The 72,089-nt window shown below is 43.6% G+C and overlaps 1 protein-coding gene across 1 annotated transcript; it reads right to left on the reverse strand.

Moving 5' to 3' along the window:
- Positions 1–245: 245 nt before the first annotated feature.
- Positions 246–30,096, reverse strand: LOC136099659 (TOG array regulator of axonemal microtubules protein 2-like). The gene is made up of 20 exons (XM_071805925.1): positions 29,968–30,096; positions 27,637–27,771; positions 26,476–26,711; positions 24,793–24,953; positions 23,481–23,527; positions 21,445–21,635; positions 20,357–20,495; positions 19,262–19,417; positions 17,020–17,161; positions 15,298–15,403; positions 13,287–13,522; positions 11,955–12,113; positions 10,779–10,896; positions 9,807–9,849; positions 9,566–9,626; positions 8,175–8,211; positions 7,890–8,081; positions 6,482–6,698; positions 2,909–2,995; positions 246–658 (listed from the first exon to the last, which is right to left on the reverse strand). The coding sequence occupies exons 1-20, from the start codon at positions 30,092–30,094 to the stop codon at positions 411–413; spliced, it is 2,838 nt and encodes a 945-aa protein (XP_071662026.1). The 5' UTR covers positions 30,095–30,096; the 3' UTR covers positions 246–410.
- Between the last annotated feature and the right edge of the window lie 41,993 nt (positions 30,097–72,089).

Here is a 72,089-nt window from a genome sequence, read left to right on the forward strand (position 1 = left end):
TCTATGTATATAAATATAGTATTTTCCTTTTTACAGTTACAAATTGCATTTACACACAGGTTTTATTTTTTTGGTATCTGTGCAAACTTCTTAGGGAACATGAGGTCAAGACATAAAACTTTAGAAAAATTCTTTTTTAAAATATTTTTTATTTTTAAAGAATTCTTAAATTTTTTTTATTAAGTTTTTTAAGATTTTTAAGTTTTTTTTAAAGTTTTTTTAAGGTTTTTTTTTTTTTTTTTTTTTTTTTTAAACCAACATCAAAATATATTAAGTAAATGTGTAACTATAAACTCTATCAGGTAAATCCTCTTCTTCAAACACACGGAATAAAACGAATGCCACCACCACATCCACCTTTGCCTCCAGCTGTCCCACTCCACACCCCTCCTTCTGTTTCCTGGAGCACATCAAGCCTTCACATTCAGGTTCAAAAGATCCCAGAGGTTTCTTGTCACATACTGAGGCTGGTTGGTGGCATACTTCTTCAGGCTGGGGCCCATCACTTCGTCAAGGCTCTTTGCAAGCTTGGTGAGCACAGCCCTGACACTGCCGCTTCGGACAGGCAGGGCCTTGTTTCCCAAAAGGAACCAGAGCGCAGGCAGGACATAGCGGTGGACGAATTGAGGTTTCCGGGGATAAACAGTGGCCACAAGCACTGCCAGGTGAGAGAGACAAACAGATTAACAGCCGTAATGTAAACAAGTACGTTCCTTGTACCTACAAGTACCTACAAGTTTTGGTTCTTGGAAGGCTTTTCTGGCTAATATCAACAAGCACAAAGGGCCCAATGGTCCAGAAACAGGCAACAGTGGCTGATCATCCACTGAACAGCATAACCAACCTCTGAGGACCTTAATTTCTCCAAATCAGAGGCTTTGTATCCATGATAGACTTATCAAAGTGAATAATACACATTTTGTAAATAATTTCACTATCTGCTTCTGCATTACAAATGCCAAAAATGGCAAATCGCTGTTTATTTCCGTTAAGAAGTTGTCTAAACCAGCTGCTGAAGATTTTGAAATGCAGCTCAGAGAGGTAATTGAAAGATTTCTAACAAAAGGATGATTACTTTTTTTGTGACCTTTGACAAAGAATGACAGAAGTCCCGTGTGGCTGTTCCTTTTGCTTAGTGGCACACAGCAAACAGCAGTATGACACCACACTTCAAAACTTCAGCCCAGAAAAGATGTGTGTTGCTTGACAGTTTTCTTACAAACATCAGTGACTAACTGAGGTCTGTGACAGAAGGGTCCAAACTGAGGTTTTTTCCCCTCATACTTAGTGGCTTCTAATGAACAGCTGTTTCAAACTTCAGAATGTCTTAGATAATTACCCAAACCCCATTGCCATGGCATTTGAGCATCTCACGAGTTTAATGGCAATTGCCCTCACAACATTCCCTAAAATAGGGGAACAGAGAAAAATCTTACACAGGCGCCTGATATTTAACGCATTCTGCACATTCTCTCTGACGTCTGTTCTCAGCTCATTTTCTGAACTGAGCTCTATTAAATACAAACAAAAATTTACTATCAATAAGCTCCTTGCATGGCAGATTTTGCTGAGAGATCAAAATCTGAAATGGTCTGAAGAGAGCTTTGTTATCTTCTGTTCAGTAGAAACGTTATGCAGTAACTATTTATTATTTTGTAGTGGAAGGACCTTCATTTCCTCTATGCTGTTAATCTAGCATCAGTCATCAACATTTAAACGGCTCCTGACAGTACCTAAAACCAACTCTAGTAAGCAGGAAAAGGGTACCTATTTTAAAATAGGAGTTAATTTATGTTTAAATGCTATTAAACACAGTGGTCACTATGGAGCTTCAGAACAAAAAGAGCTGTCTGTTCCCACTGAATCCCAGAGAGAACATCTGCGCTTTCTAAAGTAGTTCCAATTTATGTTCAAATGCTGTATTTGAAAAAGAGATTAAAATAACTGTAAAAGTAAATTTTATGTTTACAGAGATTTACTTTATCCAAATTATCTTTAAAGGCCCTTTTATATTTGTTATGGCTAAACATGCCCTTTTGAGATTCATAATGAAGAAGCAAAGTGTATTAAACCTTGGATTAAAAGATGCTGGCATAACTAGAAGTGGATTTAGTCCTAATTAAAGCAAGGCTATAAATACTCTTCTCTAGTATATATTGAGATTATAATTTTTTCCATTCATTGGCTATTGCTGGACAGAGCAAGCTACTATTATAAATCAATTATCAGCTGTACTTCCAGTGTGTTGCACACTGCTGATACAGTAGACTGTTTGTACATCCTGAAATGAGTCCATATGATATCTGCAATACAGGCAGGGAGCCTCAGTGGGTTGGGCTGAACTGCCTCCTTCTGCCCCTAAATCCTGCCTTGCACAAAGTCCTTGCCTGTAATATGTGTGTTGAGTTTTCACCTACACTGTGACCCCCCAGGCTCTGCAGGACTCCGCCTCAAAAGTTTCCAACAGGACAACAAGAATCCTATGATGACAAAACAAACCGATCCTCAGAAATACCAGTTGCCACAATTTTTTTTCTAAAGGATGTTGGTTCGCTGTAGAACAGGGACCTCTTAGAGACCTCCATGACCTTTACTGTACTGTACTTCAAAGAGAGAAGTCAGCCAGGGTATTTTTAGGCCTTCTCTTTCCTGGAGGCGGGTCCTGAGATGCCTCAGTGAGAGCTCAGCGCTGGAGCCCAAGCGCTGTTCTTCTCTCACACACTGCAAGCCTCTGCAGAGGCCAGGCAAACCCCTGCCAAATACACCAAGTACAAGTATTTTGCAGGAGGAACAAGCTCAGGACCTTCTGGTGTTTGATAAGCGACTGCACTGTCTATTCTGAGGTATTCCCTCTAAATATTCCCTCTGAAGACTTCAAGAAGTGGAGATTAGTTGAAGAAGGCAATACCTGTGAGATGTTCAATGACATCCAGCAGAGCTTTGCCGCTGAGGTAACGCGCTCGGTGGGCAAAGATTTGCAGCAGCAATGTGTTATCTGAAAGAGAAACATGTATTTCTGCTCACTCTTCCGAGGTTATAAGAAAAAAAAAATAGTTAAAAAGGGAAGGAGGGGAAAAGGCAGAGGTAACTGCATTTTGTAAAATGAAGGAAATTTATGCCAGTTTCTGAGTCCTTTACTTCTTTCCTTCAGCTTACTTGGGAGGATTTTAAATTCAAAAAGAAAAGTTCTCATTTCACATTTGTAAATCCAGAGTTAACTGCTGTACAATGAGCTGTGTTAAAGCTTCCACATCAGGGCCCTCAAAATTTAAATCACCTGTAAGCAATGAAAATGTTTTGCATCCTGGAGCTTTGCAGAAGTGACCTCCTCCCTTGTCTAAGGAAAAGGATGAGAAGGCTCAAGAGTCCACGCATCCATTCACACTTTAAGGATAAGCTGGTGTTAAATCTTTAAACTACCTGTTGGGATCTATGGACAACACTCCAAGTTACTCTTACAAGAGATAATTGCTGCTCATTGCCAACACCATCCACTCTCAGGTGCTCTTATACTATCTCTGAAATCAGATCTCGGTAGAGAGACTGAAAAACAACCTGATTTCCCAATACTTGACTGCCATATATATTTTAACGTCTCCTGTGCTGCCTGTTTTGGATTTGAGGTCTTGTTTTAATTAATAAACTGCTGCCTGAATTGGTCTGCAAGCCTCCAGTCTCACTGCTTTGATAAGCCAAGCAAAGCTTTTCTTGGAGGTAGAATGTTTGTGGGATGCACTACGATACCTCGCAGTGTCACCGGGAGTGGCACCAATAGGTAGAGTAAGCAACCTGCTTCTTTGTGAACCACTACAGAGTCAAATCCCAAAGGGGTTTTAAGTAGTACTGTGCTATTAAGTGCTCCGTTTTGCCTGAGATATAAAAAAGGTAGTCCCTAACAATCTCCTTGTGAGTGTGCAGTAATGAATCCGTTCTGCTACGCTAATTAAGCTTCTGCTTTGGTAATTACACTCTTCTCATTCATCTTTTCAAACAGACACTTCACTTTTTGTCCCACCCTCTTGCAGTATTGTCAGATGCTGTTTCACATTTGCTCTTCCTCCCCAGGGAGTTACCTTACAGCTGCTGCTTTGAAAAAAGATCTGGAGGTCTTGTGGAAGCACAAAATGTTAATTTGTCATTAATATTGGTATCTACATAGATTTTCAGGGGAACACTTGGGTTTGGGATGGGTGAGGGGGAGCTGCTTGTTTTCTTGTTTTTGTAGGAAGATAAGTATGTTAGCAGTATTCAACTTTCACTTTGAGAGTTTCAAATGCTCGGTACATTTTGAAACATTAAAGCTCAAGTAAATAACAAATTCACCCAGCAGTTACTTTTGCTGCCTTGAGAGACCTAAAGACAGAGGAGCTTTTAATAGCTACTAGAGAAAACAAGGCAACAGGCAGTCTGGTTCTTACTAACCCAGCTTTAATTCCCTGTACTACGTATCAGCTAAACCTGCTGGCCACAGGACAGGCAGCCCCGCAGTTGCTGTATTGAGCAGAGGAATCTGCTTCTCCGCACTCTCATTTTCACTGCGTTCCCCTCTTTGCTATGTTGACAACTACAGGGAAATTCCCCCTCCCCTCTCTCAGAGTGATGGTTCCTCTGGGAACCATCTGGGGCTGCTGGTCTGACTCCATGCCCTGGTGTCAGGCAGTGGCCATCTGAAGGGCATTTCTTTCATGACAGAGAACAGGGCAGGACAGATGTCAGAGGAGACAGCAAGATGTCTTGGTCCCATTGCAGTTGAGCTTGATTTGCTGATTCACCTCCACCTACAAGGTGGCTCCCTTGAGTGGGATTATGGTCCCAGGTCACAGCTAATGAATGTGTGTGGTCTTCAGCTGGGGACATCCAAACCAATGCCAGGGTTAAGGTAAACAAACTATTCAGGCACTATTGGGAAGCAAATTAGTTTGGTTTTAGGTAGAATTTTGGTCTAACAGATGGGGGGGGGTGTTTTATGTTCTTTATTTGTTTGTATGTCATTTGGGGTTTTTTTGTTTCACATCAAGTGATCAAACAATTTTCTAACCAGCTTGCATTTTTGCATGGATCATTAAAGGTGGCAGATGAGGAAGTCTCACCTAAAGCTCAGAATATGAGGCATGTCAACACAGAGCCTCGGTGCAATAGCTGGGCTCTTAGCTATTAAACTCATAGGAGCAATGGGGCAAGAGGTTGTGCTCTCTTACTCTTTGCTAGGAGCATTGAACAATCCTTTAGCGTTCTGGGGTGGTTTTGTCACTTTATAGCATATGGTATGGTTTTGCTCATGCATTTTTCCAGTAGAGCCTTCCTTCCCCCAGTAAAGCCCTAGGGTCTTGAATTTTGAAATATCTGTGATTCAGTTACCTGTTTGAACTTTTACAAATGTCCACAAAAATGAGCAGAACAAAAAATATATATCCCACCTTGTTTGCTTGAGAACCTGTCTCTGAGTAAAGCCACTGTGATAAGAGACAGATGCACCTTGCTCCTGTTCTAGCATCTGCCAGCATGGAAAATTTACAGTGACCTCTCAGAATTGGTGAGAGGGGAATGACGGAAAGCTTCATACAAAACCCTGAAGGGATCTATTTGCCACATCCTCTCTTAGCAGGATTCTGCAACTTTTCCCACACCTTCTCCCACGCACCACAAAAAAATCAGTAAGGGCCAAGAGCAGTAAAGGTCTCACCCTCCTCTCCTGCTTCATGATTAGGAACAACCCAATACTTGGAATACAGAAAGGCAGCAGGTCAGCAGATTCACTGAGTTTGCAAAGCAGCTGATGTGGAGAACTTGTTAATTTCACTTTAACACCTGCCTCTTCAACACTGAATTTTTCAGGCATATTCACCCAGTGCTGCATTTTCACAGCTGACATAAGTCTGTGTGGCAAGAGAATTTACAGCAGACCTTGGCTATAGCAATCTTGCCCCATGCAGAACAACGTTTGGAATAAGCCATCATTTACAGCTTGATTTATCTTGATTTATACTTGTTTATTCTAAAGAAGTGGGAAAGAAGCCCAGCAAGAGCAAAGAGCCTCCACCACACTTCCCCCTATGTGTTTCAAGGAAAAAGCACATTCCTTTCATCTTGTTTTAGTGGTTGTAAACTTAACAGAGTGCACATATTAGAAATCCAATTCAATAAAAACAAAATGCATGCAGTTTCCCAGGAAAAACAGTCATGACAGATGCTAGTCACTTCCCTCATGCTCTTATAGTGGAAACTTAAAATAATCCCTAGAATGTCATCTCTGTAATAATCAGATCTATGACCCAGGTGATAAGCAGTGTCCATTCAGCTACACATCCCAACATGATACAACCGATTGGAATAAAAAGAATGCAGGCAGGACTTCATACACATCTTGCAGCAGCTGGATGTTCCCACAGACAACAACAGCCATCCACAGACTTAGCACTCACTTGGCTCTGAGATGGAGGAGCCGCAGCTGGGGAGAGTCAGTGTCAGAGGTCAGCCTTACCTAGGTGATCAATGCATGCTTCCAGCACCTTCACAGCTGCAGCATAAATCCCCAAGTGCTTTGAGTTCAGCTTCTCAGTGACTGCTGCTATCAGAGAGGTCAGGACTGGGTATAAGGCATCTCCAAGTATGGGTGTCATCAAAGCCAGTGCCTCCAGCGCCTGCTGGTTCACTTTCTTGTTGCAATCCTGAAGTCTCAGGACAAAAGCGTCAAAAATCTGTTAAGAAAACAAAGGACAGGAAATCTGGATTAAAATGTTCTTGTTTCAAGGAGAGATGTAGAAACAAGCACCCAGAAATGTAAAATATAATGTTTTCTGTTAGGTCAGCACTTACTAGCACAATTTCACTGTTTTCTTATGGGCTACTCACTGTAGTGGTTGCACCTAATGGTGGTTGGAAAGATCTTCATATTTTATTAAGAGGTTTGAGTGCAGACAGGATAGTTCATATGGTGTTTCTCTCTATATTATTTACATTATTATTTACATAAATCATCGCTACAAATCATTAAATTAATCCCATTTTAATAATGCAATATCTTTGGTGCAGAGGTATGAAAACAGGTATTTATGATACCCATTTTTCCATAAAGTTGCCTCAAGTACTGAGGGCAGTATTGATTTTGCCAAAACTGTGGCTGGATGTGATCCAAGTTTTGTTTTTATCTGTCTCAGAACCTGCATCTGGAGGAGTGCAGGGCTCTGATGAACTCTTCAGTACCCAGACCATTTGTCTAGCTAACAGGTAGACTTCTGAAGTTTAATGTGTTGTGTAGTTCTCATTAGAGCAGGTTCAGTCCCTAGACAGCCACATTATCAGGCACCATTTGCTGGAAAAGGGGAAAAAAAACAGCTGCTGGGAGGAAAAGGAAGAGATCTGTCTCTAGCCATTGTCTTCCTCTTTCCAAAGGGAAAAAAGGGCCCACAGGAAGGGTGAGAATGGTCCCAATCAGGAAAGGGATGAGGATAGAAGTAAATAGGCAGAGTTGTGTCTGCAATAGAAGAGAAAGTTTACAGGAGTATCCTTTAATTTTTGGTTTTTTTAATCAATGCATCCTGATACTTCTCCTCCACCCCAACTGATTTCTCTTCTAGGGAATAATTTCCAGCCTTTCAGTGGCTGTATTTCCTTTGTTTTAACCTAACTGGTAGTAAGATACAGCAAAAGCTACAGCAACAGGAAATTCTGTCTCATGAACAGCACCAAGAGACACCTACCAGAGAAATACAGTTGGACTGAAATTGCTTGCCCTGATGCCTGGAGTTGAATGAAATTATTTGGGGTGAGAAGAGACCAGCCTGTCCCAGACAGCTAGTAGGTAACATAAGACGCACTGTTTTAACTTTACTGGTACAGGCTTGGGAAGGGACCTAACAGGAAAGGAGCGATGGAGATGCCCTACCTACCTGGGAAATGTTAGTGGAGATGAGCTGGGGGTTGTTTTTGCAGTGGTCAAGGAGGAGCAGCACTCCCTCCATTCTTGTCTGAAAGTCCTTAGCTGTCAGGAGCTTGCAAAGCTCCTGGCGGTGTTCAGTCTCTTCCTGTGATGGGCGACGGGCTGTCTGACGGGCTGTCTGACGGACTGTCTGACGGACTGTCTGACGGACTGTCTGACGGGCTGTCTGGCAGGCTGTCTGGCGGGTTGTCTGGCGGGCTGTCTGGCAGGCTGTCTGACGGACTGTCTGACGGACTGTCTGAGAGGGTGGCATGGGTACATAAGAGACAGACCTTAAAATGGAAAATAAAAACAAAGTTAGACCTTTTGGTGATAATATCTCCCTTTGGTTAATTGTGAGGAATGCAACTTGAGAAGACTTCCTAATGATGTGATTTCAGCTAGATCTTTATCTGAAAAGCAGCTTTGATCTCATGACAATCATTACAGGAGACAATCTGGACTTAACATTATCACTAGTGCTTACTGAGGAAAACCAAGGCACCAAGGATGGGATGCATCTCATTTATCTTCAGGTGTCTTCCCAGGTACTCATCCAGCTTCCCTATGTGTGGAAAAGTAGGCACTACAAAGTCTAAATGCCTCATCTTATGGCAGGTGTCTGTATTATAAGGAAATTAATTGTCCTGGAGAAGTGCCTCTACAACAGGTATGGGAATCTGGATAAATAGCTCAGATGCATCTGAGCAGATGAATCCTACCCAGACAGATCAAGGGGCATAACTGAAGGGATCCAGAGGATCAGTAACAGAGGCAAAAACTGAAGCCAGCCATCCCGCTACTGCGCTCACATTATTGCTTCCTTAGCAGCTGGATCCACAGCTTGACAAACCCAATGGGAACAATTCTCTTGGATCAGCCTCTCTCTGCCATGAGCACGAGAAGCTCCTAACCCCACTACTGAGGTGTGCGGTGATCTTCCTGCCACTGCTGAGCACAACAGAGCTAAATAAATCCACTCTGTTATCAGAGAAGGGCAGGTACAGGTAGCTCTCTCACCAGCATGGGGAGACAGCAAGGACCAAACTCCTATCTTGAATGCTGACTGAGGCACAAGGGAAAAAAATATGCTGTCCATCAACCAACCAATAATGGGTCTCAATGACATGAATAGCTACAGAGTCCACATTGATATGTCTCTTGACCAGAACTACCAGTACTGTTTTTGAGTCAGAAAGCAATGACTCAGACAGGCCAAACAAAATGCATAGGAAGTGCTATTTTTGGGAATGGCATCTTGGTTCTAGAATGGGACTTCTCATCAAATCACCCATCTCAAAAAGACTCCACTGAGATAATAATACCCTGATTGAAATTACTTGTCCCAAACCAAACAGCAGAGAAATGGCCCTCTCGCAGCCTCCACAACACTGTCCTCGCCACCGCACTGGATTTTCTGAACTAAAACTGGTGGGTGTCTCTTCCTCTCTCTCAATTTTTGTGGAAAACCCTCCAGAGAACTTGTGTTCAGCCTAATGTAGAAGTAGACATTTTTGATCACGAAATATTTGTGGGGCAAGGAAACAATCTCTGGTACCCCTTGTCTCCACCAGAAAGATTTTTTTGAGGAAGAGACATGCAAAGCTTGTCATGTGCTTTGTCAGATATAACAGAAGTGCTCAGTACCCTTCATTAGAAGGCAAGTTGTCCTGGGGCATCATCAAGCCATTTTTCTTAGACTCCTTGGCAGAAGGAGGCTTCTTAGACTCCTTGGCAGAAGGAGGTTCCTTAGACTCCTTGGCAGAAGGAGATTCCTTAGATTCCTTGGCAGAAGGAGATTCCTTAGATTCCTTGGCAGAAGGAGGTTCCTTAGACTCCTTGGCAGAAGGAGGTTCCTTAGACTCCTTGTCAGAAGGAGATTCCTCAGACTCCTTGGCAGAAGGAGGTTCACATTCATGGTCTTCTGTCCCCTACACAAATATATAAAAAAACATGAATCTATAGAAGATAAAAGAGGAAATTATTTGTTTAAAACACAAATTATAACCAGGAAGGATCACTGCTACCAAGAAAGGCTTAGGAAAACATTTCCTAACTTAGAGAGGGAGATGGGCCAGAGATCCAGTGATGTCTACTATTTGTTTTCAATAACATAAGGTAGGTTATAGGTGCTACCATAATGGGCAGCAATACAAAATCCAGAATTCATTAGTCTTGTGCACAAGAATAATGCAAACTGTTAAGGAAACAAACTGGTGGGAAACATTTGGACTTTCTGGAGGGTGGCCCATTGTGTTGGGAGTTAATTTGGTTTACGCTCATTCTCCCTATCCCCGACAAAGGCACATGCCTGTCTAGAATGTAAATGAAAAGGAATGAAAAAAAATAGGGATGATTTTCCATGGGATGCTGAATTCATGAAGCTTCCTCCGGCTTCAGAGAGCATAACAGCAGGGCAGTGTTCCCAGAATACACACAATATGCGTACTAATTATGATTGCCTTGTGCATCTTTTGTATATTTGGAAATTTTTTTGGCACTAATACTTCATCTGTTGCAAAGACTCTATTACCTTCAGAAGCACTATTCTCCCTTCCTTGCTTTATTGGGGGGTGTGGGGAGTAGCATTGGGTTTTTTTAATGCTTGATGGTAGAACCATTTTCTCCTACTTTCCTTTCCTGTTTGTGGCTGATATTCAAAATACACCCACTTTCTTTCTAACTATACTAGTTCATTCACTGTCTGAAGATAAACAGGCTAAGGATCAACAGCTCATTCCCAGGAGCAAAATGATTCAGCAGAAGAAGAATGAGGTAAAGAAAGATTATATATGTTTAATCTCATATTAGCAATCTCAGTACTAGCATAAAGAAGACATTTCTCCTGCCAAGCACTTACCTTCCGCTTAATCATTGCCATAACAGCTTCCAAGTCCCGTGAGGGGGCAGACTTTTTCAAATAACTATCAAATTTTGGATGACTCATCAATAAATTCAGCATCTTCCGTCCATAATATCTAACATAGGAAAAAGAGAAATTAATACAGACTACTACTGTCTTTTCTCCCTGGCCTTGTGAATAAACGAAGGAAAAGCGTTAATAAACTGATATTTTAAACTCATCATGTGTAATACCTGCATGAGGAGGTATTACCTCTTCAGCAAAGAGATTTACCTCCTCTTACTGCAACTGCACAATGCTACCAGCTGAACACAAGAGGAGAACATAGGGTAACAGGAAAATACAATTTCACTCTGAAACTGAGGGTATGCTTCTGTGGAAGTGGAAGATCCCATGGGACAAGTGAAGACCACCTCCTGCTTGGATGTCATGGCTTATTTGCAGTGTCTTGCTGCCATTGCACAATAATTTACTTCCCCTTAACTGACAGAGAATCTAGGACAGATGACCTCATGCTTACTATTTATTATTCTATACGACATGTATGCACATGGGCAGCTAATTGATCATGTGTTCTTCACATCTATTAATGGGAATATAATTAATAATCAGACTAATGGTTTGGTTTGGTTTTTGGTTAGTTGTTTTGGTTTTGCTACTATGAAACTTCAGCTACTGTGAAGAGGAAATTTGGACGTCATTCAGCCACAGCCAACAACATTATACAATGATTGGGAAGAAAAATTTGTGACTACAATAGGCAATTAAATCTGCAGAAGGGATTTAGAATGATTGAATATATCACTTGAAAACAGCTGGATTTTTTCTAGGACAGTCTTAACCTTCCCAGAAATAGATGTTTGGGACCATTCAGTGACGAACAGTGGCCAATGCTTCAGCTTTACATTGCACACGTAAGGTGAAACAGAATTATTTGACTGCCTAATCTGAGCTCAGCTGATCTGAATAAAGAATCATTCAAGTCACAGGAATTTGTCAATGGCCTCTCTTGCTGGACAACCTCATCTTACTCAGTACAGTCATCTCCCCAGACGTTATCCACACTGTGAAGTAACTTTTTAAATTTTACCTTCCACTCTTTTGTGGTTTTATAATTTATAGCCAGGCATCAAACAGTTTTCAAATTTTAGGAGGTGAAATGAAGATCATCACCTTGTGTCCTGATGACAGTCCAGAGCAAGATTCACCAGCGTGTGCACCAGCACCTCAGTACTGGTAACTATGCCCGAGAGGAGTTTATTGGCTCCAGTTCGCTCCATCGCAGTCAGTAGGTGTTCGGCTGCAGTCTTGCGCACCAGGACATTGCGGTGTCTGCAAACAAGGCAACAAAGACTGGGGTAGGGGGAAAAAGAGGGCCAGAAGCACAGGCCTCGGTCACAGCATGGTCCCTGTCATTGCTAGGGAAAGGACACACAAGTTCTCACTGCCATTTTAGCCACCTGTAGGTGATTTGTCCTCAGATAAACACAAAATTGGCATTGTACAGAGAGGCTACCTGCAAGTAAGAGGAAGGAATTCTACCTCCCTGGACTATTTGATACTTAATTTCTTTCCTGAAATTTAGTCTAGGAAAGAGGGAAATGAAAGACAATTTTTACTGACTCATCAGAGGGCTCCACTACACAAACAGAACTGTAGCAGTCCTGGGGCTTATTCCACCTGTTTATCTCCAAATCTGCAGAGGGAAATTTTTCACAATGAGAACAATCAGTCATTGGAATAATCTCCCCAGGGAAGTGAGTTTCAGCTGGACAGGGTGCTGAGCCACATTGTCTAGACTGCACTTCTGCCAAGTAAGGTTGGACCAGATGGTCCAGGTGGTCCCTTCCAATCTGGTACTCTGTGATTCTATGATTTAAGGCAGCATTTGCTTCAGTTATCCTATGGGAGTCAGCCTGTGAAGGCACCTATAAAGCTGCTCACTATCTCAAGGCTGACTTGCAACATCAATTTGAATAGAAAGTAGAGATCTAAGGACATGACGGTCAGACAGAGCCCACTTAGTAGGAGCTGTGCCTGCTGAGCCGCACCCAGCACGTTCTCCCCAGTGTGCTCCATGTGTTAGCAATTAGCCTCCTTATTTCTCAAGTTAATGGCATAATGATGATGCATGGCTTTTCTCAGTGCCTCTGTGGTTAGCGTTGTGAAATATCAAAAGGCACTCACTGCTAGAATAGCTATTGTCCCTCTTCCTGCAAAGCCACAAGACTATACCACCACGCATTGCAGGAACTTTTGCTTCCCCATCATTCACCACATCTCACCAGCATTGACATATTGTGGGAACAAATAGGCTGCAGGAGGGCAGAAGTAGATGCAAGAGGAAGGGAGAGAGGTTTATGATCAGAGAATCTAATCACCGAGTTCACAGAAGATGCAGGAGACAGGACCCTTCCCTCCCATCAGTTCCCTTCTGCCTCCCATCCCTTCCCTCTACCGACACAATTCAAGGTGAAGGATAGCACTAAGAAAAGAATGACGTACTGGACTCCACTGGCCATGAGAGCAGTCATTGCTCGTGCAGGAGTCACACTCCCCGCCATGAGCCCCAGGGCTTCATTGGCTGCTGTCTGAATGAAGTCGTTGGAGTCCCCCATCTTCTGCAGCAAGACCCGAGCAATCTCATCCACCTTGTGGTCCATGTCCTTCTTCATGGTCCTGAAGAGATCTCCAAGAGTGTTGATTGCACAGCAACACACCTTTGAGCGGAGATTGTTCACCTGGGGAAGTCATGAGGGGAAATGTAAGAACCACCCTGTAGAGAAAATCAATTCTCCAGGTGAAAGTCCCATGAAACAACATGACTTCTCACTGTGTCCAGATGGAATATAAGAGCACAGTAAGAGCAGAGGACCACAAGTACAGGAACACACTTACTCTGACGCCAACTTCTTCTCTCTCAGGCCCACTTATACAATTTTAATGAGACTGAAGGCCTAAAAATATTGTTTAATCTAGAACTAAGTGTGCTACTCAACCCATAATGTGCACTGCTTTGATTTTAGACCTTAAAAAAAAATAAAGGCAATGGCTGTTTTTAAACTATAAAGGTACAATTCATAAAGACAAGACAGAGGAAAAGTAGTACTTTCTTCCTGTCCAAAATCGCAGCACTGGCAGTTTGAGCACTCAACGAGGAAACTGAAAATGCAGGCTCAAGTGTACAATCAGGCTAATATGCAGCATGGACTTGAAGTCCATCTACTGCTCTGCCTGGTCAGGAGAACCCCAGCTGTTGAACTCAAGGTACTCAAGCATTTTGGAGGTCACATATAATTACAGCTGCAACCCATGGGGTTTTGCAGCATTCAGGGCTGTTCTTGGGTGACCCTTGCTTCCAAAAGTCTCTCCCATAAGGGTAAGGAAGAAATAACTGAGAGTCACGTGCTTCATTTGAAAAATACTTTGAAGGACAGACCAGTATTTCTTTCTGCCAGAATTAGTTGTGCCTCTTAATAAAAGAAAACCATATAAGTGCTAGAAGTGCTTGTGAAAGCAAAATCTGGGACTGGAGTGAAACAAAAGCTGAAAGATGTCTCTGTGCATGATCGTAGAAGAGAGAGGAGGAAATTTCCTCAGAAATATAAAAGTGATATAAAAATCAGATGAGCTAAGCTGAAAGGGCTTCTTGCCCTAAGCCAGATCTCACAGGGGTAGAATCTGAGTCCTGCATATCTAAACAGAAGGGTTTAAAGAGTCCAACAACACAAGGAACATTCAAGCTTCCAATGTCATTAAATATTGGAGAGGAGGAGTTGCTTTCATGGAAATAAGCTGTCCTACTGTCTTCTGCAAGCAAAGGAAAATTTAATATATTTGGCAATCATGCAGTAAGAGTACAAGTCTGTGGCCTGAACTGGCTGCTAAGTGCCAAGTTGGAAATACAGCCACAGATGTTATTAATTAGCTTAGGGTGAGACCTCTGTGTTCACTGAGAGATGAGACAGTGAAGCTGTGTGTGACTGCCTTGCTCACCCCACAGCCAGGCTGGTCTAAGCACCCAGTTGCTGCTGTGCAAAATTCCACAGGCACACAGAGTCAGCAGTTTAGTGGAAAGGGCAAATTGCCAAAAAGCAAGCAGAAAGGAAGGAGGAAAAAACATCATCAGGAAACACAGGAAAATAAATACCTGCAGTCACTCACCCAGGTTGCTGAGGAGGAGGAAGAAGTGGGAGGAAGCTGGGAGGCAAAAGCTGCAGTGTTTAATTACAGCTTGGCAGAGACTTGGGCTGTGGCAAATCACCTGCAGTTTCTGTATTTGTATATTGCATGAGAATGACACCTACCTCAAAGAGAAGAGACACAGAAGCCCTGCATGCCTGTAAATACAGCTATATTGTGCAGACAGATCATATAGATAGGTGACATAGCCCTTAGAAAAACAGTGAATAAAATAGTGATGAAGGCAGACACCCACGTAAATGAAGAAGCACGTATCAACTCTATGCTCTCATGTACGAGGTGCATAGGACACAATCGAACATAACATTCTTACCTCTTTGATAACTACCAAGGAAACATCATGAAGTTTAGAAAGAAGGACTTCTGAGTGGGAGACAGCCAGGCGTCTGATGCTGGTGAGTCCCTTCACTTTCTCCTCCCTGAAAGGCAATTACCAAAAAGATCGACTTTTCTCACCACCCAAGAACTTGGCAGCACCCTCTAAAATTACCAGGGTGTCAGCTCAAACAAGCACAGGGAGGTGCTTCTTATACAGCACTTAATTAAATTGTGGACTCGTTGCTACAGGATGCGGTCGTGTTCAAAAGCACACATAAATGCAAAAGGCAAATAGATGGTTTCAGAATGGCTGGGTTAATTTGCAGCTGTTAAACAAGACACCCTTCCTGAAATCACTGGCACACAAAGTCTCTATGTCACTGCTTCCTAGAAGCTGGAAGACTGTGCCATGTTTCTGTTTCTTGCATCCTCCCTGTACCCTGTGTCTGAGAAACAGCCCCGTCTGGCTGTTACTGGGGCGTTTTCCCTCTTCGCCATCCCCATAGGGCAATGCAGGAGGGAGAGCCTTCACTGCCACTCCATAGCTTGAGTTTGCACTCTACAATTTAGTCTTGTTCCCCACAGCCTCGCCCTCCCCTCCCCCAAAAAAGACAGCATGTCATAAAATACTCCATACCTGGGCAAGAATAGACAAAAAGCTGGATTTTCCAGAAAATCCCTACTTAAAATAACACCTACAACAGCAACATGTTATTTAAAAGTAGTAAAAACCCACCTCTTTCAGCATTTTCTTAGTGAAGGACCTGAGCTACATGAAGACATGTTACAGTCACTGGTTCACCAGGGCGGCAGGGCAGGGCTGGGCATCCACCCCCACTGGGGTCCCTGAATGTAACCCAGACCCTGCAGCAGCTCCCTGCACCTCACAGGGCATCAAACAGGAGTGGGAAAGAGAAAGGAGAGAGGGGCAAAACAAAGTGATATTGCACAAGGAGGTACATCATGGAAGACTTTTCATGGTTATCCCAGTGTGAATGGAGCCTTAGTGCACATATGCTGACTCAGAAATCAAAGGGAAAACCAATATCACCTGAAATTTGCTGAGTCTCCTCCTGTCTGTGTTCAATTTCAGGACACACTGTGATTATCAACAAAAACATCTTTGGCCCATATTAAGCAGTGAAGAAGAAAAAGTTTCATTCTAAAAGTGCAAGATTCCTGAAGGATTTTTTTTTTCTTTTTACTTGTCTTCTGCCACAAGGCTTTCAGGGGAAATGACAGGCTGAGAAACTCCGTACCACATCTCAGTCCATTTCTCAGAAATAGGAACTCCCCATAGGTGCTTCTGGAACTTAGCTGCGGGAGGACCAGAGATAAATCCTTACTCAGTCCCACCCGGGCCAGTGACCTGAGGCACCCAAATCTGTAAACTCAAGACCACTTCCATCCTGCTTCTGGCTTCAGCCAGCAAATCATCTTGTTGTCAACTTTCTCTCTTCCCTGAAGGTTTCATTTGCAGCTACGTGGAGCAAAAAACCAACCTAGGAAACAGCAGGGACCTGCTGTGGCTCTAAGACTGCTATGGACCAAGGCAAATAAAAGGCTGCTCTCACATCTTTATATTGTGATTACTTTGGAGTGGTTTCAGTAGTTCCCTTGGGACATCTGGGATGTCTGGGCTCAGAGGCACTAGAAAAAAGGTTCTAACTTACCTTTACACTGAGAGGGAGAAAGACTGAACAGGGGGCTTTCTTACCAGTCATCGCTGCTGAGCCATGTGAGAGCATTGAGCAGCACCTGCTGTGCATTAGGGTAGGGTTTGGCTTCCCGGGCGTCCCCGCACTCTGGCTCATCTCTCCCCTTGGAGGAGTCCAGAGCAATGGGCGACAGTGAGTTCACTGTAAGGAGAGTGTCAGACATCAGCATTGCGTACCCCAGGGTGAGGCACCCTGCCACCGAGCAGATGGCAACCCAGTCCCCAGCCAAGATTACATATGCGCGCAAACTGGCATTGATTCAGTGGCTTCCCTGCTGTCTGGTTCATTTTTCCAGCACCCAACCATCTCACATTCATCCCCAGTTGGGCATCAGCTCCTTGTGTGAACCTGAAAATTGCACACACTGAGCCAGCTCCCACATCTGGATGGGTACCACAGCCAGCTTGCAGATTGATAGTGCTGCAGGGCTTACACTCACCAGGAGCCAGTGCTGCTCAGCAGGACTTGCTACCCCAGGAGTAAGCTCCTGAGATGTGCACATACCTCCCTGTATCACCTGCTGTGACCTGAGGCAGTGAGGACAGAGGGACCCTGTAACTTTCTGAGGAAACATCTCCAGCTGTCCCCAGCGAGCACCAAGCCTGAACAACCAAGTCCTGCTGGGCTTGGTCAAATCCACAAGGAGCAAGTGCCAGGGAATAGTGATACCTGACCTGCTGAGCCTGACAGCACCTCTGTTCCCATTTATCTCAACTATTCTGGACAGCAGGCAGCTAAGTGCACATACATTTTAGCATACCATTGGGAAAGTAGTAGTTTATGGATTTCACTATTTTCCGAGCATGAGGAATATTTACTATTTCAGAGGTACCCATTGGCTGTATTTTGAAGATGCTGAGGTGAAATTTATTTGTCATCAAATGTATTTGTTTGCAAACTATGCAATGCCTAAGCTTTCTCTTGTGGAAAAAGGCAATTCCTAGTCTTGATAGTTGTGACAAAAAAAAAGCCTTCCAAATGTGAACTGAGAATAAAAATATGTAAATATAGATGCAAATTGTTGGCAAATACAGTTTCTTGATGATAAATATACCAGGTATAAGAACATTCAGATGACAAATGCATTTGTTATGAAACCTATTTATCATCAAAAGCATTGTAGGTCAAAAACTTCATGCATTGCCTGCAAAAGCTCATTTCCTAAAGTGTAGACGTAAACATCTGAGCTGTCTAAAAGTACTGAGTATAAATATTACATAGAATCTAGGCACTACTATGGACTCTGTAGTGTTTTTATGCTACCTTACGTGTTCTATGAAGTATGGAGGAACTGTAAAATCAAAAATATTCAGATGGGTACTAATTTGGATGTTACCAATACTACTATCACTGACATCAGTGACATATGTACATATGCACAAGTATGTGCATATACACAACTATATTCGAGGTGAACGGAGAGCCATGTCAGGCTAGTTCTGATCAGTTTTGAAAACTGGAGTAGCATCACTAGGAAGGAGCATTCAAAATATCATTCTTAGTTCCCTTTTTCCTAACTCTTGGTGCTCAGGATCATAACACAAGGTAGGCCACCCACAAAGGAGAGCTGAGAATCAGTATGCTCACTATCTGCTGCATATTTGCTGCAGGGAGTGAGCAGCCTGGGAGCACCAGTAACCTCTCATGTACGTCTTCTGCTACAGAGAGCCACTGTATTTGGGTGGGCTGACCAAAATACAGTCGGAAATACAGGCACTGCTTGTTCCCAGTTTGCATTGCAGGCAGTGGGATGAGAGATGCTACAAGTCGTTAAGCACTTCTAGATGCAATAGAATGAATGTATCACTTCTCTAATTTCCATGAAGAGGCAGCCCTTGCTGCGATAGTAGAAAAACTGGCTGCAGAGCCAGACAGCAGCACAGGCTAACTGACCATGGTGGTAGACATATGTGCATGGTGAGCACACCCTGCCAGACAGTACTGGAGCTCAGTCCTGCAGTTACAGCTGCTTCCCAGCACCAGTGTTATGTTTTGGACTATCAGTACTGGCAAAAGCTATAGCTTAAGGCTTTACCCCTACTTCATGCAGCTCAACTTCCCAGTGGATGTGTAAGCACCAACTGCTCCAGTATCACTGAGCTGGAATGGATCCAAAGGAGGTTTGCTCTCAGTCCTCTGAACAGGCTTTGGACCTGAGATCTTACCTGTGGTTGAGGAGTGAGGCAGTTTGTGCTCCTTGTGCTACGTACTGGTGTGGGGGCTGCAGGGGAGCAGGCTCACCTGAGGAGTTGCGTGGGACGCTGCTGTTCTTGTTGATGACAGGCATGCTGGGCAGTGCGGGCCTGTTGAACCGCTTCCTCAAAGCAGTACCAGTGCTCTCTTTGCCTGTATTGCGCATGCTGGGAGCTGTCCCATTGACAGGTGGTGGGCCAAAGCCTGCAGAGACCAAAAAGGATCTTGTTAAGAGGAAACATCTGAACAGGGTGGACTATCCCTCAACAGGGGGCTTGGAAAGGGCTAGAAGTCTTGCTGGAGCTGGGTAACATCTCTTTGTTATCCCAGACAATGATCACACAATGTGGTGATGCTTTCCGTAAGAAATGAGGAAAACTCAGTGCTGCTTTTCTTTTGCTTTCTTGTTTCAGAGGCTGGATAGGGAAGTTACATTCTAGAGGTTCCCACCTCAGCACTCCTCACTAGTACTTCACAAAATAATAGCAAGAAAAAGAGCAGAGAACCTTGTCTGATGCCCTTGGGCTGAGTGCTGACACTTAAGTTTGCTGCTGCTGTGCTCAAGGTAGTGCGTGCAGCTGTACAATCAGAGTCTGTCAGCTGCAATTAAGTCAGCAATGCTGCTTGCTCATGTGGGTGAAACGCAAGCTCTGGCTAAGGGCTCCAGCACAGCTCTATAGTGTGAGCTCCTCAGCAAGGAGTGGGGTGAGCAGGATAATCTGTCCTATCATGTGAGCAAGATATTTTGTGTTTTAATTAGATACAGTTTGATTTTGTTTCTTCCAGGGGCACCTTGGTTGAAAAGCCTTCTTTTGGACTCACCCATTCACCTTTCCTGGAGGCTACTCTCAATTAGAGAGTCTGAATCCCCAGTGTAGTTTGCAAGACAGAATTATCCAGTCTGAAAGACTTCATAGGAGAAGTGGGGAAAGTGATTTACTGTGACTGACTCAGTATGGGCCGGGAGCAAGACACATCATGCCTCTGTATTTTTCTTTGAAAAGTGGAAATAAGTCCTGTGTAAGCTTCCACTCAGATGCAAGTTTAACAGCCTTCCAGTCCAATTTCATAGACATTTGCAACACTATGTAGTAAGTAGCAAGCAAGCAAACAAAAAGGCTCACAACTATTGCAACCACTTACTTTTGTTGGCTGCATCCCTGGGGTCAGTGTTCAGTGCAGGGAGCTGCAAGGGCTTTTCTGTCTCTTCCTCCCTCTCCCTAAGCACAATCTTCCTCTCTCTCATTTTATTGTAAGCTGACTTGCACAAGACAACGCGGATCTAGTTGCAATGGAAATAAATCATAGCACATGAAAAAAGATGCACAAACCACACACAACACCTCATCAGGAACACAGTGGTAGCGTGTCATCTTCTTTACTGCAGCTCCATATACATCTCAATAGTTTCAGAAGAATTCCTCCTTCCCTCACCTTGGCAGACAATTACAGCTAGTGATATGTAACACTCCATTGCCATAACCTTCTACTGGCCCAAGATGCTGTTTCTCAATCTATGTCAAGAAGACCTGCTTGAACCAAGAGAGTCATAGCAGCGCTCCAAGACAGATTAAGAGCTCACCTTACTGTGAGCAGGTGGTTCAGTTCCTACAGGCTATGGCAGGGGAACAAAACCCATCTGCAATAACCAGCAATGAGAGGTAATTTGCTGTTTCTTAACAGTCATGGCCAGTAATTGCAGTTGCTTCTCACTTCCTTGCTTCTGAATGACTCAGCTGCTCTCTGAGAACCCAGAGTCCAAAAAAGGAGTCATGTGAAAACAAGTTGGAGGAACATTGGTCTTATTGAATAGAAAAACTGTGAATGAGATGGCTGTGAGATACAGCAAGAAAGGTAACTAAGGAAAAGCAAGGTCTTCTATTTTATTCTGCAGCCTTCCTTGCATTCAACATTATAATCTTTGCTTCTGTGCTTCCAAGCATGCACTGTGCACATGTTCACTGATGTGTAACTTGCCCTGCCATTCAGATCTGCTCTAAATCGGCCTCCGCACATAAAGAATGCTTTTTGCCTAACCTTAGCACCGCCTCTCAACCAGTGACTTCTGCACCAGGGAAAATACTCAAGTAATTGCTCTGTAGTTGTCAAATGTATTCCAAATAGAATCTGCTCCGCAAGAGGGGAAGATTATGATTTTCAGTGACATTTTGTGCTAAGCACTGAACAGTCATTGAAAAGGAAGCCTGCTCACCCCTGTCCTTAGCCATTACCTTTTCATTGCTGATCTTGAAGTCATCGACACTCAGAAGGCGAGGCCTCTCACGATGGTTTGTCTCCTTGGCCTGTCTGAGTGGAAGGCTTGGCAATGGGACCACAGGTTCACGCAAACGTCTGGCAGACTTCACATCACGAGCAACGCGATGCTTGATAGGAGGCAAAATGGGTTCCAAAGTCTGGACCTCTGATAAGACAAGGATATAGATCGTGTATGATAACAGTAAGGAAGATAGCACCTTTCCAAACAGATGGCGTACTACCATATTGCACTGGCAGCAGAAATGACATTGCTTTGTTGGCCACCAGACTCAAACCTACTGTGCGATAAAGGCCTCAGCCCTTGGATTCTGGTGAGCAGCTGTGTTTGATAGAGAAGAACAGAGAGATGGAGATTGCTCTTGCCAAAAGGGTTTGTCTCTGTTCCTATCCATTTTGATTTTAGTAAACATCCTCTTTTCCCCAGTTACTAAAGAACTACTGGGTTTTAATAGCTATATTTAATAGTCTTTGTAGAGGTAAGAATTAACATTTCCTCCTCTTTGCTGGAATATTTTAGAGGGCATTAAAAGAAAAGCTTAGGATTGCTAGAGTGTTACCAAAAGCAGAATTGTGCTCTTGAAGCCAGAATTCATTTTCCCCAAGGGGTTTCATTCTAAATTGCAGTAGGTCAGCCCACTTTCTGGGCAGACTCACCAAAGGCTGATTTTCTTAATGGGAATAGCACAGTACAGCTCATTCTGAAATACTCTCCAAAAAGAGCTATTAAAACTCGGAGAACTAATCATTCCTTACATGGCTTCACAGATGATAAAATCATGTGATAGCCAAGCAGTAAAAAAGGAATAACTTTCTTAAATCAGGAATTTTTTCCCTGCAGAATGGTCAGGTCAATAACAAAAGAGAGAGAAAGATGGTTTAATGATATATCTCATTTCTAGTCTATAATGTATCCATCAAAAATGTCACATTACTTGCTCAGCAATAGTTCTCCCTAGTTGCACCCAGCATCCTAGCTGCATATCAGCAATAAAGGAATCATTCCTATTGGGAATGCCCATTATTTGTCAGGACTAATACTGAGCTGAGGGACCAGTGGATCTTATTGCTTCTTCTGCATCAGCACAATTGTTTCTCAAATTCCCATCTCTCCTATTGCTACAAACCCACAGACGGCAAAGGGGCAGCAACGGTGTCATTGAGGTTTTCAGGTTAGAAGTACTGGCTGACACAGATGCACCAGACACCAGATTTTGTCTTGCAGAACTCTAATTGCTAGTGACAACGCAAGGCAGGGAGCAGAGGAAAGTCAGTAAGCATCTCCTACCCAGCCTCAGTGTGCAATACTGACATATGCACATAGAGTGGGGGAAGAGATTTGTAATCGTAAACCCAGGATATGTGACTTGGGGTAAATGAGTTGCAACAAGGAAACCTCATTACTCAGCATTGAATTTAGGCTTGTACTTAAAAGGACAGAGAGCTCAGGTCCTGCGTAGGCTGGATCCTTAAGTCTCTTTGTAAAAGGAAAATTCACAAGGACTTGCTATCATACAAGGTTTCACTATTTCTTCCAATGCAAAAATAGGCTCTGCTGATTAATCTACTTCAGATCTGAAAGGGTTCAGTTCAGAAGCTGCTCAAGATAAGGTTTTCTCCTTCAAGTGTTGGAGGAATGAGTGGGCACATTTCTCATTTCATGCAAAATGCCTCATTTTTCTCTAATCTTTGTGACATTAGAGAGCATGCTGGGGGTTAAAAGGTATAAGCATGAGTTAGGGGAACATTTTCTTTTCCTCCTGTGCATTTGCAGGGCCCCAAGGTACTCTTCTAGCTCCTGCCATTCATAACTCCATGCTGGAGTCATTTTCACTGGATCAACAGAGCACATTTCCCAGTGGCTGGTCTCTGAGGAGCCATCTGAGTGCATCAAAGAATGAAAAAAGTTACAGGACAGTTTTCAGCTGAATTTTCACATTGCCATCCATGAGTCACCTATGTTCTTTTTAGGGCAACCATGCCCTGTACCCACCTTGAGATTTAAATGTCTTCTCTTCACTTCTGCTGCCTGATCTTGACCTTAAGAAAATTGAGGACAAAATAATATATGAGGATACAGAAGGAGAGGCAAACTTCCTTAGCAAGATCCATCTGATGAAGGAGAAAATGCAACCCATAAAACCAACAATACACAAAGGTGATTAATTGTCACTAAATTTTCAGCTGCTGGAGTCACACAGAACTGGTCAAGCTCCAGCTGAAACACAGGATTTCAATTTGGGCCTTAACTATCCAATTCTGCTGTCTCTGCTTTCGGAGTTGAGTGGCTCTCACTGTTCATGCATCCTTTCTGAATCAGCAAGAGATGTTAAGCCAGCCATAAGTCTGTATTGAGTGCAGCTACCTTTATAGTGCTGTAGAAGCCTAACATTGCTTGGCCATGCCTTAAACTGATGGCAGTATCTTGTTACACGTGGAAATACCACTGCTGTCTCCTGAGAATAATCTTACACCTCCCTGTTCTTTTTAGAAGAAGGGTTTTTCCAACTCAGCTGGTAGGTAAGTATACTCAGATTGCACTGTAAAAGCTATGCTGAAGCTTTTGAATTGGAACTATATTTCTATGACTCCTTATTTATTGTTATAACTAGGATAAAGCTGACAGCTAGATTTCCTCACGCATATCGAAGCAAACATCTTTCCATCAGTTACAGCCCCATAACTGTTCTCTAGTACTTTCCACCCTTTGATCTTAAAACCATATGCAAATATTAGGCATCTATAGAATTAGACATCTATAAACAGAGATTTATCTGGGCTTCCATTTTACAGTGAAGGCCCAGACACAGAGAAGTTATAATTGATGCTTACAGAAGCAGCATCTGAATTTACAGACAGCTCTACAATAGTCAATATTTGCCCTAACATAACTTTGCAGGTACAGGTATTGGCAAAGATCACACACAAAACCAGATGCTGTATTCAGATCCATGCAATACAGTTCCCAAAGGGTGCCACAAAGATTACAGAGTGAATCAGTATCAGAGTTCAGCAGAGGACTTGCTTTTAAGTTCCTCTTAAGTCCTGCCTCCTCCTGTGCCCCACTACCCAAGATCTTAGAGGTGGCTTTGAGTTGATCTTAGAGTTGGTGAGAGTTGGTTGAGTTGCTTAGAGCCAATCTTAGATGTTGGCTTTGACACAGTGCTGGTCACCAGAGATACAGAAAGTGGTGAAAGTACAGAAGTTTGCATAAATATATTGAAGAACTGACCGTGGAAAACAATCTCACAAGATGAGAAGTGTGAGATGAAAAACATATTGGAGAAGCGCACACTTTGGCTTACCTCATCTCTGGGGCCTCTTCGAAATCCGCATTCTGAGAGCCTGCAGCACTGTCAGGAGTCCCATCAGAAGATGTTGCTGACTCGGGGATCGGGGAAAGCAAAGCCATTCCCCGTGGCTTGTTCCCATTGTCACCACTGCAATACGAATGCAGCAGGGAAGCCTGGAAATAGTAGAACAGTGCTCAGCTGGAGCATCCAGCGTTCCCCGTTGATGCCAGAAGTAGTTTAGCCATGCTCTTAGCTAGGACATACCAGGAAAAAAAAAGTCAAACTGGTGGAGCAACTTGACCTAGGATGGGCGATGTAAAGGGAAGTGATGAGGGAGAGACAATGTCCCCATGCTGTTGCCAGCTCTCTCCTCTCACTCACCTCTCTAGCAGTGGCTGCTTTCCCACCTGGTATCCATCTGCTCGACGTAAGGATGTTCTGCATGCCATTGCTTCTATAAGCCTTTCTGATGGTAAGGGAATGGGCTTAGATCACTAGCCTCTCGTCCCTAAAGCACCTACCAGGCATTGTTGAACTCCAGCCAAGTCCCCACGTAGTCATTCTGCAGGCTGACAAAACCTGCTTTCCTCAAGCCCATCTTTTTTTTTCTGCTTTCTGCCTTTCCCCTACTAGCCCTTTGGCCCAGATTCTACTGTGCTCTCTGGATACTTGGTGCTCTCCAGCTCCCACACAGTTAATTTCAGGCTCACCATCATTTTCTGAAGTTCAGCAGAGCTCCCACCCTGCAGCTCTGTGTCTCTGCCTGCTGAAATTACTTCAGGCTCTCCCTGCCATGGCTAGGAAGGGGATGGAGGGAGTGGAGGCAGACATGCACCCTTCCTTAGTATCCCATCATTCTTGTCACAGATAAAGAGCCAAATCAAGACCTGTTCAAATTCCAGTGAAACCAACAGAGCGAATGTCAGGGATACAGTCGGCCCTGTATCTGCAAGGCTGAAATCAAATACATTAGCCTTTTATTGGTTATCCAGTTTACAAAAATTGTTTTTCATCTGCCTTCTCCTTACCACCACAGCAAACCCAAAACAACTGCAGCTTCTATCCATCCTGAAAAAGTGGATGGAGTCTGGACTCCATTACCCATGGCCAGAGTTGGCAGTTCCCTTCACCTATCCCTGGGCAGAACCATGGGAGATAATGAAGCTGCACGGAAGCCACTGAACTCTAAAAACATTATTAGAGATAACCCTGTAGAAGGACGTGGCTGTATAACTCAAAAACTGAGAGAACCTAGAGCAAAAACCAGCAAACATCTGTTTCTGTCTAAACCAGACAGAGCTGATATAAAAAGCCACAAAGACACTGGTGTGTCTGCAACAGTAACTATTATACCATGTATACAGAAACGTGGATTTTACTAACTGTAGAAGAACATGCTTGACCACGTGAGACACATTTAGTTGCTCTGATTCATTGCTGGTGTGTTCTCAGTCAGAAAACACAGCAGGAGCCACTAGAGAGCACAGAAACTATTCTCCTATTGATACAGACTGAGGACATCAAGTCTGCAGCATGCATGTTGCAGAAACAGCCTGAAGCACAATGTCCAGCTGAGCACTTTCTTGGCTCAGCTGTTTCCCTGGGCTCACACTGCAGAAAAAGAAGATCTCAGAGCTCTGCCTACTGGAAATAAACTGAAGACCCACTACACATGATTTGGCTTGGTTTCCTTACTTTACATCCTTCACTCTCTGACATCAGCTCCGTGTTATCCTCATCACTGGCATCATAGTCTGTGTCATTTTCCTCATGCTCCTGCTCTCCATCGCTTAACATGCAGGTCTCTGAGGAAATAGGTCTGTTCTGGTTGGGAGACATAGTCTTGGAGGTTTCCAGGAGCTTCGGGGAAGGTGATCCGGAAACTACTGGCTTCAGGGTAACCCCCTCAGGGTCATCACAGTCAGTCAGGCCTGCAAAGCAGAGACACAAAGCATAATAGAAGCAGCACTGCAAACATAAAGCACCTGAAGCTAGATATTTCATTGGACAGATTTATTGGAAACTTCTAAATAGCTGCACAGGGAAATATGCTCATGCTGGCAGCCACTTGAAGCAGGCCAGTGGACAACACTTAGGCACTCCCACAGAGCCACCAGAGGAGCATCCTGGTCCTCTGAGCTCCTGTCGAATAACAGAGAGCCCATGGACCTGTGCATATCCAGAATTATTCACCTGCACATTCACTCTCCTGCTCCTCTCCCTGCCTCACAGTTGTACACCCCTACAGCAACAGGGAAGGTTATTGCAGGGGGCACAACTGTTCCCTGGGAATGTGCACTAGCTTTCTAGGCTGGGAAAAGACCCTTCTTCCCACAGGAGAGCAGGCAGGTTCCCGCCTTACCACTGTATGAGGCTGACAGACCGTCAGACATCCTCCTCATCTTCAGCTTGTCTTTGATCTGGATGGTACCCGGGTCAGCGCTGCTTGCCTCCCTCTCTTGGGGGTCCTGGGTCGAGGCTTGGTGAGAAAGGTGGGGGTGGTCACCTCCTTGCCCAATGCTGAAGTCATGCACATCAGCCTCACTGGCCCAGTCATCCGGGAGAGGATGCCTGATTTATGGCAGTTGGGCCACAATCCCTGTCCTGGCTGGCAGTGGTAGTGATTTGGCTACTGTTGATGAAGGAGAAAGCGTAATGAACTAATGATAGCGAGATGTGATGCCATATGCACCACTGAAGGAGGACAGGATCATCTGCAGCTCTCTGTCAGCCACCTACTCTGATGCAGAGCCAGCACATGAGGACTGACCTCCACGGACCCTTTCTCCCTGATTTTTTATTTTTTTTCATTTGGCTGAGGCGACCATTGCACATTCAACCCCCTTCCATCCTCACCTCCTTCTTCAGTAGTCCAACTGCTGCCACAAAACCGCAAGTTTGAATCAATGCTTCTGCCTCGCAGAGCCTTGTATCTGGGTTTGAATTTGGGAACGCTCCCGTAGTAGACAGCAATTGAGGTGTGGTATTTAGCTTTAAAATAAGAACAGTACAAAAGACTCAAATTCACAACATTTGATATGGAGACAAAAAAAAACCACCAGACACTTTTTTTCACAGAAGATTAACACACTAGTCCTGGCCTCTGGAATGGTCACTGTGATGTGTGCTCTCAACCTACACCCAGCCACACCAGCAGCAATATGGTACAGGCTCCAAAGGAGACAAAGGCCTGAGCTTTAGCCAGGCCAAGAACTTATTTTAGGAAACCCACAAGAAAATAGAATGGCAGAGTGAACAATGATAAGTTGTGGGTGCAAGGAGTCTCATGCAGACCTTTCCCACTGTATGCAATTTGACTTCAAGCCAACCACTTTATTCCATAAATATGACAGCCTGGGTGAGCCTACAGTGAGCTGTCTCTGCTAGACAAGCGTGGCTGTAGGGCAATGATCTTTTACTATTCACTGATCACTGGATAAGCACAAATTTAAGTTTTATACTAATCATTTAGCTCAAGTAAATGCATTTGAAATAGAATTAATCACTAGATTATAAGGTTGTGTAATTTTTAAGATACTGTCTGTCTCACTTTACTTAGTAAGCTAAATTTGCTGAAATCTTAAACTGTATGTTGTAAAGTTCTGCTCATATTCACTGAACTTGTATCTACTTAATGAAAACAAAAGCAGATACAGACAATCATGGACACGTAAGACAAGGCCGGTTTTGTACTTTGCTGAGCGAAACAGGATTCATTTCAACCAAATAATGCCTTCAAGGCCAGCACAAAGTGGCTATGGACTATAAACATGTCTGCAATTAAACAAAACAAAGGCCTGTCTGAAGACGATGAAAGAATCCAATGAGAAGCAAGAAGACCTCAGATTCAAATAATGCTATTGGACTGAATAATTGCATGAGGGGACATAAGCAGGTTGAGATGCAGAATGGTGAAACTTTTAAATCCTAGGCAAGCAATATAAAGAATTGCATGTGCCCATATAATCCTTTCGCCATAAACACCTATAATCCCTGGCCTGTTTTCCTTTACCCTTTGTGTCTCTTAGACATAAACTGTTGACCTAGTCTGGGGCTAAGTTTGGATCTAGCCACACCTAGACTCCTCTGCAAGAAGGAGTTTAGAAAGCAAGGGGATCCTTTCTGAACCTCATGACTCAACGGGAGGGCCTCCCTCTACCCTTTCACATTTCCTGCCCCCATATGAATCACTCTAAACAACTCTCACCCAATTCTCCTTGATATCTCCTTCACGCAGTAGGTAGCAGAGTACCTTTTGTCGCTCTCTTAAGCTGCACTCTAAGTGAGGTAAACACTGCACCGTGGCAAACTGTGGCAGTCACCCACGACAGTAACCTCAAATGATTCCGTTGGTTGGTGCACTTGCATTCCAGCATTGTGACAGCTCAACATTCTACATATTTGCATATGATTTGCTAGTTGTCCATCCATGACTGCAGGATTTCTTTCCTCTCCTTTCAAAGTGTAGACAACCCACAATGGTCTCTAGAGTTTGGCAATGTCTAATAAGTAGATACTTTCTGAAGTTATAATAGTTTGAAAGTCCTTCGTTCCTGTAATTCCCACTCCATTTTGGATTGAGTTTTGATTTGGTTTAGTTTTAGATTTCTCTTCACAACAAAGAAAATACTAGGACACAAACAATTAATCACTAGGTATCATAACTAAAAGAAGGTTTGCACTCTGCATTAGATGTCCCCATTGGCGTATTTGATTATTGTATCTGCAGGACACAAACTGTCCATCCAAATCTTCTCCTTTGTTCTGCTTCACCATTACAGGGCTTTACTCCCTGCTTTCTTTACTGCAGAGACACCCAAAAGCAACAAAAACATAGCCTGCCCCCCAAAATTTCTGATATTGGCTGTTCCTGAAAATTCAAGATTATACACAGCATGTTTCCCTGCCTCATGTCCTGTTCAATGTCTTCCCCATTCCCCAGCCTCTAAGGCTGGCCTCTCACTTGTACAGCATGAAGAATAGCTGCTGCAGTTGCCAGCATCTCCAGGGTCTCATGATCAGCACTTTGAATGCAGCTTTTGTAACACGCTCTTCCTCCCTGAGCTGAGCAGCATTCCTGGGCACTGGCACTGCCGCTGCAGACAAACATCCTCCAGGCAAAAGCTGCAGAAACAGGATTGCAACAAGCCCAACTGAAGGAGTCTCCAGTCTGCTGCAGCCCTTTACCTGCTGTGAAATCATCTTGTGTGGCCATGGTGGGGGGGAGCAATGGATTCTTTGCAGATGAAACTCTACTTGATGTGCTGCTGGTCGGTGGGCCTGATACAGCTGCTGATGGGTTCCCCTGCAGCATCAGGAACCTGCATGGAAAAATAACACTGCTAGTGCAAGTGACAGCCACCGATTCCTGGCATTGCCTTGCCTACAGGGTTCCTGCGTACAAAACAACATTAAGATATATTCAAGCTACATTTTCCACGTTCTGTCAAAATCATAGCCATAAAGTACAAACGCTGGACAAAGACTACTGTAACGTAACTCTACCCCAGCAGCTGCTCTCCCCATGGCTGTATGGGCACGGCAGCAGAGGCAAGTCTCTCACCAGGCCCAGTGCTGTTGGGCCCAGCACAGTGTCTCAGGGTTGTTCCCACTGACCTCAGTGCTGCTGCCACTGCAGCAGGAGCATCGTTTCACACATTTGGTACAAAGAGCTGTAATGTCATGCTGGACTTACCCCAAGAACAACTGGAAAAATGGGGGATAGAATAGTTTGCTCTTTTTTAATACAAATGTACTTGGATTTTAGGGGGTTTACAAGGCTGATGATAGTGGAGACTGGTGTGTAACTCATATCTGTAGCACTTTCCACCAGTCTGCAAGACTCCTTTTCTGCAGAAAGGGGTAGGTAAGATTTTCTGACACATCCATGAGTAATTCTGAGCCACAACTCAAACCACAAGCCAAATACTTCCAAATCTGCCACTCCTTGGGAAAGGAAGAAGAAAAGCAGCTGAAACAACTGCTGTTGTAGCTGAATTGCCTACATTTATAGCGTTGCTGAGGTATCTATCATGCTTGCAGCACCTCAGCAAGCCTGAGGCTACAGCACAACCCATAGTCAGGGCTGCTAGCTATCCAGAAACTACCTGCCATTCTCACATCAGCAAGCACACATCCCAAGGGGCTCGAGGAGTTGTAGGCAGTGTTATAGTGCACAGGGTATATGAGAGTAAAGGAAGTTTATGCTTAGCCCTTCAGGTTAGTGCTACAGCAAAATGTGACATTTTTCAGCCTCAGTCTCTGCAGTCCGTTTCCTTAACAGTTTGGTTGCTTTCACTTCGAAACTCTAGAGATTTCTTTTCACCTTCTGATAGGTACTTCAGTCACCATACAGGGCTTTTGCTTCCTTAAATGGATTAACCCGTTTCTTATGGCCTAAATGAGAGGTAAGAGGGGATTTTGCTGAGTGTACCTTAGGATAAGAGGTCAGGATGATAAACCAGCAGTAAAATTCCTACAAACGTCAGTGAGTATAGAAGGATGCCAATGTGAGCTGCTTTTGAAAATCCACTCATAGGTGCCTCTAAAGGTCTGCAAACAGAACAACTATCACATGCTAGCTAAGTGCAGCCAGAAGGATCAATCACAGAACAGTTCAGTTAAATTATTACAGAAGGAAAAATGCCTCTGCACTAGATGGAAGAAGCAAAGGCAGGTTCCTATTAATGTATTCTGTAAGCTTCAAACAAATAACGAAGAATGCCTGTACAGAGACTTTAGGTACCCTCCTATCAGTCAAACTTATAGTCAGATAAAATGCTATCCTCAAGCAAATTTCAACAGAAATTGTTCATATTGCAGCAAGGCCTTGTACTCCTCCACCTCCTACTCAAGAGATTTAACTCTGCTCAAAAGCTGTCAAAGTGTTCATCTGGAATAAAGCAAGTGATTTCAGAAAGGCTGGAGTCAACTGACACAGTCAGGCCAGTTCTGGCTTTCACCCTTATTTTGTTAGTGTTGATAAATTCACAGAGACAGCTTAAGGTCAAGGAATGAAGGTGCTTAGAGGGTTTTTAGAGGCTAATTCCCATTATTTTAAATGGAAGGCAGGGACGAAATACCTTTAAAAATAGAGATGTAGGTCTATTTGGACTGCGTACTTTAAAACAAGCAATGGAGTTATAATTGTGAGTTGGACTAGGGCATAAAGCAGGGATTAAGGTATATTTTCTTTCATCTCACTGCATAGGATAAATACCTAAGAAACATGCCAGTGGCAATTTTGGCTGATTAAGATCACCTCATAAAAGAAGCTGAGGATGCCACATTTCTGAAGGTATTTCAAATGCCCAAGATAAAGTTGTAAGTACCAGGATGAGTGTATTCTGTAGCTAGGGGAGAAGGCTGCCTCTGCCACTCATTTACCCTGCACCACAAAGCCAGGCTCTCCATGCCTCAGGTCTGTTCCTCTGCCAGGCTGTCCTACCTAAATGCTAACACACTGTAAGTGCAACTAAGAAAGGCATTACTTACAACACCTCTGTGGCCTCCACAGGGTTAATTGCCTAAATTCAGGGCATAGTTCCTAATTCAGACCAGGTACATGATATGGAAAACCCAAAATGTACAGCTATGCAGGGCAACCCCTTTCTCCCTTGCACTGAAACCACTGTAACCGGAATTATCATTAGGCAGAGCAATTTGTCTGCAGCCTGGGGGAAGTGTTGGGTGTGCAGGACTCATCTTCTGCCACTACTGATAGGAGATCGGAAAACAAGCTGGTGCCATTCTCTGTACAGAGGAGAACGGTGGCAGAGGTTCCCTACAAAGCGAAAAAGTGTTTGAAAATGGCTTTCTGGAGAGGAAAAAATGGAATACAACTGCATTTGAACAGCTCCAGGCCCTGTGATGTTACAGTCAACAGTAAATGTGCTCCCTGTCATCCTTCTGCTGGGTTAATCGAAAGGAAATGCATCCTCTGGGATTTTCAGCTTCTTTGGATCATTAGTAACCAGTAAATTCAAACAGAGATTATTTAATGCTACCATTACTTTCTTTCCCACCTAACAAGCTGTTTCTCTGGTAGCTTCCTAGAGCAGTAAACATACAGTAGCATTACGTGAGACATGCTGATACCAACAACCCTGCAGAGTCCATCAGGATTGGAGCCACTGTGGCAGTTGAATCAAATATCTCACCAGCCAGAGAGTTGTTGTTAGGATAAAATTGACTTGGAGTGATGACAGTTGTTTGGGGTTTCAGTGGATTTCAGCTTACAGGGCCCTAATGCATCTTTAACATGAAGTTTTTACATGGAGTAAACAGCCATCGCCCGGTGGCACTGGGCAGCTTCCCCAGACCTGTGGGAGAATTGCGAGTCAGATCCCTGGGCTACTAATTGTATCTCTCACCCTTTTTCTATGTTCTTCGTGTCAAAGCTGCTTAGGTTAGAGGCACAGCTCTCAGGAAGTGCTCCTGTATCTTTCCTCTGCATGATGGTGCAAGTAGGATTACACATTCAAAATCTCCTTTCACTTACCGTTGAACTTACTGTTTTGAGGAATTTCTGAACCAGCAAACTGCTTTCTCAAATATTTACTAACAATTGTTACTAATTTTGCTTAATTTGTTAACAATATTAACCAATTGGCACACACCAAAGATGTAATGTTAAAAGCATCACCCACATGATGCTTTTTTTATAAGTTCTGCCCTCAGCTTTCATTCAGAAGATCTTAAAAGTTTAATGCCCCTATTGAAAATTCCTTTAATGGCTGCCTCTCAGCAGAGCGGGCCTGCTCAACCATGAAACAAGAGTTACCACAAGCAGCAGCTTACCCAGGGCAGCAAATCAAGAGTTAGGAATAAGCTGATCTGAATGCCAAACCTCATTAGCTCCTTCAAAAAGCACTTGAGCAATCCCTCATGCCAGCTCTAATGAGCTGTTGTGCTGGACACCACGGTTATTTGAGTACTGTACACAAGTTTGCTCCCACTGAGCACTGCGACGGTCTCTGTTGGAGATGTGGCCTAGGGCGGTCATTCCCCAAAGGTGGGTGATCGATTGCTCTGTGGGCTCCTGTGACTGCATGACACAATGAGACGAGAAAGAGCCAAGTACACTGACACACCTTTGCTTTGAGTGTAACCCAACCTCGACCAAAAGCGTCGAAACATTTCCCCTCCTCACCTAGACATTTTGAAGAAAACCTTCAAAAAGTGAGATCCAGAGCCCATGCAGGGTTTTGCAGAGCATCTCATGCAGAGAGGTCCTCACTGCAGGGGCTAGTGCTAGAAAAAGCATGCAACAATCAGCTGCTGCGTCTCTTCTGAGAGCGGGTCTTCATGGCACATAGGATTTCTGCCGTGGATGAAGGCCCTAGATGCCCAACACTCAAGGATTGGGTACAGAAGCAGTCACAATCAGCACCTTGAACTAGATGCATCCTCATATTAAGTCCAACCAGTGGCCCATGTCTTGAAATGTTAGATCAGCTGTTTCTCAGGTCACGTCTGTTTCTTCTAAAAGCATTTTCCTTAGAAATATTTGGCTCGTCTTCATCAGTGCCTTCCTCTCAGTAGCCTCGGGGAAAGGGATCTCCTGCCTCGTACTCCTGTGTGAAGCCATCTCTCAGGGCTACTAAAATACATTCCCTGGACAGTAGTTTTCTCCTGGTAGGGCCCTGAATAGTGTTCCACACATCTTTCATACAAGCACGGAACAATGCCAAGCATGCTAACTACAGCAGGTTTCCACAAACAGCTGCATAAATCCAAGATAACTGCAAGTGAGCATTCTAAGGGCCCTGCTGGTTTGACTGAAAATGGGTAAATTTTCTTCATGCATTTAGAAACCGTTCTTTTTTTATAACTAGCATGTTCATTATTTGGACTTAGTTTGAGAGCAAGAGATAACACCCCAGGACAGAGTTAATGTTTTTAATTGCTCTGGGCTGAGAGCCAAGGACACTCTGAGCTCTGCCCACAGGTGTGAGGCAGTGAGGAAGGGGGTAGAGATGGGGCAGAGCTTGACTGACATCCACACCGATCAATAAGAGTATTCCATCGCACTAGCATCTTGCCACATATTTAAGATAAGTCAGGATCTTCCGGGTTGCGGGCTCTTCTGCTCTTTCTCTCTGGTGCTTTCTCTTGCACACGTTGGGTTTTTTCGTACTCTCTTTTTTTTTTTTTTCCGGAGCCGGGGGAGTTTTTGGTGCAGGATGTTTAGTTCAGCTTTTTGCCATTTTGCAGAGACCTCTGAGCTTTTCTGCCTTTGTTCCTCTTTCTTCTCTCTCTGTGAACAGGTGCTGTTTCCTAGGAGTGGCTGCTTGGTGTCTTCCTGAGGAATTGCCTTGAGTATCTTTTATTTCTATTATATGTATATATATATATATATATACACACATTTACTAGTAGTGTGTTACTATTTTGTTATTTTATTAAACTGTGTTTATCTCAACCCAAGTTTCTCTCTTCCCTTTTGATTCTCTCCTCTGTTGGGGGGGAGAGGGAGGGGGTGAGTGAGTGGCTATCACGGTTGAACCATGACAGGGCTCTGTCCTGTTCCTGTGTAATCATCAGGCAGGGAAATTCTCAATGATCTGAAGCAATTTCGTTCAGTTGCAGCATGGGATCTGAGGTCTGTATTGAAATTTTTCATTATGAGTAACAAGCATTGGGAGCATGAGGTGCAGGGCTGACATACTAAAACAAGACCATATCCTGTAACAAGACCAGCTTAATTGTCCGTTTTATTGCTTTTACATCTATTCCACTGAAATCCCAGTACTGTTCTTAGTGCCGTATGAACCTTGAAATACAACAGTTCCCACTGTTACAGTATTCAAGCACCTCTGTCTTGTTCAGGTCCTAAGTCCACCATTCAGGTATCACTGAAATAGTTAAAATCTCCATTCTTCTGACCTACAAGGCATCACCTAACTCCACAGGCATTTAAATCCCTGGAGTGCCCAAGTGTCCACGGGTTGATGCCTGCTAAACACAGGGGCTTTCTTGCATCTGATCTGCTGCTCAGAGCCCCACACCACGGTGACCAGGGGACCCAAAGCAGGACCTTCAGTCAAGGTGGACAAATGTTTATTTTCCAATACCTGCCAGCTGGCAGCATCTACCTTGCATGAGCCCGAGGCCACTAAGAGGCCAAGGAGTAATAGCCTGTCTCTGCAACAAACCGCAGAACTTACAGGGAAGAGGATAAAAAGGAGCTGCCAGAGCTGGACATGCAACGCTGTAGAGTTGGCTGACGAAACTTGCAATGGTTGGGTTTACTAACCTGGGAGAAAACACCATGTTTCCCAACTGCCATCACTTCCAATGTCCGAAAGTGAGCGAAGCCAAGGAACGGCATGACAAGTGGAAGAATGCAGAGGCAGGGCTTGCTCTGCTGACGATTCATTCACTGGCCTGCAGAGAAAAAGAAGGCTCAGAAACATAAATCTTAGGGCCAGAAAACTGTTAGGAGCTTATAAATGTGACCTCTGCAGGACACAGATTTTTAAAATGTCAGCTTTAGTTTCTTACATATCCTCCAACAGAAAATAGCAAATGATGCCTGGAAGCTTTGCAAAGCTCTCAAAGGCCCTGGGATGATGGATATTACGCTAATATGAGCAGTTACTGTTGTCATTATAGCAGTGGTCTCTGCAGCAGAGCCCCAGCTAGCTAATTGTTAGGTGTATTACCAAGAAGAAATAGAATGAAAAAAAAAAGTGAAGCAAAGGCATTGTCTCTGGAGAAAGAAAGAGAGAAGCAGAGGGAGAAAGTAACCAGCAAACACTTTGATAATGAGCAGGGTCCCTATATCTCAATCCTTCAGAGAGTTTGGTTTGTCGTCCCTCTGCTGCTGTGGCAGGCTGACATCTCTGCACCCCAGAAGCAATTTGAGATGTGTCATACTCTGGATCTTCCCTCCTCATCCTCCTCCTACATCTTTCCCAGATCAAATTTTCAGAGATTTATACTTTAAGTAATAAAGAGCTTTGAAAACAGAAGCTAACCTGGAGGCAAGTTTGTTGATCAGAGTGATATTGCTTTGGGACTAGGCATTTACGTATCAGAGAGCCTGTAAGCTCACTAAGGTTCACTTCTCTCTTTGCTTGGAGTAAAAAGATTCCACTTTTCCCCCACATCCTTTGAAGCAAATCACCAAGGTTAAACTTCGTGAAACACAACAGTTTAAACCATTGGCAAGAGCAGACTCGATTACCATCCTGCACAGATGAACCAGCACCCCAGAAGCCATAAACAGTGACCTAATCTTTAGCAGGGGCTGAGTCAGAAAGTTGATTTGATTTTAACTTTCCTCAATTCTACCTGGAAAATAAAAGTATGAGCCAGGAAGGACAAACAGTGCAGTTTTTGCTTTTTGGCCCCAGTCAGAGCAAGGGGAGTTGGAGCAGGAGCTGAGCGGAGACCTGCCCATTTGCCCACACATACCAGCAAAGGGAGCCCTGGAGCAGCACCTGAGCCCAGGTGGAAGCTCCTGCTCTGCTCCCCATTGCGTGGCAGAGGCCAGGCTGTTGCTCTTCTTATGAAGAGGAGCTTCCCTGTCAACAAACCACCGCATCTGCACTGCAGCTCCCACCTGTCCTCTCCCCTCCTTCCATCTGCCACCCCAAGCATCGCTCTCCTTCCACACTTCCCAGGACTGTGTCTCTTTTAACTGACACCCAAACTCTCTGTCACACAGCAACAGTTTCAAGAATTTTTGAAATAATTTGTTGAAAAGAGAAGGAATAAAGAAAAAATCATCAACTCTTTTTCCCAGAGTTTATTGCTTTCTGGGAAAGATGCTTGCACCAAGCAACCTCTACCAGAGCAGAGTAAAAGCAACCCCTCTGCCTGGCTACTGCCAGCCCCCCTGGAGCACCACCTTGCTGAGAAACCAATAGCACAGGAGACAGGGCTGTCCACCAACCTCCTTCACAAACACACATGTCCTTCACTTTGGAAATCTTGCTCCACGTTGTTAAGCTTGCAATGCCCTCAGGAGCTGTAAAGCCCTGCTGCGGATTGCCACCCACAAGGGAACGAGGATTTCTTCTGCTCCAGACCCTGTGTTTCCAAAACTGGAAGCAGGGATGGCCATTTGTCAAGCTGGACCCCTTCTCCAGGAGGACAGCAGGCTCCCCCTTCCAGGTGTACAAGCTCAGCAAGCAAACAGTGTCACATACCAGGAATAAACAAGGCTGCATAGCAACCCCTTCTCTGAAGAAATCTTGAGCGTGAGATGCAAGGAATATGTTTTGCCTGCAGGGCTGGCAGGCAGGTCCCTGAGTGCTGCAGCCAAAAGCACCCAAGGGACCTCAGCAGCACCCAGAGCTTCAGGCAGGGACACGCTCTGAACCACATTGTGCTCCTGGTCCCTCCCTGCCTACCTACAACCACTGTGTGAGAATCATCCCTAAAGCTTTGCACAGCGTGCGAGCAAACAGCAAAGTCTGCAGCTGCTGGAAACTGATAAAAGGGAGGGGGATGTTTCCAGCCCCCTTGCTGCAGGATTTGATGACATCTCTGCATGGCAAATGGCTCAGCTGGGCAGTGTGAGTTTGAAGCCCCTCTCAGATCGTGTTAAGTCCATACCACATATATGAGAAAATAACAACCCTATATATATTGTAGAATGGCAGAAAATGAACTGACTGCAGCAAATGGGTCTCCAAATCTGCCATCTCCTGCATGAAACAGGAGAATTCTCCTGAAAGACTTCTTGCTTTTGCTACAAACAAGAGGCAGAGGACTGCCCTCAGACTCCTGCACTGCTTTAGACCTTAGCAGACACAAGAAAAATTCTGCCTCAGCCGTGTTGCAGGCTTCAGGTAAGACTTAATCTGCTCCAGCCTCTGTCTGCAAAGCAAGCATAGCAGAAATGCTGCTTGTTCACCTTTCTCCGTGTTTACTTTTAAGGCAATAAACCCTTTAAGGGAGGGAATTGTCTCTTCCTAAACATGTGTGCATCATCTAACAGAGCTGGCGCAGCAGTCAGCTAGAGGCGTTACCATAAAATAGTGGTGTGTAGTGGTAGTAAATTCGACGAATCCAGACGCCGGCATAAGCTCTTTGATCGAACGGGCGGGCCGGGCGAGAGTAAGGAGTCTAATTCAATGTGAATTTACCATCCATACTCTTTAATGAACTCTTAAACAACACTGAATATCAATGTCCCCGAGACCACGTTTTTCCAAGCCTTATATACTCTATACCAAAAGGCCATGCGGCAAGTGCAGGCTACAATTGGTTACACTCACAGTCACTCATCCCCCCCCACTATGGTGATTGGCTGCAGGGCACTGTTCACAGACTGTTCATGGGCAGCGGCAATGCCCCTCCTGCAGCCTGGGTCGAGGGCAGAGCAGCTTCTGTTTACTTTCCTTTTGTCTCTGGTGTCTCAGGGAAATCCTTCCATGTAGCACAGCCGCATCAAGCCCTGGCTTGTTCACAGCACACAGCCAGAGACTCTCCACAATTCCTCCTTTTTTTTTTTCTTTTTGGACAAGCCAGGATTGATTAGCTGTGTGTTCTAATCCTTCTTTGATATGTGATAAAAAACAACTTATACATAACATATAAATAACAATAACAATCAACATAAACAGTGCACTTTGCAATAAACCTGAGGTATTCCATTGCCATTTAAATATCGCAATGGATTGATTAAACAAATTCCAAGAACTTTGGTTTAAAGATACTCAACTTATAACAAACGATGTGCTGGGTGTTGATAAACTTACTCAAGAGGTAGTGGTGTTTAAAGATCTACTTATATAACTATAGTACGCATACATGTCACAGCTAAATCAATGCAAAGGTTACACCTCACTCTGTGACCTCCGAGGGTTCTGCTGCAGGGAGTTGACTTGGTTGAGTTTGTTTCAACTCCGGCTTTACTGCTCGGCTTGGAACCCACAATAGACCTTGATCTGTGGAGAGACACATATACCCTCTACCATTAAAAATAACAGGTACTGGTCCTTTCCACAATCCAGTGGTGGGATCACGATATCTCACCATGAATTCCGGTAAAGTGTTTTTCCTTCCTAGTCTGATCTGATAATGATGAATGATCACAGGAGGCTCCTCATGGTCTCCAGTTAAACATAAATAATTCAAGGTAAACAACACCTTTGCTAAACGCTGTTGACAATCTAACTCTTCCTGCTTCTGTTTGCTCAAATACCCTTTAATCATTTGATGTGCTCTCTCGATGATTCCTTGGCCTGTTGGGGAATGAGGTATACCTGTAACGTGTTTCACTCCCCATTTCATTAGAAGAGTTCTAACTTTCTGGCTAACATAGGCAGGGCCATTGTCTGTCTTAATCTTTTCTGGGACACCCATTACAGCAAAACAAGCTGTGCGATGTTTACATACATGTAGTGCTTTTTCTCCTGGTAAAGCAGTAGCCCATATCATTTTTGAAAAAGTATCAATTGTGACATGCACATATTTAAGTTTTCCAAATTCTGGCACATGTGTCACATCCATTTGCCATACTTCTAAGGCTTTTAAACCTCAAGGATTGACACCGATTCCTATACCTAACATCTGGCTTCCACACTGAGGACATGCCTGTACAATACTTCTTGCTTCATTTAAAGTTAAATCGAATTGTCTTTGGAGACCTCTGGCATTCTGATGAAAGCTCTCATGACTTTGTCTCGCTTGTTGGAATTTATCTGTTGGAGGCATGTGCTGTACTGAACTTACTAAACTATCTGCAATTTGATTTCCTTCACCTAGACCAAGATTCCATTGATGACTGCGGATGTGAATCACACAACAGGGTTCTTTTCTTTGATTTAAAATAGCTCTCAATTGTACAAACAATTTTCCTAATCGAGGATTATTCAATTGTCTTAACAGAGCATTTTCCATTCTGGGTATTACACCTGCTACATACAAAGAATCTGTGACAACATTTAAAGCAGATTTCAGCCAATTATTTAAGGCCCATATTACTGCTGTGAGCTCTAAAGTCTGCAATGAATCCTCTTTTGAACCTTCAGTTAAATGGTGTTTCCATTGACTATTCTCTTGCCAGACACATGCTGCCTGGTGTCTTCGTTTTCCTGCATCTGTATATACTGTAAGGCCTTCAACAGGTTTTGCTTTTACTTTGCTTCTCTCTAACCACTGATTTGTTCTAAGGAATTGCCATAGTTTACCTTTTGGTTGTCGTGAATGTACCTTGCCTATAAATCCTAATAATGCATTCTGTATAGGCATCGAATGTCTCAGCCACCATTCTAAATCGGCTCCATTTATCGGAATACTGATGTCATCTGGTTCCTGACCGCTAATTTCTAATATTCGAGATCTTCCTTTTTGAATCAATTCTCCAATTGCTTCTGGTCTCGTTTGAATACTGAATTTTGGTTGGACACTGAGAAAAATCCACTCTAATAATCGCAAATCATTTTCTGTTTTCAATCTGACAGTGGCACAAAAGGAAGAATCTGTAGCAACATCTATGGGGAATTCCCCGTTTTTGTTTTGCCACTGGCAGATGATTGCACACGGATGTTCTAGATTGCTAATAAGGAGGGAAATTGGTCGATCAGAAAGTCTTCGGCTAGACCAATTTGTCTGTACTTTTTGTGTAATATCAGAAAGACATTTGAGATGCACGGACTCTAAGCTTATTTTCTTAGCTGGATCACCTCCTTTTAGAAGTGAAGTAAGAGGTGCTATATCATTGTTAGTAATGCCTACGCAATTTCTAATCCATTGTATGTCCCCTAACAATTTTTGGACATCATTTAATGTTTGTAAATCAGTATGTAATTCAATTTTTTGTGGACGAATCTGTGCATCACAAATGGACCAACCAAGGTATTTCCAAGGTGCAGACTTTTGAACTTTCTCTGGAGCTATAACCAACCCCTTTTCTTTGAGTTTGATCGTAATTTGGACTATGGAACTTTCTGTGAACTCAGCTTGTTGACAGAACAGAATATCATCCATATAATGATAAATAATTGTTTGTTTCCATGATGCACGAATAGGTTGAAGTGCCCATGCAACATACATTTGGCACAGTGTAGGAGAATTTTTCATACCTTGCGGTAGCACTACCCACTCATACCTTTTAGCTGGTTCCGCTTTGTTTACTGAAGGCAGTGTAAATGCAAAACGCTGTGTATCTTGCTCATGTAAAGGAATGGTAAAGAAACAATCCTTTAAATCTATAATTAGAATATGCCAATTTTCTGGTAACATTACAGGTGATGGTAATCCAGGTTGTAAAGCACCCATGGCTTGCATTTGATCATTTACCTTTCGCAAGTCATGTAATAATCGCCACTTTCCACTCTTTTTTGTTATTACAAAAATTGGGGTATTCCATGGACTAGTAGAAGGCTTGATATGGCCTGCAACTAATTGCTCTTCTACTAATTCACGTGCCTTTTGCAGTCGCTCTTCTGTTAATGGCCACTGGTCAACCCAAACTGGGCTATCTGTTAACCAGGTCAATGGAGGGTTGGGCAACTGCTTTCCAGTGACCACTAAGGAAAAGGTGAAGTAGTTAACACGGCACCAAGTTGCCCCAAGACGTCACGGCCAATAAGCGCCTCAAGGCTGCTTGGCAATTCCATTATATACACCCTAAGGGTAACACACTGACCTTCAGGGAAACTGATGGAAATGGGATCAACACTTATATTTGGAGTAGTTCGACCCCCTACTCCAGCAACAGTGGAAGAGATTGATTTTTGAAGTTTCCAATTTCGTGGCCATTTGAATTGACTAATGATGGAGACATCAGCTCCAGTATCAAGCATTGCATTTACCTCTACAACAACAGTAGAATCAGACTGAAATAGTTGCACACGTAACATGGGACGCTGAGTCATTGATGAGGTGAAGCAAACTGCAGGACCGGTCAATCCAAATCCTTTATCATGCCTTTGTGTTGAGGATGCTGGAGGAACTCCTGGAAGCATTGGTAGGCAGTTTTCCAGTGCTACTACCTGAGCTATTCTACTCCCAGAAGGAATAAAAATTGGTGGATGCAGAGTGTAGGCCAGAATTTGAACAGTTCCTGTGAAATCTGCATCAATTATACCTGGTATTACTAGAAGACCTTTGATACTAGCAGAAGAACGGCCAATCAATAGGCCTCCAATGTGACTATCTTGTCTAAATAAAGGTCCTTTAGCATTAGTTGGTATTCTATGAATTGCAGTATTGGTCAATGTTATATCTACTGCTGTCTCCACATCAACTCCGAGGCTTCCTGCGGTGCTTGGCTTGTTGAGGTGAAAGAAGCCTGGTTCACAGTTGGGTCGCTGATTGTGATACAGGTTCGGAGATGTTCTTTGTGTCTGGTAGCTGCTGAACGTACACCATAGTTTGTGATTATTTGTTTTGCTTGCTGCAAAATTTTCCAATCATGTGGTTCCCATACCGCTGTCTGAGTGTTCATATTTTGAATTACCGGTAGGGCTAATTTTGCTGGAGACCAATCACCTTCTAGGATGGCATCTTTGATGACCCCTGACCATCTGCCACGTCGGGGCTGCGGCTGGTCAGTAGAATCTATAGGCACCTTTGATTGCATTGTTTGTGAAGGGCAAGCTGGTTTTTGAAACTCAATTTGTTCCTTATTTTTCTCTACATTTGACACTCTTAAGTTAAGTTGTTCAAGCTTGTTGGTAATGACTTGCAGTAACTGCTCTACTGCTTGGGGTGAGCCCAATGATGTAGGAGGAGGCTCACAAAAAAACTTCCGCGGGTGCTTGCGGAGGCAAAGTTTGAGGCGGCCCCGGCCCTCGCGGCGGCGGCGCGGCCGGTCCGTGCCCGGCCCCCACGCTTTTCTCGGAGGGAGGGGGGGCGTCCGGCTCGGGGCAGGGCAGAGGCGGAGCGGTAGGAGGAGGGCGGCACTCAGGGCCTCCCACATCCGGACAGTCGACGAGTTGCACTTCCGCCTTCTTGGCACATTGCCCCAGAGACTCGGAGGGGGAAACTTCCGGTCCTTTGTTTACGAGCCGCGAAGTTTCTAATCCGCGTTGCAGATCGGATTGTGAAAGTATTGGCTGAGCCGGGACCCCGCGACCACCCCGAACGGCAGGCAGACCCCACAGAGTAGCCCACAGGCACCTCTTTTCTTTTGGACAAGTTTTATCAGTCCAGGTTTGTTCTGGGACAAGCGCCTCCGCGGCTCTTAGGGCGGCACGTTGTTCCGATTTCATAACTTCTAATGATTCTAATACGGTTTTCCACAATTCTCTCACAGCTTTAATTTCTTTCTCTTCTTCCCCTCTAATAGTTTTGTCCCACATAGTGTCCCCCACTGATCTCCATTCCGTTGGGGAAAACAAAAGTGGAACTTCTCCAAAGTGTCCCCACTTCTGAGCTAAAAAAATCAATGTGATTAGCTTTTCCTGTGACGATTCAATACCTCTCTTAGAGAGAATAGTCGTCAGCAGTGCCGCGGCTGTTTCAATATCCATTATCTTATCAGCGCGGTCTTAACGTAGGATGCGAGTGGCCAGCTCGACAGGTGCCCGTCTTTTGATATCGGACTAAGCACACTATCCCACACCCCGGCTTGGCTCCGTTTTTTATGAACGCTGCTTACCGCAGTAATTTCGATCCGGAGCGTTATGCTTTGCTAACGAACCATCCTCTGCTACCAAATGTAGTGGTAGCAAATTCGACGAATCCAGACGCCGGCATAAGCTCTTTGATCGAACGGGCGGGCCGGGCGAGAGTAAGGAGTCTAATTCAATGTGAATTTACCATCCGTACTCTTTAATGAACTCTTAAACAACACTGAATATCAATGTCCCCGAGACCACGTTTTTCCAAGCCTTATATACTCTATACCAAAAGGCCATGCGGCAAGTGCAGGCTACAATTGGTTACACTCACAGTCACTCATCCCCCCCCACTATGGTGATTGGCTGCAGGGCACTGTTCACAGACTGTTCATGCGCAGCGGCAACGCCCCTCCTGCAGCCTGGGTCGAGGGCAGAGCAGCTTCTGTTTACTTTCCTTTTGTCTCTGGTGTCTCAGGGAAATCCTTCCGTGTAGCACAGCCGCATCAAGCCCTGGCTTGTTCACAGCACACAGCCAGAGACTCTCCACATTGGCTTAGTACAGAAACAAATTACTTAATGTGTAGAGAACAAAACCGTAGCAGAAAAATAAACTTTTCAGCGTAAGAGTTCAGTTTTTCAGATACCTAGTGGGGCAGCCTTTTCTGCTGCTTTCATGTAATGCTGTAGTAGAGAAGGGCTGAGGTGGTGAGCTGGATGCCTCTTGTGCATCAGCAATGGGATCCTTGTGGCATCCCAAATAATGGCAGCATCTGTTGGTGACCTCCTTGGGCTCTGGGAGCTGCTTCTGTGCATGAAACCCCAGCGGCTGCCACATCGGGTCCTGTAGAAATGATGCCAAACTGACCACAGTAACAGAGTTGGGGCACCCTTGAAAGTGGCTGGTTTGCTTATTTGTTGTTTTGACACCAAAGATTCCTTAATAGAGATTATTTCTTGTGTGGCTGAAAGAATTTCTTCAGAGCACTCTAAGCAAACTGATTTTATACTGTCCAAATCATGGGCACAAAAATCTGTCATCTTAAACTTTTATACATTGTACCCTTCAGAATTATTTGCAGGTTCCTCTTTTCTGGTTGTTATGCTATTCTCACTTTCCAAACTCTGGGCTGTTTTTCCCTTCCCCTTCTTCAGACCTTGTTTTAAACATTTCTTGTTTTCCTCTCTACCTGAGGCTTCTACTTCGATTTTTAAAAGTCAGCCCAAAGCAATCTGTACAGCCCCATGTTGATGCTGGCCCATGTTGCTCTTCCTATCAGTGCAGACATGCCAGAATGAATTTCATTTTCTTAAAACCTGAACAAGCAGCAGTCTGGTACATATACACTCAAGACCCGGCCTCCTCTTCCCAAGCACATACACACACTTCATTTTGTTATCTTTCTTTTCTTTGTTTAGGTATCCCTTCTGCTACACAGAATTACAAGCAGTCTCTTTAGGATCCTTTGCTGCGTAGCTTCGAAGTATGCTTTCCCACCACCAAAATGCTTCCAACATTTGTTTCCAGAGACTAGGCAACACATCTAATTAATATTGCCAGCCTTGTTTCTAGCTATTTTTCCGCTGCCCTATTGCTAAGCTCTCTGTTGTTCTGCTGTTGGCAAAGTTTTATAGCTAGCCTGAGGTATAATCACTTTTTGTATATCCTACTTATTTATGACCTTAAAAACCTCCTTCTGAGTTCTGTGCAGCCTCCTGTGTGGCTGCCCCACCTTGGAGTGTGGTTTTGTCGTTGTGCGCAATTTCCTCGGGGCTTTCTCTGCTGATGATTAAGAATCTTCTTATTCAAGGCAGATCTACCTTGTGATAGTAAGTATTACAGAAGATTTACAAGGTAGTATTCCTCCCTTCAAATTCAGAGAGAAATTATTAACTAGCTGCTGATAACCTTGCAAGACTTAAAGATCATGTCCTTAACCCATACAGCTGCTAAGAGTGTTAGTGCAGTGCTAATGCCGTTGATCCTGCCTCCTAAGCCAGGGTCTCAGGTCTTGCTCTTAAATTATCTTGTGACTTGCACCACAAGGTTCGAGTCCCATAGGGCAACTTTGCACCTGCACTTTCAAGAGCACCGTCTGTATTGCTGCCTCACAAAATATGGTGCCCGTTGTTCTCAAGTGCTGGTCAGTTAGCTGTTTTCCACTCAAGAAAGAAGAAAGACAACTCTGATAAACGTAACACTAACTTACAATTTACTTCTGCGTATTAAAAAGAAATCAAAGATTTATTGAAGAAGAATTTGCAAGTTAATTCTCAATAAATTCCAAACTTGAAAACTGAAGGAAATGAAGTCTAAGAAACTATTTAGATTCTGATACTTGCTGTAGTGGCAGAGGAGGAGGCTTGGGGTTCTTTTCTGTGATTGAGGAAAGTGCTGAACAGGCTTTCCACAGGAATACAGTGAGGACTGGAGTGTGGACACCAGTATGAAGCACTTTGCAGAGATTGTCCTTTAAAACCCATGTACAGTATTTGTTAACTAGTATTGCTAATACTTGAAAGCATTTTTCTGTCATTTTTCTGTCAAATAGCTACCTTGTTTTGCTTTGCAATTTTACGGTTTTCTATGGCACACATCTGGTACAGTAGCAATTATATTCCTACAACAAAGTACTGTCTCAAGGGCTCTTTTGTACTGACGATGTCAAGCCATTAATGTCAGAGGCTAGTCTGGCAGAAACATGGGTTTGGGTCAACACCAAAGGTACAGATTTCAGACAGGGTTGTCAGATCTGCTTTGAACAAGGCTTTATACAGCTTATTTCTTGACCAATGCACTGTGGCAGAAGGCTTTTCCACACACTGCTGGATAATGCTTGTTCTTAAAATGAATCAGTGTTGCGAAGCCATGAACATTCATGGCTTGCACAGTAGCATTTTGGTATCTTGTATACAGGAATGAACAGTCCTCCCCATCGCATTTGGAAATACTTGCCTTTTCCCTACCTCTTTTGCAAGGATTGTGTTCATCTGTTTTTCTTTATGGACACTGAGTTCTCTGAGTCACTGAGTACAGTTGCCAGCTCTTTATACGTCAGTCCGTAACCTTATGATATTTGTTGCCTCTTCTATCAGGCTGACTAAATATGATTTTCTGTTGGAAATAGCAGCAGCAAAGTTTGTTTACTGAATGTAGCTGGAGCTTTTCCTGATCATCCCTGGCTTGGTGTTCATGCTGATGGATTGAGTCCATAAAGATGCATAATCAAGTTCCTTTTGACAAAACAAAGCTATTCTAATCTGGGACTTGAATCAGCAGCACTGTCTGCCATCCTTGATGAACTTTACCTAAGGACAGGACTGCAGAAGATCGGCGCAAGTCTAAATCTTTCACGAGACAATGAAGTGTTTATGACTCCACTTCATCTAGCAAGGAATACAAGCAGTAGAGTAAACGAGACAAACTCAGCTGTTTCTCATATTCAGATCACTGGCCAGTTATTATGATGCCTTTATAACAGGATAAAATGACACTCGGGAAGATTTTATCAAAATATTTACATTGAAATACTTTTTAATAAAGAAGTCAATCTGATTTTCTTCAGCAGTAGAAAAATACAAAATGTAGAAGAAACTTACCCTGTGCAATGTGCTTGCTCAGAGATGTTAAGATGACTTTAGTTAGAATCTTGCTATCAGTACGTTAAGTGCAATGTATGATCTGATTATTTTTAGGATGCTAAACATCCTAGAAGTGTCCAGTTAAATGTACTACCACACCAGAAAATAAAAACCTGAGGTCATCCATCTGGATATTGTCTTAGTTTGAATGGAGACGGTGTTCTCAATTCTAGTAACTGGTTTTTGCATCCTCGCTCCTTTCCTTTCTAAATGCCTGGCTTTCAGGAGGCCATGATGTGGGAAGTGCGGGCTAATGCTTTTGACAATTCAGACCCATATCAAACCCATGATGATTGCAATTTGTTATTATTTCATGCCAGATGAGCTATTCAGAGGCTCATTTCTAAGAGGTCTCTAGATAACATCTGACACAAGCTGATTTCCTTTTTTTTTTTTTTGTTTTTTAAAGCCAGTTAGTTGTCTGGAAATGTGGGCTGCTTTCATTCCTTTCAGCAATTTCTCCAGGTGAAGGCTGGGGCACATATCTGGACTATTTGAAAGGGAATTGACTCTGCTCTTACTACTTCTATTTTAGATAGGGGATTTTGATTGCCAGTATCAAGGCAGTTGCAGCTGACAGTGTCTAGTAAAACAGCTCCTCTCAAACAAGGGGAGATACCATCAACTTCTATGGTTATCAACAATCAGACCACCATCAATTTTTGAATGTTTTATTCAAGAATGTCTTGCTTTCTTTTCACTTATTTCTTGCCACCAGTACTCTATTACAAAAGGAAAAAAAATACTATCTAATTTTACTGACTTCTTTCCATAATAATTTGAAAACAGGGAGAGTGGTATTGTCCTGGACAACAGAATTTCTGTCTTTCCATCAGCTCTTTTATCTCTTCTTGGTTATTCCAAGGGCTCACTTGTTCCCTGCTCCCTCTGTCTCAACATACTCTTCCCTTCTAGTTTTGTCTTCCAGACTTTTCTTCTAAACAGGCTTTCCAGCACCTCAACAGGTCTCTTTCTATTTCTCCTTTCATCTTCACTCCCTGTCTCTTGCACCTGTCGTGCTTGCCTTTGACTTGAGCATATCTCTCTTCACCTTTCTGGTCTGAAGGCTGGGGGAGGCACAGAGCAGCTTATTCTGTGTGCCCAGTTCTGGTGCTGCCCACTGCAGCCCAGGGTGAGTGCTGCCCACCTTCTCTTGGGCTATTCAGCTGCCACTTCTGGGGAAAAATGTCTGCCAAGAGGACATGAACATCAGGTTGTGAGAGGCTTGAAAACTGGCCTCATGGAGGTGAATTTCACAGAAAGGGCCATGCAAATGAAGCAAGCACTTTCATCAAGTGATCTGAAGGACTCTCAAGAACATTAAGACCCTGCTGAAGTAGGTGGTACTACGCAGATGGGCACAATCAAATGTTAAAGAGATGTTCTAGCAGAACATTAGTGAGGCTGATATTCAACAGAGTGTGGCTGAGTGGCATTGCATTTACAGCATTATTTTTAGTAGAAGAGTGCAGGTTTTAATGGGGAGAAATAAATCTGATGTTTCCCTCACCTCTGGCACTGTTTGAGGAGCAGGTATTAATCCACTAAATTTCAGCATACACACAAAAATCTAGATTCTGCATTTATTGCAATGCAGAAACACTTGTAGAGGCAAAGTTAAGAGAAAAAAAGCGCAATGGATTGTTTGTAGACTAGGAAAATCCTACCTCTGCATCTGCTCCTTAGTCCTCATCATGAGCAGCACATGGCAGATGCATTTCTACCCTGCAGGTAACAGGCAATGCATGTACTCCTTCCATGTTCTCTTCCCCATTTCCCTCCCAGCTCCCCTTATTGTGTTCATACTACCTACTCCTAAGACACGGATGTCTGAATCGTGTCCATCTAACTGAATTGTGAACATTTCTTTCTCAAATTAGTCAGTACCCAATCCCAATTTCCTGTGCATTTGATGCCTCATTTTAATTACCTGAAAGTAAAAAGCTTCAAGAGCAGAGAAATTAGAATTGCAAAATCTCGATGGCTTTTTTTTTGTAGTTATTTGACTCTGCAGTCAACTTGAATAGTATGCCTTTTGGTGTTGTGTGGTTGGTGGGACTTTTTGTCTTATTAGGTTTACGTTTCTGAGAGAGCCACAGGCTTAACCACAATGGAAAGGCTACATTCTAGCTCCAGAACACAGAACATGTTCTGCTTTACCTATGTTCTGGGTGAGATGTTGCAAATCAGTAAAACGAGCACTCTCTTTCTTTTGAAGGTGGACTCCACATAGGAAGGAAACTGCCATTTGCAAAGATGAGAACACCTAATATATAATGGAGACTCGGAGATGTATCAGAGGGGACAAAATGGGAGTGAATCATGTTGTGTCCAGTTGAAAAGCCAGAAGTAATTCAGAACAATCACACAATTTCTTTTATCCAGAAATTGAATATTCCATGAAATCAGAACTTATCATGGGAAAAGTATTTTCCCTTAGAGTGACCTAGATGAAATATTGGTTTTGTGAACTGACCTTGAATAGTTCTTAGCTATCTGTCCAGGATTACAGTGGATGTTTTCTTTATAGAATCATTTTGATGTGAAGACACCCTTAAGATCCTTGATTCCAACCATAACCTAAGTCTGGCACTAAACCACGTCCCTAAGAACCTCATCTACTAATCTTTTAAACACACCCAGGATGGTGACTCAACCACTTTCCAGGGCAGCCTGTTCCAGTGCTTCACAACCCTTTCTGTAGAGAAATTTTTCCTAATATCCAATCTAAACCTCCCTTGGGACAACTTGAGGCCATTTCTTCTCATCCTATCGCTTGTTACCTGGGAGAAGAGCCCAACCCCCTCCATGCTACAACCTCCTTTCAGGCAGTTGCAGACAGTGATAAGGTCTCCCCTCAGCCTCCTTTTCTCCAGGCTGAACAGCCCCAGTTCCCTCAGCTGCTCCTCATCAGACTTGTGCTCCAGACCCCTCACCAGCTTTGTTGCCCTTCTCTGAATGTTCTGCAGCACCTCAATGTCTTTCCTGTAGTGAGGGGCCCAAAACTGAACACAGGGTTAAAGGTGGGGCCACAGCAGTGCTGAGAACAGGGGGACAATAACTTCTCTACTCCTGCTGACTGCACTATTCCTGATACAAGCCAGGATGCTGTAGGCCTTTTTGGCCACCTGGGCACACTGCTGGCTCATGTTCAGCTGCTGTCAATCAACACCCCCGATCCTTATTGATCAGGCAGCTTTCCAGCCACTCTTCCCCGAGCCTGTAGCGCTGCCTGGGGTTGTTGTGATCCAAGGGCAGGACCCAGCACTTGGCCTTGTTGTACCTCATACAAGTGGCCTCAGCCCAACGATCCAGCCAGTCCAGATCCCTCTGTATGGCCTTCCTACCCTGCAGCAGACCAACACTCCCACCCAATTTGGTGTCATCTGCAAACTTATTGAGGGTACACTCAATCCCCTCGTCCGGATCACTGATAAAGAGATTAAACAGAACTGTCCCCAATACTGAGCCCTGGGGAACACCACTCGTGACTGGCCACCAACTGGATTTGGCTCTGTTCACTGCAACTCTTTGGGCCCGGCCATCCAGCCAGTTCTTCATCCATTGGAGAGTGCACCCACCCAGGCCATGAGCTGCCAGCTTCTCCAGGAGAATGCTGTGGGATACGGTGTCAAAGTCTAAGTACCCACCATCCACAGGCTTTCCCTGGTCTACGAGGCGGGTCACCTTGTCATAGAAGGTGATCAGGTTGGTCAAGCAAGACCTGCCTTTCATAAACCCGTGTTGGCTGGGCCTGATGGCTTGTTTGCCTTGTATGTGCCGTGTGATGGCACTCAGGAGGATCTGCTCCGTGACCTTGCCTGGCACAGGGGTCAGACTGACTGGCCCGTAATTCCCCGGATCCTCCTTCCAGCCCTTCTTGTAGTTGGGCATCACACAGGGATTGCTGAGAGATAATGGAAAGTGGCGTGGTGATCACCTTGATCAGCTCCCTCAGCACCCTTGGATGTATCCCATCTGACACCATAGACTTGTGGGTGTTTAAGTGGTGTGTCAGGTTGCTAACCATTTCCCCTTGAATGATTGGAGCTTCATTCTGCTCCCCATCCCTTTCTTCCAGCTCAGGGGGCTGGGTACCTGAAGCACAACTCTTCTGACTGTTAAAGACTGAGGCAAAGAAGGCATTTAAGTACCTCAGCCTTTCCCTCATCTTCTTTCACTATGTTTCCCCCAACATGCATCAGGGGATGGAAATTCTCCTTAGCCCTCCTTTTGTTGCTGATCTATTTCTAGAAACATTTTGTGTTGCCTTTCGGAGCGGTGGCCAGGCTCAGCTCTAGTTGGGCTTCGACCCTTCTGATTTTCTCCCTGCATAACTTTGCAGCATTCTAGTATTCCTCGTGAGCGGCCTGCCTCTCCTTCCAGAGGTTATAAATTCTCCTTTTATTCCCGACTTCCAGCCGCAGCTCTGTATTCGGCCAGGCGGGTCGTTTTACTCACAAGCTCGCCTTTCGGCACATGGGGACAGCCTGCTCCTGCGCCTCAAAGATGACGTTCTTGAGGAGGGACCATCCTTCCTGGAATCCTTTGTCCTTCGGGTCTGCCTCTCAAGGGACTCTGCCAGCCAGGCTTCTGAAAGGGTCAAAGTCTGCCCTTCACAAGTCCAAAGTAGCAGTTCTGCTGACCGCTCTTTTAACTTCTCCAAGAATACAAAACTCAATCATTTCGTGACCACTGTGTGACCTCCAACAGACACGTTGCCCATGGGTCCTTCTCTATGTACTTTGGTAGCATCAATGCAGGGCTTGGTCACATCAGAGCTCAGTTGTTGCTGGTGGTGGCTTTGCTGTTGGGGACATGACTCTCCAGCAGCCCATGAACCCCACTGGTGCCCAGTGCCCTGACCTCTGCAAGTGGGACCCGATCTGTGCACAGGGACCCCCTGCCCCCCAGGTGGCCGTGCCAGCACCCCCAGCTGCCTCCAGTCCTGGGAACCCAGAGCAAGCGGCAACCACAATCCAGCAAATACAAGAAAAAGACAGAGAGCTCAGGTCGGAAAAAACATAAATATATATATTTACAGAAAAAAACCCAACTAAATATAACAAACCAAAAATCTCCCTCCAGTAAGGCCCACCCTGTCCTACCCCGTCCCACCCTGAGCCCTGGGGAACACCACTCGTGACCGGCCACCAGCTGGATTTGGCTCTGTTCACCACAACTCTTTGGGCACGGCCATCCAGCCAGTTCCTGATCCATCGGAGAGTGCAGCCATCCAGGTCATGAGCTGCCAGCTTCTCCAGGAGAACACTGTGGGATACAGTGTAAAAGGCTTTAACTGAAGTCTAAGTACACACCATGCACAGCCTTTCCGTCATCCACTATGTGGGTCGCCTTGTCAGAGAAGAAGATCAGGTTGGTCAAGCAGGACTTGCCTTTCATAAACCCCTGTTGATTGGGCTTGGTCACTTGTTTGTCTCGTATGTGCTACATGATGACACTCAGGAGGATCTGCTCCGTGACCTTGCCTGGCACAGGGATCAGACTGACTGGCCTGTAATTACCTATATTCTCCTTCTGGCCCTTCTTGCAGATTCTCCCTTAGTTCACGCACAACCAAGTTTTTATGTCCTTTTTCACAGGGTTCGTTCTTTATCCCTCTAATGGGAAAGCGTGTCTCCTCCAGCCACAACGTGGCATGCCATGGAAGTTGCATGATATGAGAACCATCATCATGAGTGCTGATGGGAAAACTCTTTATACAAGGAATATCGACACCATTTGAGTGTCAGTGTATGACTGTGCCATCCAGTACTATGGCATCATAAGGGAGTGCAACTGAATGATGAACTGACTCTGAGAGAAATAACGCAAGTCAGCTATGTAAAGCAAAGCAAAACATGCTGATGAATGAACATTCCTATTTTGCTTTAAAAATGCAACTGTGCTGCTGCTTTACACAGTGTTTAGGTGTTTTGAACTTAATGAAGTGTAATAGCAAAGCCGAAGGGTCCCGTGTTTTCTCAGACTTAAGTTACTTTGTGGATAAAAATCACTCTGGTATAGGAAAAATTTATTAATTATTGAGTGAAAAATAAATGGTTTGTCAAATTGCTAAATTTCAAATCTGGTATTTGTTGCCTTTTACCAACTTGTTTTGTTTCTAGGACTGATGTGACTGCTTTTTCCCAGTATTGACTGTTTCTTAATGACTTTTGCTTGTAGCCTTCTGTAATAATTTATCCCGTGGTCGTGCTCAGTTATTATCTACTGGCTGATCATAGAGTTTGTGTTACAGACAACATTCATTGTAATGGAGCTGTTCAGTACTGGCACAGGAAGCCCTGGAAATAACTTTTGCAGGTTACTGCATCAGGAAGTATCTTGTTTTCTGTTCCTGGTCTGTGACAGCTCTAGTGACAGTGGTTGGAGTTTGTGGTTTTTTTCCTAACATTTAAGTGTAGAATGGATTTTGATGCCATTTTAGCTCAGAAAAGTATTTTAAACATCCTCTTGGAAAGTTCAAGATGTTCTTGGGGACAAAGACATAGCCTTTATTGACTGTCTTTTTATGCAGTTCCCTGTTCTGTTGAGAATAGTTATGCAGATTGAAAATCCACAGGTTGTCTTTGTCAGGAAGAAAAGTTGGCAGTGAGGCCAGTGGTTTTAGTTATCCTGTTGATTGGAAAGCCTTGTGTTCCTGAAAACTGGAGACATCAAACACCATAATTTTTTTTTTTTTCCACAGCTTGTGTAGGCCAAAAGCCACTTTAGTCTTGCTTCTGGGCTACTCCCAGTACTTACTGAGCTATGTTTGATATTTGCTTCTTTCTGTATGTGATATTCCTGGTTTTATTTGTTTGGTTTTGACTCTGTTTCAATAATCTGTACTGTATCATCCTACAACCTTCATCCTGGAATGACTGCTGGAGGGTGGCTTTGCCGATCCTTATTCCCTTTTGCAAAAGCCATCAGTATTATGCGAGTCCCATCCATTTGCTAGGCAATGCAATTCTAGAGTTATTTTTTAATGTTGTAGAAGAGGTATAAGCTCTTTATGTTTTCATTGACAGAAGGAGAAGGAAGGGAGAGAGTGTTCCTCCAGCTCATTAATCAGAATGAGAATGAGAAATGGAAACAGCTTCCAATTTATTTGCTCCAAAGTAAATCTATCTAAATATCAGTGCAGTTATGATAGTGAAAAAAAGGGGGGGTAGGGGGAGGGAATCAGGAAAAAAGCCTCGTCAGTAGCTTGTCACACTCTGTGGTAAGGTATATGGGAGACCAAAGATATATGTACTATGCCACTTCTGTAATGAAAACTTGAGCAATAAAAGTATCTTCTGCTATGTCCTAGAAAAGGGACCCTCAGAGGAAACACATTAACAATATTTCACATTACAAATTATTATTGCATATTCAACTATTGTTTCAAAGGAGAATTTTGTCTGTTACAGGGAAAGCAATGAAAGATACAGTTAGTATTTCTTCTGTAAGCATAATTAAGATTTTATGGATCTGGATATATTAGTTCTATCCTATAAATTTAAGTTAATACTTTCACAGAATGATGAGCCAGTTTGTTATAGGATACTTGACAGACTTAGGCATGTAGTTTGGGTTACACTAATAGTGGCTGAATATATTAATCTCTTTACTTACACTGTGCTTAAATGGAAGAGGGTATCCCTGTGTGCCAATGAGACTTGCTGGATATATCTGGTAAGAGGTGGTCTCCCACACTGGATCTACAGACCTCATGTCGTAGAAGTTGAATAATACCAAATAACAGTATCTGTGCTCTAAGTGCAAACTGCATTTTTCCCACCATGCCTAAAAATTTTGAATTAATTAAATGCTTCGTTTCATCCACTCCCCTCTCTCCATCCAGGAGGGATCTGTGTGTGAAAAGCTGGTTATTTTAATTCCTTTCTTACACTAATTTCATGACCTTACACAGGTGATCACAGTTGTCTTCACAACCATTTGGAGAAGAAGTTTCAATTAGCATTGAGAGTTTCTGTATGAACATGCTGATAGCAGAAAGCTATTTTTGTGTTGTTGAAATGATGACTTTTCTCCTTCTTTCTCTAGTCTCCTTCCTAGAGGAAGAAGTGTCGTCTCTTCATCTTTACCTACTGTCCTCCCCTGACTGGAGAGCCAAGTGGTCCACCACTTTGTTCCCTTTATGCTCCCAAGAAACACCCTCCAGCTCTTCTCTGAGCTGAGTTTAGCTGGCTCTGACCACACACCTCAGTTTCCAGCTTCTGATTTCTGAATGAAATTATTGTTATGTACTTGCACTTTGGAATTTGGCTTCAAATATGTGTGAAAGTGAGAGAGAAATTATTTTTTGTAGTGTGTTAGTTTCGGGGTGTATAAATTGAAAAGTCTTAGAGACAACAGTTGTTCCAAAGGTCGCTTGCTGCCAAAGTTCCTAGTTCTATGTTTGCTCCATTAAGGATCAGAAAACTGAGTGAAGGGAGAACTGGGTCCTATTTCCAGTTTCTGCATTAGCTTATATAAAAGGCAGGAGGAAGAAAGAGTGTTTTATCTTAAGGTTCTTCAGTTTGGCAGACTCTCAGGCTGACCTAAGATTAGATGGGGTCAAAGTAACATCTCAACACTTTGACTGGCAAATCACTCTGAACTTACAGAAGACCTAGGCTGACATTAGCAGAAATCAAGAGATGGGGTTCACATGGGTTTCATTCTGCTGTTATAATTGCTGCATTCTGGCAACACTCCACTGTCTCACCCTGCTCACCTTCCTTGTGGTCTGGCAGGATGGGGTGCTGGACATAGTTGCCTTGGAGGAGGCTCCAAAGAAGTGCTGCACAAAGCTTGCCTTTTCTGTCTTACCTACTGCTCGTGTTTGTGTCTTAATGATGTTGCATCAAGACAGTAGGATGTCTGATCCATATCAGCAACACCATTCCTTCATTCATATTTGCATTAAACTTATGTTAACAAGATCATTAACATCTTACTGATATTATAGTGTTGCTTTAGTAGTGTGTTCTCAAAATGCTCTTCTCGAAAGAGGTTTGCTAAGTACTGTATTGCTAGCCAGAAATGATTCTAGCAAACCACTGAAACACTCTCAAATTAAATGAAAGTAGTTAATTTTCCTTTTTTTTACATTGAGATAGCAAGCCATAGTGGCACCCCCAGTATCCTGTCTCTATATTCAACATTACAGTGAATATTTTTCCTCTTCACATTTGTCTGGCAGAGGATCTGAGCCACTCAATTTACTTGCAGTCCCATGTGTTGTCAAGAAGGTACGAGCCCCAAAAGTTCTGGAGAAACGAGGGTGAGAGCGACAGTAACTCAAGTGTTGATTTGCCATGAGGTTTCCCATCCAAAGTAGGTTAATCTTGGAGCTCAGGTGTGAAGGGAGACATCTTAATTAGCACTGCACTAAAGACATACTGTGATGAAATGAAGTTATTTACTTTTGTAGAGGTAACGCAGCTGCCAGTCTATATAGTAAGTACAGCATAATACACAGGTGCTTATCAGTGTCCAGCTGATTAGAAATGAAACAGCTTAACCTAGGAAAGGTTTTTGGGTTTCCTCCTTTATTTATTTCAATATTTCTAGTATTTGGAAATTAGTTTTCTTCCTGTGGTATTCATTTTTCTCCAAAACAGAGAGATCAAAGAGGGCTTTTTTATGAATACTTTGCTGTTTCTTTCACAATTTCTCATCCATGACCATTTGTAGTAGTAAATGTGTTTATAGTGATATTCGCAGGAAACAGGTACAATCTGAATAAAAGCAAACTGATTTTAAAAGATCAAATAGGTGCTGAAAACACACTTGTTGCTTTCTTCTGTATATTATAACCTGTCAAGTGTGGATGCTGTAAGGCTGAATTCAGCAATGTGTGTAAAACATTTCAGGGAACTGGCAATGGGAAGAGTGTCCTCAAGTGTGCATGGCATCACTTAAGTGGAACATGAGGTTTCTAATGTATAGGAAAACAGGTATCTTATGCTGTGTGTCTTCAGTGAATTAACATCAGGTCTTTCATGTGTCCATTTCAAGCCCTCTTGATTATGAATCTGTCCATAGAGTTTAGTAGTCTTTCAGTCGAGTCTGAAATCATCAGCCAGGAGTGCAGCTCTGTTTTAGATGTGTTTTGCTTTCCTAATGTGCTTTGAAATAGGTGGAATCGATTACTGCATCTATGAAGTATTTTTACATCTATCTGTTTTTGTATCTACTGTGTGGCAGATAAGTCTGGAGAGAGGTTCTTCTCCCCCTCTACTTTGCCCTGGTGAGACCACATTTGGAATATTGTGTCCAGTTCTGGGCCCCTCAGTTCAGGAAGCATAGGGAACTGCTGGAGAGAGTCCAGCACGGGGCAACAAAGATGCTGAAGGGAGTGGAGCATCTCCCTTATGAGGAAAGGCTGAGGGAGCTGGGTCTCTTTAGCTTGGAGGAGACTGAGGGGTGACCTCATTAATGTTGATAAATGCGTAAAGGGTGAGTGTCAGGAGGATGGAGCCAGGCTCTTCTCAGAGACAACCCATGATAGGACAAGGGACAATGGGTGCAAACTAGAACATACACAGTTCCACTTCAATTTGAGAAGAAACTTCTTCTCAGTGAGGATCTCAGAACACTGGAACAGGCTGCCCAGGGGGGTTGTGGAGTCTCCTTCTCTGGAGACATTCAAGACCTGCCTGGACACCTTCCTGTGTAACCTCATCTGGATGTTCCTGCTCTGGTGGGGGGATTGGACTGGATGATCTTTCAAGGTCCCTTCCAATCCCTAACATTCTGTGATCCTGTGATTCCCCGTACCATCTTTGGTGGTACAATTTGAATCCCAAAATGTCCAGTAAGAGAAAGATTTATGCAGAAGGAAGGAAATTTAATGATAGATGGGATGCAAATACATGTTTGTGTTTCAAGGACAAAAACCAGTATGTCTTTTGTGTTATGAGACAGTGTCAGTGATAAAGGAGAAAAATGCACGTAACTGAGTGGCAAACACAAGGCCCACAGGCTGAATCCTAATCCAAATTACATTCAGCCCTTTGAAGGCAACTGTGATGGTGATGTGGCCCCCAGTGAAAATGAATTTGACACCCCTGTGCCAGAGCAATAAATAAGGTACTCTAATATATGACATGAATTAGCCATATGTAATTTAATGACTTCAGCAATAACTTTCAGGTAAAAATCTGAAGGACTTTATCAAATAATAAGGATTTTTATGACATCTTTTCTGCTGACTTAGAGATAGCTGGTTAGGAGAACAGCAAAGCTAAGGGACTGTTCACAACTCTGTATTCAGAGCCCAGCAGTCCTGTGTCGCAGTTGTGTGTGGCACTGTCAGACTTCTTCGTTTCTGAGCCGTTGTCCTGCTGAACGCTTGCTCTGACCCTTGAAGAACTTTTTTTCATCACATTATTTATATTTCTCTTTTTTTTTTTTTTGTTCTCTGTGAGTGCTGCTTTGTCATCAAACAGCTGTAATCAGGATCCCAACCTTCAGCTCTTTACGTGCTAAAAGGAAATTTTGTAATGAGAGATTTTATAGCTTTAGTCTGATAAAACAGAACAATAGGTGGGCTCACTTCACTGATCAGGGTAAACTGTTGCCCAGAGCAGGTATGATGTCTTAAAATATCTTCCAGAGTTCATTGGGAAATAGGAACAGAGATATTCGTTTGCATGAAGAGAACCTGCCCTAATTCTGAATATTGTACAAAGCGTGAAATTTATAGAGATTCCAAAATGTTTGATTCTTAGAGAGAGTATAGCACTCTGCACCACCACCACCACAGAGGCTGGAGCGGTTTTGTGCCTTCAGACAGACTGGAGGAGGCTGGAAGATAATCTTGTGACAATTTCATATTTTAGTATTATTATTATCCATTTATCTTGATATAGCAAGTGTAATCCCTTCAACAAACAAGTGGTGGTGCTGGACTCTTGCCAAGTGTAAATACAGATTGCCAGCACTAGTCAGTATGGTGACATGGATAGAATATTTTCCTAGTAGCTGAATACACTGTCTTGACCTGCTGGCGTGTTCTCTTCCTAGCACAGCTCATAGCCTTTGCTGTTGCCTTGCCTGAAAAGATGGTAGACTTCAGGTGATAATTTTATAGCATAGGGAGGGTTAGGTCAGACTTGGGACCACTAGCTAACCCTGTGTCCCTGTTGTTCCCTTTTGTACTCCTCTTTCTCCTTGCACAGGGACTCTTTGTTTCCCTCGTCAAAATAACAAATACAACTCAGTAATTAAAATTATGAGACCAATCCTAAACATTCTATGCAGAGTCTCTGCTGCTGTAAAGACTGTAAGATTAACCTGAATCTCTACTCATTATAACAACTATTGACATTCATCTCTCTCAGAAGCTGTTGATATAAGTGCCAAATCAATCCAGGTTTCCTCAAGTAGGACAAGTGGCAGGAAAGCCCTTCTCTGGGAAGACAAGTAATACCAGTGGTGCAGGCATACAGTTATAAAGAATGACGTTTTGAAGTCTGTGGAGCTCTCTTTTTATTCTTTAGCTCTTTTTCACTCATCATTATCAGCTTTCAAGTTCAGCATGATTCTTCAACGGAAGTTGAATCTTCACAGCACAGAGTGCTGGTATTGAAAACTTTCATGTCCTTGTGTTACACACAGTTTCTTCAAATCTCAAGTGGTCTTTGGAAATTCATTCATTCATTCATTGTTCCTGACTGAATCAGTGGAGATGTGTCCACTTGCAACCTGCTAAATTAGGTATCCTTCCTTTCTACTGTTTCGTTTCTAATTTCTGGTGTGTAGTATAGAGATCTCACACATGGCATTCAAACAGAAATGCATATAGCAATTTTGGAGGGCATTTAGCCTTCTGCATTATGTTCTGCAGGCTGCCAGTATCCTGTGATGGATCCAAGCACACAGGTGGTAGGATTGTGTTGATGGGCAATGTGGCTTGCCCTCTTTTCCCATGTGGACTTGGAGAGTGGGCCAAGCATGGGAATTGGACCAAATGTGGAAGCTGAGATTTGGCTTTGTGAGTTATTGGGAACACAGACTAGATCAGATCTTTCTCAGTCTAATATTGTGTTTCCAGGAGTGGAACAGGCTTTTTGAAAAACTTCGCATTAAGTTGATGCTGGATTATCTGCTTTTCTACATCATAGATTTTATCCTGCTTTCTTAGCCCAGTATTTTCTATAGCTAAAAACTGCTTTAGGCTTTGAAAGAATTAGGTTCATAAAAGAATATCTTAGGAAAGTTTTTGTTTGTCATTAATTAATTTTTTACCTTTAATTGTTTTATGTTGTAATGAAGACAACATCTTTTCAAGTGCTAGGTGTGTGTTTCCTTGTCAGGCCTTTCTCTCCTGTCCTGCAGAGCAGCCTGGCATATTTCCTTGCACACACCGTAGACCCACAGCCCAGACTACTTGCTTCCCAGTGAGTATCAGCCTTGAGATACGGTTCTGTCTGGCTTATAACTGGGATTTGCCCATTTGAATGGTGTTTGCAGTGAGGTGAGTATTGATCCCTCTTTCTGCTAACAGAAATTCCGCTTAGAGATGGAAGTACAATTCAGATTGGTATATTTCTATCAAAAATTTTGTTCTTATACATTTTCAATTTGAGACGAAAACACCTTTAGCCAGATAATTCCCAACAGAGTGTCTTCTTAACAAATCCTTTTTATTATTTTTAATATTAGGTACTGTTATAAAGATGTAGTCCTTCTCTGACTAGGTAGTTTTAATGCCATGTATTACAAAAGACAGCTTGTTTGTTAGTATTAGTTGTCTCCCAGATGTAATGTTTGGAAGTATGAATAATTGTCATTACTCTGGGAGGAGGCTTTGAGTTGTGACAACTGTTACAGCTGTGTGTTGGTTCTATGAGGAGCGAGTGAATGTCTGTGCAATGAGTTAACAGCTTAATCTGCTCCCTTTCTCCTGACATGACTCACTAGAGCATTTCTGTATGCACTGCTGTCACCTCTCTCCTCAGTTGCTGCTTGATTGACATCACTCTGTTTGAGCTCTCCATACATGTGTTACTCTCTCTGTACCATACAATTTTTGTTGTGGTGCTGGTGCTGACAGCTTTCAGATTCTCATGTGAGATTCCCCTGAAAGAGAATCTGACTCATAGACCCCTCCTGAGATCCATTTAATGCACTGAATAAAATTCAAGTACCTCTTGATGCTTGTTAGCATCCTCTGTCTGACTGACTAGGATCTGACGCCTCCTTAGTCCTGATATTGTTTGTAATATTACATGTGTACATGGTATATCACAGATTTACATTGCTCCAGGGTCCTAATTGCCTTCTTTTTTCTGACTGTGTCTCTATGAAGAGATACAGAGTATGTGGTCTCAGTTTACACTGTGTCCTTAGTGTGCAAGAATTTCTCTGTTTGCTTTCTTAGCAATTTGTCCTTCTGCAATAATATGTTGTACTCTCTGTTTTGCATACAATTGTACACTGCAATGCAGTCCAGTGTCATTGACTGAGCTGGGAAGAGAACGAAGTTCTGTGTCTGGCTTGGCTGTTGACCTGCTCCATGATCCTGAGCAAGGCTTTTGATCTTAATTTCCTCAGCCTTGAAGAACATTAGGACCTTGTTGAAGAATATGCGGTGTTGTAGCACCCAAATTATAAACATTTGGCTGCAAAGTCTTTTGGAAATATTTGAGTGGTCACATGTAGTTTTGAAATGACACCCTAGTGAGACCCTAGATAGGTGTTATTTCCTTTCACAGAAATAATAGTCAGGAGGTGCTATAAACCACACATTTATATCTGCTAAGTCTGTCTGAATTTTTGATTGGCCAGCTAGCAATGCCATTGGGCATTTTCACACCATTTCCCCGACTTCCAACCTCACTGTCTGTTGACTGTTTTGAGGGCTTAGATTCCTTACATAGATCCCCTAAGTTGAGTGATACCCTAATCTTGTGTCAGTTCTTGCCTTCAAGTGAAATTATGAAGCCAAAATAATGGTCATTTTTGAAAACATTGACCTAAGTAATTAATCCAAAATCATATCAAAGCCCAGCTGGAGATGAAAGAGTAGCAAACGTGAAAGCCAACAAGAAGGTACTCTAGTAGTACAAGCAAGTTCAGTGGAAGTATTTGTCCACTGGTAAAAGGCAAAGGTGAAAGTGATGGATTTTTTTTTAACCCGAGTACAAAGCCTGGTCTGAGACCTATGTGCATGTGATTACAGCTTGGAAATGAGAAGTGAGGCCAACATCAGAGAAGCAACAAGTCAGGGACTACCTTACAGGAGGTGCATGTATTCAAACCCATAGATCTGTATGGACCCAAGCGTCCTGAAAAAGCAGGCTGATGTGCTTGTGGGGCTGTCTATGATGTCTATGACAACTTATGGTAATTGGAAAGGAGGCCAGAAAATTCACGACTGAAAATAACAAGTGTTATGCCAGATTTTTGGAAAGGCAAGAAAGTGAGGACCTGGGGAACTCATCAACCCCATTCCTGTCTGCGGAAAGGGCACGGTGCACATCATCTTAGTATCTGTTGGACTAGATGACTTCCAACCAACATTTTTATGATTCTCTTGTCTGCAAATGGAACCCTGATCTCTGAATTTTGTCTCTTCATTTCAGTTAAAGCTCTGTTTTGTATCCCCAACTGTGTTTTCCTAAATGTTATACGCTCATGATGGGCCTCAAATCGATGCTGTTTGGAGTAAAAATTCCTGTGAACTTTCAGAAAAGTTGGGTCAGGTCTGAAGCTACACATTGCAGATTAGGTGGTTTGTATTTCAACTTTATTATCCTTAGCAAACCAATATTCAAAAGGGATTTTCTTTCTTTCTGTGAGATCATTGAGTCTGAGTTTGTCCAGTACCTTGGAAGAGAATAAATGCAGCAAATTTAATATCTTGCAGGGGTCAGAAAAGACTGACCTCTTTTCACTTTATGATGCTGTAACAATTGTTTAATGTGTTACAGCACTGCTGGGTTTTATCTCTTTCCCAAGCATTGTGTAGCAACTGTGTGCTGGAGGCAGATCACAGAACTAGTGAGATCAGTAGATTGACACATCTTATGTTCAGGTGATATGCAACTAGGAAACATACTGCATTAAGAATTTTAAGTTTTCTTTTGCCTATTACATGTTACAGTTTCATATCATTAAACGTTTCAATGTATACTTAAATACTAGTGGCTCTGAAATGCGGAGAGGCTTCTCAGTTTAATGAGAAGGACACTTCTATTGCTGTTTGTACACTTTGATTAAATAGAAGATACAGAAATTTAAGTCTGATTATGTTTTCAGGATGACATAATTAACAATAATTTGCTCTTTTCCTAATCCAGTGAACACCTTTGAGAGATAATATTTTTTGAAATGCCAGTGTGCTCGGTGAAATGAAGTCAGTGTAATCACGCCAAAAAGTGAACTTCACATTCCAGGACTCTTTCCGTTGACGCTAAACTGCTACCCTGGCAATCTCAGGTTGTAGTTCCTGAGCCCCTGTGTCTTACACGTCTTTTACTGCAGTATGGAATGTCAGGGGGCACAGGAAAGTTCAGACTCCTGTCATCTATATCACAGCTAACCAGTCCTGGGTCAATCAGCTTGCATGTACGATGAAAGTAATTAGTGCAAAAATGTGGAGATGCACTGGAAAAGTTAGTGCCAAGGCTGATTTTCATCCTTACACTCCTGTGCCTTTCCTAATCTTCTTCTTTCATACCGACCTCAGTACAAGCTGAGCAGGTACAGCCCAGGCTCCCAGACTGGTGACATCTGCCTCCGCATGGCCAAACACCCTGTGGCCACTTGGCATGGGACTGGGTCTGGCTGGCCAGCCCAGCTGAGGGGACAGGACTTTGCCACCCGGGCCTGCCAGGGTGTGCAGGTGGCACCAAGCAGGAGTCAACGCATGTTGTGGCTGCAACCCGGGGTGCATGAAGCTGTCACGCTACAGTCCACATGCGTAGGTGTGCTACTCAGAGAGGCTCCAGGGGGATACCCCCCAAAATGTGATGAACTCCTTGCCCTTTCGGGCAGAGGGAGAAGACCTGAGACAACCCCTGCCCTGCCGCTGTCGAGCAGAGGTAGGGGACAGAAACGATGACGAGGGCTGGAAGCTAGTTCCAGTTTGGGGCTGTGGGCAACCCCCTCCCACCTGCTTTGCTTCCCCAGGTGCCCCTCTGTAATAGGTTTGAGGCCCTGGATCTTGAAGAGGAGGTAGGTGAGAATGTGGTGCAAGGCCCACCTACAAGGTCACACAGAAAGAGGCAGTTGACCCCACGCCTCAAGACTGCCTCAAATAAGAAAGAAAGAAAGGTAATTGTAGTAGGCAATTTGCTTCTGAGAGGGACAGAGGGCCCAGTTTGCAGAGTTGACCCTCATCATAGGGAAGTGTGCAGTCTACCTGGAGCTCAGATCAGGGACATCACCAGGACGCTCCCCAACCTGGTGCACCCAACGGACTACTACCCACTGCTGATCTTCCAGACAGGTGGGAAGGAAACTGCATCCCACAGTCTGACAGGAATGAAAAAAGATTTCAAGGCCTTGGGATGGATAGTAAAAGAGTCTGGGGCTCAAGTGATTTTCTCTTCCCTCCTTGCAATTTTGGATGAAGATATGGGATGGAATAGAAAAATCCAGTCCCTAAACAATCGACTACAGGACTGGTGCTACAGGCAGGCCTTTGGGTACTTCGATAACGACTGTTTTTACAAGACACCAGTCCAGAGAGTGATACGTGAGAAAGGTTTATCTCCCAGGGGCAAAAGGATCCTGGGGCAGGAATTAGCAGGGCTCATTTGGAGAGCTTAAAACTAGACTTGAAGGGGTATGGGGTTGTAGCTGGGCTTGCATCAGTAGGGCATCACTCTAGAGTTCATGAAGGCTGGGAGGCCTCCCATACCTGTGAGGAGAAATTGGAGTGCTCAGCTCGCTCTCTGAAATGCCTGTACACCAATGCAGGCAGCATGGGGAATAAGCAGGAGGAGTTAGAAACCTGTGTTCAGGCAGGAGATTATGACCTAGTGGCAATTACAGAGACATGGTGGGACAGCACACAACTGGAATGTGGTCATGGATGGCTGTGTCCTCTTCAGGAAAGACAGGCCAGCCAGGCGTGGTGGTGGAGTTGCTATTTATGTGAGAGAGCAACTACAATGTATTGAGTATTGTCCAGGCATGGATGAGGGCTGAGTTGAGAGTCTATGGGTGAGAATTAAGGGGCAGGCTGGCAGGGCTGATACTGTTGTGGGCATCTGTTATAGGCCACGAGATCTGGGTGAGGAAGTTGATGAGGCCTCCTACAGGCAGCTGAAAGCAGCCTCACAGTCACAGGCCCTGGTTGTGGTGGAGGATTTTAACTTCCCTGATGTTTGCTGGAAGGACTGCTCAGCCAGCCAGCCACAGTCCAGGAGGTTCCTCCAGTGCCTTGACAATAACTTTCTGATGCAAATAGTGGAGGAGCCAACTAGGAGAGGTGCATTGCTGGGCCTCATCTTCACTAACAAGGAGGGTCTTGTTGAAGCAGTAAAGGTTGAGGGCCGCCTTGGCTGCAGCGACCATGAGATGGTGGAGTTCAGGATCTAATGTGGCAGGAACAGGATAGCAAGCAGAATTGCAACCCTGGACTTCAGCAGGGCAAACTTTGGCCTTTTCAAGCAATTGCTAGGGGAAATCCCATGGGCAAGGCTGCTTGAAGGTAAAGGGGCCCAAGATAGCTGGTTAGTGTTCAGGGACTCTTTCTACTGGGCACAAGATCAGAGCATCCTGACACGTAGGAAGTCAAGGAAGGGAGCCAGGAGATCTGTGTGGTTAAACAGGGAACTGCTGGGTAAGCTCAAGTGGAAGAGGAGAGTTTACAGATCATGAAGGAGGGGCTGGCCACTTGGGAATATAAGAATATAAGGCTGTTGTCAGAGTGTGTAGGGAGGCAACTAGGAAAGCTAAGGCCTCCTTAGAATTAAACCTTGCGAAAGGGATCAAGGACAACAGGAAGAACTTATTCCGATATGTGGCAGATGAAACTAACACCAGAGGCAATGTAGGCCCACTGATGAACGAGGTGGGTGCCCTAGTGACAGAAGATATAGAGAAGGCAGAGTTACTGAATGCCTTCTTTGTCTCTGTCTACTTTGCCGGAGGCTGTCCTGAGGAGCCCCGTATCACTAAGGCCCCAGAGAAAGACGAGACAATGGAGGAGTTTGCCTCAGTTGATGAGGGCTGGGTTAGGGACCAATTAAGTAATCTGGACATCCATAAATCCATGGGTCCAGATGGGACACACCCGCGGGTGCTGAGGGAGCTGGCTGAGGGCATTGCTGGACCACTCTCCATCATCTTTCCCAAGTCTTGGGAAACGGGAGAGGTGCCTGAGGACTGAAGGAAAGCAAATGTCACTCCTGTCTTCAAAAAGGGCAAGAAGGAGGACCCAGGTAACTATAGGCCGGTCAGCCTCACCTCCATCCCTGGGAAAGTGATGGAACGACTTATCCTTGGTGCCATTTCAAGGAATATAAGGGATAAGAGAGTCACTAGGGGCAGTCAGCATGGCTTCACCAAGGGGAAGTCATGCTTAATCAACCTCATCGCCTTTTATGAGGACATAACAAGATGGATGGATGATGGCAGAGCGGTGGATGTGATCTACCTTGACTTCAGTAAAGCATTTGACACAGTCTCCCACAGCATTCTTATAGCTAAATGCAGGGAGTGCGGTCTGGATGATCGGGTAGTGAGATGGACTGCGAACTGGCTGAAGGGAAGAAGCCAGAGAGTTGTGGTCAATGGGGTGGAGTCTAGTTGGAGACCTGTATCTAGTGGAGTGCCTCAAGGTTCAGTACTGGGGCCTATATTATTCAATATGTTCATCAGTGATTTGGACGAGGGAATACAGTGCACTGTCAGCAAGTTTGCTGATGAGACGAAGCTGGGAGGAGTGGCTGACATGCCAGAAGGCTGTGCTGCCATCCAGAGAGACCTGGACAGGCTGGAGAGTTGGGCGGGGAAAAATTTAATGAAATATAACAAGGGAAAGTGTAGAGTCTTGCATCTGGTTAGGTACAACCCCAGGTTCCAGTATAAGTTGGGGAATGACCTATTAGAGAGCAGTGTAGGGGAAAGGGACCTGAGGGTCCTGGTGGACAGCAGGATGACCATGAGCCAGCACTGTGCCCTTGTGGCCAGGAAGGCCAATGGCGTCCTGGGGTGTATTAGAAGGGGGTTGGTTAGTAGGTCGAGAGAGGTTCTCCTTCCCCTCTACTCTGCCCTGGTGAGACCCCATCTGGAATATTGTGTCCAGTTCTGGACCCCTCAGTTCAAGAAGGACAGGGAACTGCTGGGGAGAGTCCAGCGCAGGGCAACGAAGATGATGAAGGGACTGGAGCATCTCCTTTATGAGGAAAGGCTGAGGGAGCTGGGTCTCTTTAGCTTGGAGAAGAGGAGACTGAGGGGTGAACTCATTAATGTTTACAAATATATGAAGGGTGAACGTCACGAGGATGGAGCCAGGTTCTTCTCGGTGACAACCAATGGTAGGACAAGGGGTGGTGGGTTCAAACTGTAACGCAAAAGGTTCTACTTAAATTTGAGAAGAAACTTCTTCTCAGTAAGGATGACAGAACACTGGAACAGGCTGCCCAGGGGGGTTGTGGAGTCTCCTTCTCTGGAGACATTCAAATCCGCCTGGACACCTTCCTGTGTAACCTCATCTGGGTGTTCCTGCTCTGGCGGGGGGATTGGACTGGATGATCTTTCGAGGTCCCTTCCAATCCCTGACATTCTGTGATTCTGTTATTCTGTGTGCGTGTTCTCTGAGAGCGCAACACCGACTGGACTCTCACAGAAGTTGTTGTACTAGGTTCTTGCCACCTCTTGGCTGAAAATCACCCAAACTGTCCCGTTCCAGAAACAAACCTGCTGCAGGACAAGAAAGTTACCATCTCCCTGCCTTCTGTGCAACTTCAATGAGAGAGGGGCTTTATTTTATTAAAATGAAGAACTCCAACAAACCAAAGCAAAACCCCAAAAACCTCCACTCTGTTATTGATCAGCATGATACCACTGCTTCTGGCTCTGTATTGCTGTTCCATCCTACCCTGTATATTACAATTCTATCAACAAGAGTGATCTGAGAGGATAGAGACATGGGAGAAAATATCCATAGGGTCAGCATGTCATTGTGGAGAAGGAATCACTATTGTGTTTTATCAAGTCCTGAACAGCTTGGTCTGCTGGGGATAAATGTTTTTCCTTTACTGCTCTCTGGAATCTTGGCATTCTTCATCCGGCATGATCCCATGGTGTGCAATTGAATTGAGATTCATATGTTGTGGATTGCCATCACAAAAGCATACTTGAGAACTGCCTGAAAAACTTGCCATTTGAGGGGAGATGTTCACAGGATAAATGCTTTCTCCAGCCTCAGTTACCTTCAAAACTAAGTCAGAGGTTGCCATATCAGATATACCAAAGTCTGTTGGGTAACTACTAGCATTACAGGGGCCTGGTTGCCCCTGCAGGCAGGACTCTGGCCCCGCCAGCCATGGCTCAGGGAGGGTCTGCCTTGATTTAGTCTTGCTTTTTCTTAAGAAGCCTTGGGGAAATGCCTTCAACTACAAGTGCTCTAAGGCTGTAAATCAATGCCATTGGCACTGAGTACCGCTAAAAAGATCTTTTCAGGGCTGGTGGCAGAATTTCGGTTTTCTTTCTTGTGTTGTTACAGAAGTGATCAAAATTGGGCCATTAAATGAAAACAAAGTTAATTCACACACTGTCAATTTTGAATAAATAAATTATTTTTCACTCGCTTCGCTAGCACATTTCAATTTGCAGCTCTGGAAGAAGGAGGAGCGGGAGCTACCCGAGCATCTGTAACTAATGCCTGCTTGTGTTGGAGGTTAATTGTCAGATTGCCTTAAAATATCTGTAATTTATAATGATTATTAAAGGAGACTGAGGCTTTGGGTTGGGTTCTTATATATTCAAATTATTTATTTTGTGTACCTAGTACTCTTAACTAGACATGAGCTTTATAAAGCATATGCTTTTGTACTGAATTTATCTCTTGTTTCTTTTTATTAGTCATATTTCAACTCCCTAGTATTCATAAATCATGTGTCTGTCTTGAAACTAATACTGATGGCAAGTTCTGTTAATTTGCCTCAGGCTTTTGAAACCTTACCTCATATCTTTAAACCTTTTCTTCCCCCAAAGCAATGATGACTAGAAACTTTTAAAGATAAATAGTTTTTTGACATTGAGGAAGACATCAGATGTTGGAAGGCTTGTAATGAATTCACAAGAGATGGCAAGGCAGAGCATTTTGAAGACGTAAATGACTATGTACCTATTACATCCACTTTTCTAAATTATTAGTAAGTAGCTGTGTACAGAAAGTGTCACTCAGTAGTGGCTCATTTTCCCATTGAAGCATCTGTCTTGCTTATAGCCCGAGGGGTCTGTTTTGGGTACAAATCAGGCAACTGCATTTGAAAACCTGGCTGAAATCTATCATGCGATCAAGAGGAATATCTTCTCCTTATCACAACAGAAACCATTTGTACTTAGTGCCAACACTGTTGCTGGTACACTTCTGATGGAAGGCCAAATGCCTTAAATGATCAGCAAAGCGAGGTTCTCATCCTCCACCTCCTATGCTGACTGCTCCCTGCGGGCTGCAGCCCAGCGTGCTGTCCTGGCCTTGTGTCCCGTGTCATTGCTGCAGAGCAGCCTGGCATTTCACCTCTGCTCCTGTCAAGACATGGCTGCATCTGGAAAGACTCAACATGCAGCTTTAACAAAGTGTGCTTCGTTTGTGTGTCAGTGCACGCATAGAAACATAATGAAAGTGTTGAACCTTCTGGATCTCAATCCCATTGGTCTGGGGTAGCATGGGAGTTGGAGGAATGCCTTAATGCAGTTCCGTGGCTTGTAGATGCTGTGGCAATGTAAGTACTAATGATTAAATAAGAATTCAAATGTTGCAGGGATTAGACTGAAGTTTACAGTTGCTTCATGTGCTATGTGAGGACTTCTGAATTTAAGGACAAACTTGCATTTCATTTTCCAGCTGTCTGTCCATTTACATGGTTCAAAATTCAACGAAAAGTTGGAAAGTAATAAGTCTCTAGCTGTGAGATGCAGCCATTTCTGATGCTGTGCTTTCTGTTTTTTAACAAAGGCATGATAAATGTCATTATTCTTTGATGAAAACTGAGTTAAACTTGTTTTCTATTAACAGCAAAGGAAAGCAAAATTATGCTCATTTTTGTATTCTTTGCACCTTGCAGCACTTACAGTGTTCATAGTTTCCACCTGTACAGAGTTTTACACTTCCTATATTTAATTTTCACTTCTAAAAAACTCCCTAGCCCCTTTCCCATTTTTCTGGGAAAAAGAAAATTCAGCGTTACTATCTGAAATTGGGGAGATGCAATATTAAATGTGATACATCAAATACATAATTCTGATATACTTGTAAGACTTTGCTTACTGGTTTTAATATGGCATTAGACTGTACCATCATCAAAATGTTTGCTTTTTCATTCTGTGCAGTATCTCCTGTCTCACAGTGCAGCCTGGTTCAAGCTGAAATGACTTAGCACACTATCTAAAATTGTGCTGACTGTGCTTGCAAACACAGAAAGCATGTGATTTAAAACTACCAGTAAGTGTTTGACTTTCTGTCCCTGCAAATAACTATTGAAATGTTAAGCTTTTTGCCTAGGTACCAAAACAGTATAAAGCTTTTAGGCAATTTAGCCATCTTCTGCAGATACCAGAAACCAAGGTATGAAAAGCAGAGGGAATGTCCTGAGGCCTCACATGCCTGAATGACACCACCAGAATTATTATTTTTTAGCTGATTATCCTTTCATTGGTCTCTCCTTATCTTTATATTTGTTTTACTTGAATTTTCCCTTCAATAGTGATTTTTTTTTCTCATTCAAAAATTGCTAAAGGTAGCGATAGGGTCGCAAAATGTTGGATCCAGCCACTTGAATACATCAGTATCAGGATATTGAATCCCTCTGAATTCCCCTTTAATGGGCCAAATCTGCACATTCAATGTGAACACCTCAAACTCTAAGATTGGATTTCAATTTGCATTCAGATCAGATTGCTGGCCATTTGAATCTGTCTACAGTTAAAGCTGATTTGAAAGAAACATCAAGTACACAT

Source organism: Patagioenas fasciata, chromosome 3 (assembly GCF_037038585.1).
Source record: "Patagioenas fasciata isolate bPatFas1 chromosome 3, bPatFas1.hap1, whole genome shotgun sequence".
NCBI lineage: Eukaryota > Metazoa > Chordata > Aves > Columbiformes > Columbidae > Patagioenas > Patagioenas fasciata.

Coding starts and splice junctions, on each gene's coding strand:
- LOC136099659 (XM_071805925.1), bottom strand. CDS start 30,094: ATGCTGCAGGGGAACCCATCAGCAGCTGTATCAGGCCCACCGACCAGC. Junction 17,162..19,261: donor CGTCCCACGCAACTCCTCAG/GTGAGCCTGCTC, acceptor CTCTCCTTACAG/TGAACTCACTGTCGCCCATT. Junction 2,996..6,481: donor AGCATGCATTGATCACCTAG/GTAAGGCTGACC, acceptor TTTCTCTTTCAG/ATAACACATTGCTGCTGCAA.